This window comes from Amphiura filiformis, chromosome 2 (assembly GCF_039555335.1).
Source record: "Amphiura filiformis chromosome 2, Afil_fr2py, whole genome shotgun sequence".
NCBI lineage: Eukaryota > Metazoa > Echinodermata > Ophiuroidea > Amphilepidida > Amphiuridae > Amphiura > Amphiura filiformis.
The window spans coordinates 78,101,591-78,155,068 of record NC_092629.1 but is presented as its reverse complement, the minus strand read 5'-3'; the positions used below and the strand labels follow the sequence as shown (position 1 = coordinate 78,155,068).

Below are 53,478 nucleotides of genomic sequence, written 5' to 3'. Positions count from 1 at the left end.
AGGATCACGAAATACTCCTTTAAATAAGAATCATCAATGCTACTTGATCTCTTGATTTTGTTGGAACTTGCCGTAACATTTTGGAGATATTATCCTTTGGCAGGAAGGTGATACCCCGAATTGAGACAACATAAAGGATTTAATTCTTGTGTAAAATTAACGAGTTAAGTTTATAGAGTCCAGAGCATGTGTGGAAGCTGTGTTCCAAAATACTGCCAGCTTAGGTTGGGTTCCATAACCTATCCCCTGAAACAAGAGTACAGGATACCTTGAAACAACTTTAAGTGATAAGTGCAAATGTAAACAAAAAATAAACAAACACGATACATATGGATGAAAAGGCTGGAAGACAGGCCTGAAATCAAATGAAATTAGCAAAACAAAACATAACCAAAAGACCAGACAAGGGAAGGGGACCTGATCACGGAAAAGATGAACTATATTCATGATATTTAGAGAGAAGTGTTTTTTAATTGATTGCGGAAATGTTTGACAGATTTTGAAGCTTTCAGATTTGTATCTAAAGAATTCCACAGAATGGGACCTCTTGTACGTATGACATGATCAGAAAAGTCTTTCTTTATTTTTGGTCTTGTAGTCATGTACAGAACATTTAGTAAAATAATTATCAAATGAAGAGGGCAGCCGGGCAGGGCAGCTCATTTATGGAGTACCTTACCTAATGGTAACTGTATGGTCTCTATAGTGACTGCTTGCCACCGTTCTTATACATGTAGCCTATTTTTGAATTTTTACAATTTTATTTAAGTAAGCTTTACATGTATCCCCCCATAAAAGTATTCCATATTCAGGTAAGGAAATATTAACGTACAATAAAGTGTATATAAAATACGATTTGGAACAAAATTTTCAGCTTATTCATGATACCGACATTTCTTGATATAGTATTATCAAGAATTTCACTCCATTTAACGTCGGATAGTTTTGTTTTAAATTGAGCAATATTCTTACTATTATGATTTCTTTTATATTAGAATGAAAGTTCATCTGTGTTGGTAGTAAACATTTTAGTGGTTTAAGCCTTTGATCACAGCACAGTCGACACTCCGACTTTCATCAGCAGACTGGCAAGTGGTTTTGCCGTACATACTGCAGTTACCTTCCGTTTTCCTATACACAATACACAGTGCTCTCACCATTGACGCGTGACCTCTACACATGATGTATGTTGGAAGAATGGACACTTGCCTAGTTAACATCACTGTGTGAAAAATAACCAGCCAATATTTAATTTATTCTCCAAACTTCTAGCAAATATATTTCTCTAACATGACCTAAAATTACAGCTAGGTTAGATGTTCAAAAATGGTCGCACTTTTGTAAAATATGAGTGAGGGCAAGGCATAGCTAGCCAACTCTCCGTGTTAATTGAATGGAGATTTGACCGAAAATATTGGTATCGGACCGCTCACTTCTGAAGGATGCCAAAAAAAAACGGTACAAGCTACATTTAAATTATTCTATGAAATTCTAGAAAATATAGTTTTGTAACATGTCCTAAATTTTTAGCTAATTTAGGTGTTTGGAGAGGGTTGCACTTTTGTGTTTTAGGAAGGATATGTAAACGACAAATAACACCAAAAATATGAAGAAATTATTTCCAAACTGTGTTAAGTCAACAATCATTATGTTGCTCATTTTCAAGAATGCTGGTTAACAAAAAGCAGACCATTGTCTCATTTCGTGAACAAAGGTCCACATACCATTGTGTCCTTCCGTTTCCTTTATAATCGGTTACCCAACTGAAGCTATAATACCAGCTTTATTGCGATATCGCACATGCAAAAACAGACACATGTGCACAACCAGAGAAGATCCGATTTAATCAGTTGAGCTGTTTCAATGAGTGTTATCTTGGTTTAATAGCTTTTAATGGGGTTTAAGTCCTGCAAAGGTCAGGATGAATTCTACTGTAGACATGACTGCATCATGAAATAAAGGGTACTTCGAAGGCGCTTAGAAGAACTGTTGTCACCTACGGGATAAGAGCGAGCTTCAAGCCTAACCAAACGCTAAGACAACTGCTTGTTTCCGCAAAAAGACAAAACCAAGAAGAATGGCATAGCAGGGCCGGTTTATTTCATCCCATGCAAAGTACAAACCCGTAAGGGTCAGTGTTCCGAATCTTATATCGGCGAGACTGAAAGATCCCTTCGCACTAGATTTTTGGAACACCGTCGTGCCAGCTCTACCACCACTGGGGTTTCCCCAACACCTCCACATCGAGTCTCCCGGCCATACCATAGACTTGGATAAAGTTCAAATTCTGGACAAAGAACCCAGATATTTTGACCGATTCAAGCTACCTAGAGTCTACGACCCGATTTGGGGGTCAAGTGTCCGAAAGGTCGCTGACCTCTAAGTTGGGTTGCCAGTCTGCTGATGAAAGTCGAAGTGTCGAATGAACCTGCCAGGTACGCCATTACGTTTTGTTACCTGGAGAGGTTTGATTATTTCTCACCTCCTTGTTCAACCAAATCGACGGTAATAACTCTTGTAGTGAGGGATCAACATTTAACCACAAATTGCCTCAGGCAAAACTCACTTCCTGGGAACTAAATACCACACAAGGTCATTTTTATGTAACTCATTGACCATTTGTGTTATATATACTGCCAATAGCTATATGATATCCTTGTGATCTGGTCAACTCATTGACATGTACCAACATCAGGAGGGAATTCAATTTTTGATCAATTCTCTCCAGGTAGTGAAACGTAATGCAAATTTTTGTCTTGTGATCAAAGGTTTAAACCACTAAATTATTTGTTTTATATATTTATTGCGGCCAATCTTCTTCCAGCTCATTCAAAATATCATTATACTCATCGACACTTCCCTGAACAATAAGAACACCGAGGTAGAATGTGCAAACAATAGTAAAAACACTAAACAGGTACAATAGTATACGGTCTATTATCATAGATAAACGCAGCCACTGAAGATGCTCTGATGTTTCAATATCCTTTATCATAGTATTGTCCTTCATGTATTTCAATAACTCTACAGTTTCACATGATGCTTGTCGTTCCTGACCAATAGAATATCCATTGTCTGTACTAGTAGCAACTTTTCCGTTCTCAAGAATAACATGCCCCTCAGCGTCATGAATTTCAGAGATAGGCTTACTTGTGAATGTTGCTAGGTTGATGTGGCTTTGATACGTAGAAAGACACAGAACTCGAGGAATTATTTCCAGAAAGAGTCGTTTCATCCATTTTGGCATCGGTTGAGATATAGCACTCACGTGCATGACGACACCAGTTGCAAGAACGGAAATACATACCATGGCAATCATGCATATGAAATAGGCACCTATTAAATAAAAAATATCATAAGAAATAATAACGCCGGTAATAAAAAAAAAACCAATGGGCTATATTTTAATATAGCACTATGTATCAAAAATCGGCATATTTTGATTATGAGTTGGCACATTTTTGCAATAATTTTTATATTTGTTTAAATTATCATACCGATTACGGGTGAGTCGTCAGAGCTCGGTGGCATATTCTCGGCGATCAACTGTTGAAACACGACCAAAGCCAACAAATTAGTGATGGATAGCGTCAACTTCTCTCCACAATTGGGTGGCAGGTAGAACACCAGTAGCGACAAAACAGAAAGGAATACACACGGTAACACCATATAGAAAAGGTAGAAAGTGGGGTATCGTTTGAATACAAGTCGATATTGTATTTCTGGGTAGGGCTCTGGACAGCAAAGGTATGTCGTTACTATACGTCTAGAACGGACAGCCACCATGTCCCATACACCGTTATGTGCATACCTATTGAAGAAGAAAGAGACAAAGCATGTTAAGTGAGAGCAGACTAACAACACTGCGGGACTCGAACTCGTACCATCATACAGTCTGATCAAGTGTCAATATACCGGGGCTAGAACCCGTACCATCACACAGTCGGATAAGGATCACCACGCTTTTCATAAGTTGTTTTTCACACCGCGTGATACATCCCATTCTCATTCTGAATCAAAATTGTATTCAGTGCTTTCTCGATCAGCAACATGATGATAAACGGTCCCTTTTATAGACCTTCTTCCCTACTTCCCATCTTCCTATTCCAGGGGGTATGAGTGTCGCAAAACACAGAGTTAAGTTTATTACATTTTGGAATACGGACATTTCGACTGGTGCCTTCATCAGAAAAAAAAATCACTGACAATGGCGCACGATACCTTTCGGGGGCAAAAAGCAACATTTCTATGTGTTATTGACATGATGTCGTCGAGGAAAAAAGTTTCCTGTTATTGAAACCTAACTTTGTACACATTTTATAGACCTAGAGGTGAAAAACTAATGACGGGATAGACCCGCAGTGAAACGTAAACAATAATCTCTTACACAGATGTTCTGCATCGCTCCGTAACTGCATCACTTGTGTATTCAATAATTACATAATTAGTAACATCGATGGCCTTTACAATAATCCGCATATGGAATCAGTATGCCCATTATTAAGACTAAATAATTGCAAAGACCCTCAGATGTATACGATCTATGAAGTTAATCGACTACGTCATACCTCCCTCGAATAGTGCATGATGGGAAGAAGCGAAAAAGGTCTATAGCAATTCGCCTTGACAAGTTTTACAATGACCAGTATATCATGGACAAAGACAATATGACCCAGATAGTGAATCCGTGATACCAGAGGCTTAATAATCAGTCAAGTGTTCCAGAAAGTGATTTTATAGCCCAGGTTGTTGACAACATGTGACATTTATGGGCCCTATAGTAAAAACGTTGCTGAAATGGGACGGATGTGTTTAAGGAATATGTTCAGTTCTATATTGACATGCACCACACATATAGGTATAGTCAAAACACATATACATCAATACAAGGATATAATAATGGTAGTATAAAACATTACAACATTCAATTTACATACTGCATGACAATGAGAAACATACATCAGATATCTACTGTAACTCGGGATTCAAATGCACTTTTAACAAACTTTATAACTAAAGAAATAGCATCATAATCCTGAAATCCCATTAGCAGCAAAAATATATCTTTATCAGACATGTTATTAATATCATTAATATGAAGCTTAAAGACAAATGATGTACCAATTCTGTGAGGCATCGGCGCTCCTTTCTGGTTCCAAGTTGATCCCGAATCCATCGTATGACCAGGAGAGGAACAACATTTCACACACTTGGGTATCAAATGGGAACCAACGGACCCTAACGTTGCACGAATTCATGTATATGACTGGAGCATACCAGATTATCGTACCATCTGAGGAAATTAGAGCTCTCGTATCGGGCTTCGTTCTCTCAAAGCCAATATCGGCACTGTAAAATACAAAAAATGTACCAAATCTTAACATACTATAGGGTGTATAACATATTGACGGATCGTGATGGATAACTTTGGCAATCTATTATGTAAAATGTACGAGTTTACAGTATTTTAACGTTTTGTAAATACCTTTGAAATGTCTACTTTTATTAGACACGCGAACTATTGAACATTAATGGCAAGTTTATAATCTATGCCCAATACAATTCACATACTCAACGTTTTCCCGATGTCCGTTTCTTGATACATTTTGCGATCGACACTATGTAAATCACCCTGGTTTGGACATCCGTCACTACGTAATACACCCGATTATTATCGTAATATCAAAACGAAGGTGCACTCTATTTAGATTATTATTGTTAGTATATGATTTATAATTATAATAATATAATCATAATTCTGGGACAACCGGATATACATAATTATTAAAAAATTAAAGGCACTCACTTATCACTGAGCGTTATATCTGGTGTCCATATCGATGTAATTGGTACATTGAAGGTGTCAATTCCATTGTAATCATTGGGATTCCATCTAAGAAATTCGTCTTCCCAAGTCTAAACGGTATAAATAAGATAAGTTATAATATTCCAATAAGCAAAATACAATAAGCACCTATGTTTAAGCATGTGGCACATTTATAGAGCATTTATTTTGGTAGAACAAGGTCTTATTAGTGAGCACGTGAATGATATACCCCATATGTTTGAAGCGCACAATGTGCGAATTTTAAGAAAAACTAAACGTTCGATATTTGGATACAAGCCTAAAACTACAAGCCTAATGCAAACTAAGATACTAGCGCCATCAGTGGCTATTCTCTTCATGAGATGTAAATCCTAACGTTAAAAAGCACCCTCTATATAAAATCACCACGAATATTAAACACCAGCATTTGCACATTACAGGGTGTCCCTTAAAGAACTGCATCATCGGGAACTGATTTTTTGGGTACTTTAGCGCATAAACCAAACGTAACTAAATAACTGATGATGTTGAGGAACATATCAGCTATCACATACGTCGAATTTTAAGCCTTTCCACGGAGACAATATCTATCAATAACAGCAGACGCATCATGATCATGCGCTGATGTTGCGCAGTGATCAGGCCATCTTAATGTTTAATCCTAATAGTTCGTCTCAAATGCCTTCCCAAGTTAAAACCCTAATAGGAATGCGGTTTTAATTAATTATTTTGTATTTTTTTACTTTTTACTTTACTTATTTTGGCAAGAATAACCCCCTTTTAAATCTCTCAGGGGGGTGTTGAACAGACGTGAGATTTTGTGTAGTGGATCGAAAAAAATCCAGCGGGAATAACGCGAAAAAACGGGCGATTTTACTGATGCACGCGGGGGGTTTGAGACGAATTATTAAATCAAAATGGCCTTAACACTCTAACTATACTATATAGGTCATCGATTGATATTTGAATCCTGGAAAGGCTTGAAAATGAGGGATCGAGTTTCGTAAAATTTCAAGAAAGGTATGGTCAATTGTCAAAATTCAAAAAGTATGTGATAGCTGATTTACTCTTAATTCAACCACACTAAATATTTAGTTATGTTTAGTTAAAATGCCCAAACAATTACGTTTCTGACGATACAGTTCTTTCAAGGACACCCTGTATGTTTTTCAAATGTATTTGTTACTTGGCACTCCGGGATTCGAACCTGGGACCCCTCGAGTGCCCGCACAAGATCACGGACTTGTCGTTACAATAGACGAGTGACAACTCTAATGAGCTCTCCATACCTCAGTAAACATCAAAAGAAAAGTATATTTTTAACCTGGATAAATGAGGTGTGTTGACGATGGTCTGGGGAATTAACTCAGGTAGAGACTTGATGAATGTATACCGTAAAATTCCGTCTACAAGCATATATGTGCCTCTAAACGAGGTTTTTTTGCCATAAGAGATAAGAAGCAGACACTCTCAACAAAAACGTTATTTGGAGTTTGAACAACTATATTACTGATAAAGGCGGCTGTACAAACATGTATATTTGTAAGACCAATCTATTGCAATGTTTTTGAGAAGGGTATTGGCCTTTCATATCTTTCGTTAAAAAAACCCTCGTTTAGAGGCATATATGCTTCTAGAACGGAATTCTACGGTATACGATGAAAATACAAAGTTGATGTTCCTTTTATATTTATTTAGTGATCCTCCTTCTTAAACTTCCAAAACTTAACTAACTCAAAAAACACATTGCTTAACCCACACCACTTACATCCAACTTAACCATCCAATCATCATGCAGGAACAGTCACCTTCCTAGAACTCATCTCTATTGTTTTACCATGATACATTCACCTTGCTTGTACTATTAATCTTAAGAAGATGATGGGCGGTAGCTTCCTTTAAGAACTCGTGCAAAACAACATTATGAATGCTATACAATTTTGTACTCGGAGAAGGATGAACATGATGAAAGTAACATTGTTCTCTGGACGTCATAATCACTTAAAGAATTCCTAATTACTAAAAGAATGTCGTAGGTTATGCCAGGTAAGTCATGAGAACCAACGTTTGCTGACCATCATGATTATTGCTCATCCATCATCAATGTTGCAAATATAGGAAAACATATACATCAGGCACAAAAAGAGACTCGTCAGTTAACAACCTGATAATTTTGGATTATTCTGAAATATCCATTTTGTAAGTTGGACTTTGCTTTCTCATTTGACACCCTGTTCGTGAAAAATGAACAAGAATTTACCAAGATATGCGCCTCCAAAGATTCAAACCCCCAAATCAGAAGTTGCAATTTCAACGATTTTCAATGGGAACGCATCATTTGATTAAGGGCGCCAGCTTGGCTTGCCACAGGAGAAAAGTGCTCTCCCAAAAACTTGCAAAATCACCCTATTATCGTACGCGGATTGGGCTAATTTTCGTTAAGGACATTTGTAAGTAGTTCAACATTGCCGATGTTTTGTCAATCTGAACTGGAACGAAGTAAATGTTCGTAATTTTCGGTAAATATTACTTCAATCGTCGTTTACCATAGTTGTTATTTGACTCGTATGTACTGTGTATATTCGCCTACCAAATTACATCGATTTGTGTATCAATTGGTTCATCAATTCGTTTCCATCATGATCGGAATTGGAAAACAATTTCTCACTTACAGCCGAAACATTCTGCTTAGAATCAATAAGGGTGTAATAAACAACCCATACACTTTCACGTCTAGACAGTAGCACTTGGAATAAACTGAAAGGTCTTGATATAAATAAGAAATTTCGTGGTTGTCGAGCTGGAAAAATCATTTTCGCCCTATCGACAAAATTGCAACAAGAATTGGTCCTACTTCAAGTGTCGGAACACAGCGTTTTCGAGGTATAAACAGAGACAATCTTATTCCTGTGAAGTTTATCTCATCTTACAATCAACGTGTGACCCGTGCCCGCTTTTCCGTCTGGAATACACGTTCTATGGTAAAGAAAACGGTCTCCATATGCGATTTTGTGATTTCTGAAAAACTTGATGTTTTAGCGATTACGGAAAGCTGGACGAAGGGCGACGCACGAGACGATCACGCGTTCGCCGATCTTATCAACACTCTGCCAGACTTTTCGTACTACAGTATACCACGGGTCGGTCGCACTGGTGGAGGAGTTTTCCTCCTTCTTCGCAAGGGGTTTAAAGTCACTCGAAACCCTTCCCCTGATTTCAAATCTTTTGAAGTTGGAGATTTCACAGTTTCATCCAGTTCTGTGGCACTTAGACTCATTGTTATGTACAGAATCCGCCCGACCAAGAGAAATGGTCTTTCTGTTCCAATGTTCTTCAATGAATTCTCAACATTTCTTGAATCAGTCTCCATCATTCAAGGCAATTTTCTCCTTGCCGGTGATCTCAATTTTCGTGTTGATGTCCCGCCAGACCGTGAAGCAACTAGGTTCATGGACCTATTGAACTCCGCAAATCTCCAGCAGCACGTTACGGAACCAACTCACATTTCGGGTCATACTTTGGACTTAATCATTACACACAATGATTCGGCTCTTGTCGGTGATATATCCATCAATCATGACCTTCCTTCAGATCACTTTGCCACTACTTGCTTGATCGATATTGCTCGCCCGGTAGCTACAAAGGAGAAAGTCAAAGTCCGTCGTTTTCGCGATGTCAATATTTCCCAGCTGAAGCGAGATATTGCAGCGTCACCTTTGCTCACTAATCTTGAAGATGATGTTGCTTCGCTGGTTACTCAATATGACGACGTGTTACGCGGTCTTATGGACAAGCATGCTCCCGAAAAATCTCGTACACGTGTTCTGCGTCCTCACTGCCCGTGGTATACCGATGAACTTCGTGCTGAAAAGCAGGAATTACGGCGTTGGGAGAGGAGGTGGAAAACCTCTAAGCTGAAGGTTCACAAGCAGATATTTAACGACAAGGCTAAAGACTACAGAGTGATGCTTGATCGTTCCAAGACTACCTTTCACAAGACTCAGATCTCAGAATCTGATCAAAGAGATCTCTTTAAGGTGGTTAACACTATGTGCGTCGCTAAGACATCTAGAGTACTACCTACGCACACTTCTCCACAGGTTTTAGCGAATGAGTTTGCAGAGTTTTTCAGTCCAGAAGCTTCGCCAGAATCTCGATGATTGTACACCCTGTGATCCAGAATGCTTTGACAAATCGGAGTCATCTGCTTGTACTTTCAACACTTTTCGTCCTCTTACCGACGAAGCACTTCGCAAAGTGATCATGAGCATGTCTACAAAGTCATGCCCCCTTGACCCTCTACCCACGTGGATGCTAAAACTCTGTCTTGATGAACTGCTGCCTGTTATCAAGCGGATCGTCAATTCTTCGTTGTGCTTGGGTATTTTTCCTAACATGTTCAAGATTGCTCAGGTTATACCGCTCATCAAAAAGCAAAATCTTGATGCGGACAGTCTTCAGAGCTATCGTAGTGTCTCCAATCTCAGTTTTATTAAAAAATTTTTTGAGAAATCGGCTTCTGAGCAAATTCAGCACCATCTGCAGGACAACGGTTTGTTTTCAAATCTTCAAAGTGCCTACAGGAAGCACCATAGCACAGAGTCCGCCCTCGTCAAGGTTGTGAATGATCTTCTGCTTGCTACGGACAGGAAGGAGGACGTGGTACTGGTTTTACTAGACCTCAGTGCCGCGTTCGATACTATCGACCACAAGATTCTCGTCGATCGTCTTCAGACCTTGTATGGTATCACCGGTACGGCACTCAAGTAGTTTGACTCATACATCAGTGGACGCTATCAATCTGTGAAAATCGGTGATTCTGAGTCTGCGTTGAAAGAGCTTATGTGTGGAGTACCACACAGGGCTCGGTTTTCGGCCCCCAGATCTTTACCATGTACACAGCTCCAGTCGAGGGAATTCTGCGTGCGCATGAAACTGACGGCATGTTTTTCGCTGACGATAGTCAAGTTTATGTGACTTTCAAGGCTGACAGTAAACGCGACATTATTAGGAGACTTGAGGAATGTGTTCGCGATATAAAGAACTAGACACTCGCAAATAAGCTGTCCTTGAATGACTCTAAAACCGAAGTCATCCAGATTTCCTCTCGGTACTCTACTTTTGACCAGATAGAATCTATCACAATTGGTGATACCTGTGTGCAAGTGGTTCCGGAAGCCAAGAACATTGGTGTCATTGTCGATACAACGCTCTCAATGACTTCGCAAGTGAATAAGGTTTGCAAACAAGCGTGTCTTGCCATCAAAAACATTGGCCGTATCAGAAAGTATTTGGACAGAGAAAGTGCTGAAAAGTTGGTACACGCCTTTGTGTCATCGCAACTGGATTCCGCGAACTGTCTGTTGTTTGGACTCCCAGATTATCAATCGGCTAAGATACAACGTATCCAAAACACCGCTGCCCGCTTGGTGACGCTGACAAAAAGGCACGAACATATCTCTCCTGTCTTAAACGACCTCCATTGGTTGCCAGTTAAACAAAGGATAGTGTACAAATTGTTGCTGATCACCTACAAAGCCGTTATTGGACTCGCACCAACTTACATCCAAGATCTTATCACTATCAAGAACCCTGCACGCACTCTGAGATCTAGCTCTGCCACTCAACTTTGCCACTACTCCGTGAATACTGTCACATACGGTCAACGTTCTTTTACTTACGCTGCGCCTATGCTGTGGAACGATCTCCCACCTCACATTAGGACTTCTTCATCACTGGACCAATTTAAGAAACATCTCAAGACTCATTTATTTCTCAAGTCGTTTGTTTAATTATTATGCATATTTTGTAGGGCGCCTGTGATAAGGAACCGGTGATTAGTCTGTGCTTCTCTGCATTTTGGCTTTTTTCATTACGCCATGCCGGTTCTGATTATCACGGGCGTCCTGAACCATTGTCTTTTGCCATGTGTAATTTAAGTATGTTGTAGTGTAAGACCTTTTATATCTTTTTAAACATGAATTAATTTTGTATATATTTGTTGTAGTGTACTCGCTTTATAAAAGTGTTTTATTATTATTCTTATTCTTATTCTTATTCTTATTCTTATTCTTATTCTTATTCTTATTCTTATTATTATTATTATTATTATTATTATTATTATTAATATTATTATTATTATTATTATTATTATTATTATCATTGTATTGCACACAAGCACACCACGGGCCAATCAATAAAGCACACAATGCAATAGGCACAATATTGAATCGTTGTTGTCATATTGGTGCCATGCGTGACTATGCTCAATATAAACCGCTGCACGCGCAGTGATTTTCTTTGTAAGATTTGATAGAGTTAGGGTCAATAGACATATGTGGCATTCTTTAATCAACTTACCGCTTTTAAATATGTTCCTACTGTGAAGGTCTGTTCTCTGGTATTCTATTTGGAGAAGTCGGAAACAACAGTAATGGTCAATATGGCTAAATATAATTTATTTATACGCTATTCTTCTAATTGGGAGGCTTCAGTCGTAGATGGGTAAATAGCCTTGATATCGATAATCAATGTAAAATACAACTAAACCGAGGTCATATTCCGCTACGTGTCTCTTTGTAATCATGTGATATCTTTTATTAAAAAACACGTGATAACAAACTCAATCACGTTTTCAAAAACAAGAAAGTCTCTGCCACCAAGAAAACAAGAGCTAGTTTTCAACGTACGCTTATTAATACATGACCAGCATTTTTCTATAATTTATAACATTAAAAACGCTTTTCAGATATCTCCTACGGCTACTAAACATCAGATGGCCTAACGGAATAGCCAATGCAAATATATGTGAAACCACCAGAGAAAAACATTGGAGCAAGAAAATACAGAAACAACTGCTATCATGGCTAGGACACCTACTGCCAGAAGGCACGCAAGCCAGGAAAGCCATAGTAGAGTTTCTGTGCAAAGTAAAAAAAACCTACAGGAAAATCCAAAAGGTATTGGATGTCTTAGATACCAAATGAACTGAAAGAACTCTATGATACGCTAATGTCAGCTGAAGAAATGGCTTAAAATCGCACCTGTTAGAACGAATTTGATGATGATGGTGGGCTTTGTTTTTTATCCGTGTGGTTGCTTATGCTATTTACCACATCTAAGGCTGGGTGCCAATTAAAAAGAATAATCTATACTTTTGGAATGTATCATTGTCATCGTTTATGAAATGGAGAGAGAAGTAGCAAAAAGTTAAGAAAGATGGAGAATGGAGAAGAGGGAATTGCAATGTGGAATATGACCAGGTGTGCATAAATTTGTAAATTTAAATGCTATTCTGTAGGTACCATTTTTAGTTGTTGTAGCATTTATCACAGGTCAAACTCTTTCACATAGTTTTGAAAAAGATGGTGGTGTAGGTGCATCAAAGATGGAGAATGGAGAAGAGACAATTGCAATGTAGAATATCAGATATGACTAGGCATGTATATATTTGTAATGATTGCTCTGATAAGTAAATTTACCAATTCGAGAAGGCTTCTAAATGCTATTCTGTAGGTTACATTTGTAGTTGTTGTAGCCTTTATCACAGGTCGAACATCTTTGACGTAGTTTTGGAAAAGATGGCGGTGTAGGTGCATCATTGTCTTATTTTGATCACAGTATACTAATACGAGAGAGAGAAAAACAAAAATTAGCAGTAGCATGTCCCATCCCAAATAACGCGACGGAGCAAGTTGAACATAATTGAATAGCTATAATAGCAATCACTCAAACAACTGACTTGTAATTGCAATTATATTAGCGGGGAAAAAGTGACATTGGGGTCAGAATAGTAAAACGGGACAGTACCTGTACTATTAAAAGTTTTTCCTCTTACATACACATTTCCAGCAACAGGAATTTTCCATAATATAATGTAATACAATGATAACAGTGAGTCATGTGAGATATATAAATCAGTCTGATTACATTTTGTTAATGAATCAAGTTGATAACATGAGAACGGACTCCCATCTTTCAAGATGTCGTGTTAAAATGTGAACAAACATAAAATTGATAATTTAATGATCAAATTAAATTACTCAGGGAAAATCATATTAGTAACACACAACGTCATAACAATGGCGTTGTCAAAATGTGATTTTAAGATGTAGCAACGTTATAAGAACGTTGTAAAACATTGAAGTGTTACCAGGATCAGCTATCTTTTTTTACTAAATATAGCATATGGGTAAATGGAACGTTCACGTATACTGCGCCAAAAAGTGTCCTTACACTTGAAAAAATAAAACAATTTCAAAACTAAATCCGGCACATTACGATACCCCATTGAATCCAATGTGACTTCAAGAAGCAAAGTTACAAGCATTTGATTAGACGAAGGTCCCGTTTTAAAAGTGACAAACTGGCCTATTCAAACCTCCACGGACTAGACATCTGGTTTGAGAGTGATGATTGGCTAATGTATGTGTGCTTCAATTTAAAACAAAAGGAACAAAAGTAAATTGAAACAAAAGAACTGACAAATGTGGTGTCATAATGTGCAGAATTAGATAGTGCATCTATTTGAAAAACAACTGTATTCCAATATGGTTCAGTTTTTAAATTGTGATTATTTTTCCAAGTGTAAGGATACCTTTTTTTTTTTTTTGGCGCAGTATATATTGTTTGACATTGGATGTCATGCAAATTCTTATGCCACACAAAGTACCCACTAGGTCCCACTTGCACAAGAAAAAAGTGCAATGATTTAAAGTTCACTACGCACACACACACAACGCCTAGACGTTGATACTCAAGCCTCAACACACTTTACAAGTTTTGGCTGACCACTACGGCCTCACATCATTTCATAAACCATTTAACAACGATTCAGAAGCACACACGCACGATATTCCACACTTGGCACATTCTCCGATAAAGTGTTCAAAATGCCAAATATGTGTCGCCCATAGTTTCAAGTCGTATTCAGACTTGTTTCGTCAGAAAGAAATAACTTTTATTAATATAACTTATACTTAGGAGTTGCTTTTTAAAATGTGTGAGGCTAGAGGTTGTAACATGCCTAGAAAGTATAAAACAATAAAGCTGATTATGCATTTCCATTGTTTTCCTCCATGTCGCCAGCCAGTGTTCCGTATAATGTGTCCCTGCTCTGTAAACATGCGCGCATATAATGGATTATATATAGGTACTTTTCATTAGCTGGTATCATGCCCTAATTATAAAGTATAAATCATCACAACACAGATTATTAATTTTTTCAAACAGGTCTTTCAGACTATGTCGCCAATATTGTTCACAGATAACTTACCATATTTCTAATGGATAAATAGCTGTGAAAATAATTGGCTAGATGAATGTTCTCATATCTGATGGATCAAGCAGACTCCATAGTTCTAATATATAAATGGAACATAACACAATGGTTTCAAAGTTTCAAAAAGTCCTGACGTTACGTTCATGCCGTCACAGATACGTTACCTAAATTCTACTCCCCTCGAAAAAAACGATGTGATAAATGAAGCCAAATACCATACCAGACTTTAGTACATTGGGTGATGACTGATCAAGTATGGGTATTAAGTTGGTCAGTTTTACACTTGCAGGATTAAGACAAATATGGGAAAGGGTTTCACAGATACGTTACCACTGATACGTTACCCCCAATACGGTACAAGTAATATTGCTCAAAAATGAGGTATTGTTGAAAAATCACCCATGCATTGTTTTGTGTTCTTAAACTATTAAAGTTTACGATTCTGAATGAATTTTATGAATTCTTTGTGGTTGGCATTTTGTCATTCCGGAGACCAACTTGAACGCTTTATCGGAGAATGGGCCACTTGACCATCGCAGCCAGGATCAGCTCCCCAGGTTTCGTACGGGTTAAACGAGACAACAGTAGTAAATTTCTTGTTCAGTGGAATTTCAAGCTAACTCAATTGTTCCACGAAAGCGTACTAAACCACCACCAGGGTTCGAACCCGCACCTTCTCGCACATGGTCGAACGCATTATTGATAGAGCCACGGTCACACGGTGACAGTTTGCTTTAAGTGTAAAAATATTGACAAATTTCCATCCACACAATACACAACCTTGGTTGTCAAAAAAAACCCTTAAAACTATAATAGAGTGCTACCCAGATTCTCCCCTGAAACCTGAAAACCCCGTTCTTACCAAATCAGACAGAACTGGGCGCCGACATGCTGATTATTTGAATTCAAAATGTATTTTTTTAGGCTCTGAGTCACGGACGGAATTGCACATGTTTATTTGTCCATGATGCACTCTTTTTAATTAGAGAAGAGTAGAATATTATTTTGCACCATCGACTGTGGTTTGGACAGTACGCAATAGACACACGTTCGGTGCTTTTATTTGAACCAGACCGAAACTCTGTAACCAGAACAGGCCACATTTTATTCAGCAATAGACTATTACGGATCTTACCATTTGAGGAAAGCTGCAATAGTATGAGTAGAACAAAAGTGATGTCCATTAACGTTTTCTCCATTCTTCTTCTCATCTTCTCATTTACTTTTCTGTATGTCTTTAAATACACTTAAGAAGTGTCCTGAAACTAGACAAATCAAACAAGTTTAACAATTCGAGCTAAAAAGCAGTCGCTCTAAAATATTTGAAACATATAATAATAAAATCAGACGCTATGCATCGTGATATATTTAAGTGGATAATAATTTTGATATCTTCCATCTCACTCACCTTTCTCAATATGTCAAACGCATGATTTTGTTTAGGCTTACTAACATCTACCACCAACTAAAAAGGAATATGGCAGCAAGAATTATGCATGTTAAACCCAAATCCGGAATAATTCTGGTATACGATGCGCACAAGTACAACCCTAACCCTAATCTTAATCCACCATAATTATTCCCCAAGCCTTAATCATAATCCACCCTAATTGTAACCCTAACCCTAACGCTAATTATAACCATAACCTTACCCTAACCCTAACCCTAAAACACAGGGTGGGTAGGGTAAACCAAAATTGTACTTCCTATTTATATTACGTGATATCCGTTGCGTTCACACGTTCGGAAGTAAGGCAGGCTTTAAAGTGTGGCGCTGGTTTGAGTAGCCACCCGCAGAGAGCGATGGTTGGAGTAAATATATTGAAGCTGCGTCACAGTTACCTCCGACAATATACTATCTAGGTAGGAGTATTATTATCAAGAGTAGCTAACTTGGCAATGTGAATGATAATACGGCGGGTATCGAAAGTAAGTTGATGATGCACAGTATCATCGCCCCGATATCCTCATGGCAGAAATCGCCATGATGGTAGGTCGAATCTTCTAGTTCTTCAACGGCCACGCATGGCCATTTTGTTCCAACCAATGTAATAGCAGGGCTACGACACTCACGAATTTGCATAACAAAATGACCCGTCTCCTCCGCAGCCAATTTGGTTTCGCTCCATCCAAATCAAGCTGGTCACGGAGGAGACTACCCTCCTTTGTGTTTGTTCATTTGTGTATGGCGAGCCATTCTAGGAGTCTATAATGACTTAGGCTACGCTCTCAGCTAGAGTCCGACGCTGCATTGTACTAGAAATACATTTTCTGTGAAATCGCTATAGGGCCAATCGGGAACACGTATTCATTTTGAAAATATAGCATTAAAATTAGTATCACCCTTGTGGCCCTCGTGTAGTGGAAAACCTTAATTCTTACATAAAAAAGAAATGAAAATTAAAAAAAAAACACGGATCCACCTGTGCACCTATATTAGGGCACAGCAATTTGTCTCAAATATGAATGAATTTTAAGAAACATACGGGATATGATGAGTCATTGACCTGACGCCATGATAGTAGGATCTATTAGTCGTTTTATATAGTAATGTATAATACCGTATTGTCATATTACCAATATTTTGTCATATATAATGAGTAATATATAGCAACGTAATTGTGCAGTTCATATGCACAAACGAATACTGATCTTTATGATATTCATGTTTTTGTACATCACGTATAACATGTCACATAGGAGGTCAAACGTGTTGACCTTCATCTATTGTATTTATTCTTCTGTGTATGGAGAGGAGAAATGTCATTAAACGCCATTAAAACTCCATCAGTATTAGGGCGTAGTTCAGTGAACTCACCGGATTGCTATTCCAAGTACTTTGATAATACAGATAATATGTATTAATGGGTCGAGGCGATTACATTGAAAAACCTAATAAATTATTCATAGCAGTTACGTAATCAATCGATAATGCGGACACTTTTCATTTGCAAACCACCAAAGTTCGCGATCTTTTAGCGTTGGAAAAGAAACCACGTGAATAGAGTGCCCTCTCAAGAATATCTACTCTCTGGTAATAGTTTTGAGACGCATAATGGACCGAGGGACATCCGACTAAGGGTATGGACAATGGCCTGGTCACTGAACTCAGTAGATGTCAGTGAGACTGGTACGTCATCTGCTTTCGACTGCCCCACCATGTCCACCAGTGGTCTACACTGCGCTATAGTACCGTGAATAAGTTCCCTGACCTGAGTGTTTACGAATGAGGGCAACTGTCATTTTTTTGTTCTGCACATTTTAGTCAATGATTCAATACTACATTATAATGACTATCAAATTTGCTAGACTACGGTCGTCATAATATACCTTTAATCCCGAAAATGACTTATGTTGTACATAAAAACAAAGTAAGAAACAGCAACGTAAGAAAGTAAGAAACACAATAAAACAAAAAGGCATGAATAACCAAGAAAAAGTAAGTAATTGCAAGTACAGCAAAAGAATTCACATCCTAAGTCTATTTTACCCACATATATGACACGATCTGCTCCATGGGAGCCAAATGAGGAATTAATAATTAGTACCTTATACAGCAATTAAGCTACCATATACTGAAAACACCTAAGGTCTAGCATACTTCGCTCTAAAGTTCTGAAGTTCTGTGATGTCTATTTTCTTATGTATTTTAGTGTTTTTACTTCATATCTTTGCCTATATTTCAATTTCAAATTTGCCGCCTTTGGTCCCCATGGACCAGATCGTGTAACGTATTAATGACACTTATCAAAATCCATAGCCCTTGATAGTAAAGCCCATCAAAATAGCCCTTTAAGGTAAAGCCCATCAAGTATAGCCCTTGATGGTAAAGCCCATCAAGTTAATTTATAAATGTTATCATTGAGGAATGTTTGATATTCATACATGGTACGTGTACTCCTTTTCAATCTTTGAAGTAGCCAAACCTCCTCCGTAACAAAAGCTGTGAGGCAATTGAAATTTTTTTCGGTTTATCGGTTTATTAAAGCTAACGATGAAAGATTTCAAAATGTACTTGATCAACTTTTCTAAAATAGGAGAAAAAGAGGGCGCAATGAGGGTTCTGGTTTTTTTTTCAAGACACCCTGTATTAATTACATTTTCAATATAATTTACTTTATCATGGCTTATAGATATGAACTTGCTTTCTGATGTTTCTATCAGTGTTTGTATTTGACATAATATTTAGCCTTTTATCTTGTTTAATTATACTCATTGCACAAGACACGTGTTTTGCTTGATCAATTCCCTCCACTTACTTGACGTCAGTGCTATTGTTTTAAATAGTTACTCTACTTGGTCTTATATTGATTGCATGTGGAATTTCACTTAAATATTAATTGCATGTTCAATGTCACTTTAATATTTTATTATGGCCTTATGTGTCTTATAAACATGGCCTTGCTTTACGATGCTTCCATTCATTGCTTTATAATTATTTTTCTTCTAAGTTTAACTTACTTTAAATTATCCTGTTTAATTATACTCATTGCACGAGGCACGGGAACTGCTTGATTAATTCCCTCCACTGGTTTCATGATCTTCCTTTGCATCCTCCATCCCCTTTAAGCACACACTTGATTTCTCAATTAATTTACTTCGGTGCTATTATTTTAAATAGTTACTGTTCTTAGTCTTATTGCATGAACAGATTGCATGTTGAATTTCAATTGCTATGCCATTGTCTTCCATAGGGAATTTAACTTGCTATAATATGATGCATTTAGGGACTGTCATTTTCTTCGGAATGGGGGGGGGGGGGTGTCGTGAATATATTGGGGATTTAAACTTGCAATAAAAATGTCCGCACAGTCTTTAGTTATAAAATGCAAAGCGCGCATTCTGTACACTTACGATCAAATTTTAATGCGTTTCGGCAATGAATAATTTCTCCTGAGTCTGTGTAGGGGGGTCTTAAAAGTTGTCGACTCAAGATAGTGGTGTGGTCATAAAATAATCAGCGGCGATAGGGGTGGAGTCATAAAAAGTTGACTCTGGTCACCGAGATATTCATCACCCGCCCACTCTTGCGAAAAATATGACACCCCTTTACTCATAGTATTATGTTTGACTTCAAAAATGTATTTTATTTTTATATTACATGCCCATTGCCTTTCATCGTGAAGAAAAAATAGTCAGTTATAATGGTAATACACGCCATTCATAAATGTCAATATTTGTTTCTAAATAATGTTGATATGGAACTTACCTATTACACCATTCAAGTATTCTTACTGTCTTATTCCTTTCACTTATATCCAGCTCTGTATTGAGTAATGAGTATCAACTTTATTATTACTACACTTCTTCTATTAAGATTGGTCTATGTTGATTAGCATTTCATGATTGTAGTACCGTCCGTAATCTATCACGGTTTTAACAGGTTTACTGATGAATGCTCTGCTACACTGGCTATTATAAAACGTTGATACTAATGTGACTAATGTGTCGTGTTTTCACCACTGATCATGCTGATCCATGCATGAATAACCTGGCATTATATTTAAATTCCAAACAGATCTATTAAATCATCCATAGTCGTTTGTCTTGGTTTGCTATTCTCAATTAGCGTGTTTATAATGGCTGTATACGAAGAGATTATACTGCAATAACCTTCTAGTGCCCATTTCTATTCACGGTTATGTATTATTCTCCCGTGCGTTATTTTTTACAAACTATCCTTAATAGCCCAATAAACGTGCACGCTAAACAAAGCATTGTCTGAAACCTGCACGCTAAACAATAGAATTTAGATAAGGCCAATAAAAAATGTTTTTTCTCAAAGCTCACGAGTGGTTTGAAAACAAATGCGAAATGCGATTTTTTTTTACTTGGTATTTCCGTACTGACGCGAGTATAGTGCCACCCTTTTTTGGGTGAAAATGACCGAAAATGGGGGGGGGCTTTACACGAGGATTTGCTAGTTAACAAGGTGCGATTTTAATCTTTCATAACAGTCAAGGTCTCCGATATTCAACACCAGAAAGTTAAAAAGTAGTCTCACTTGAGTTGTAAAAAACTCATATTTTCTCATATTATTGGGTGGAATTTTAGCCTTATCTTCACTAAATAGAATGTTGGGAATATTGTTGATAAAATATGTCCATTTCTTTGAAAGAAATGACATTCAAACTATCAATATTTTTAATTTAATTTATTTTAAGCCTACTCTGACACAAGATCTCGCCGTGTGTCGCCTGTGTTACTACTGTAGGCGGCCATCTTGGATCGATTTATACCTGTTTTGTTCACTGCGAGTTTATTTTCACTGAATTGGACTTTATTTTCTCACATCATAGTCCTTCCAAAATAATGTTTTCACGTATACATGATTTATGTAGAGTCATTTTAAATATTTAGGGTTGCTTTTGACAACAACTATGAGACAGAAAGTAAATAAAATCAGAGGAAGTGCTACTTTTTTGTTTACACAAAATAATGACAACAACTGATTAATTTTCCATTTTCCAGCGAGAGTATTGTGAAAGCTTGATATTTTGTTGAATTTATATTATCTTTACAACGATGTTTCAAGGTAAATAAATAATCTAGCAATGAAAATTAAACTACATAGTCACAAAAATATTTTTTTGAGAAAAAAAAATCTGATTTTCGCCGACATTTTTCGGAAAAAAAGAAGAAAAAAATTGAAATAAAAAAAAATCCGCTTTTCTTAATTTTTTTTCAAATCGCGCGATCTTACAAATGCGCTCGAAAGCTTTTTGCCTAATACCGGCACGGAGCCTCGTGGGGGTGGGGGTAGAAAGTATATGCTCAAATACTAGAAAATACTACTTTCACATAACTAATAACTTGTCTGTTCGATATATATACCATCAAAAAAGTATGAATATACATTCTGTGGTGTTAAAATTCTGGTATTTTTTCTAGTGTTTTTTTCAGGCGATATGCATCTATTATTAGATCTACTGGTTCTTTTCTTTTTGGAGCTATTATAAAAAATTATATTAAATTATTGAATGAACCAAATCATCTAACGAAAATAATTACGCTTCTACTGATGAAAAAGTTCAAAAATATTGCTATATAAACGGGGTGACCATATAGCTCACTATTAATTAACACGCTCAATGAGCATGTTTATAGTCTAGTGGTTGTGAAATTATACTGCAACAGTAACCCTATTATCAGGGGGATGAGCCTGCATAGGGTTAAATGTCGGGACCTAGGTCACAATTTGATGAGAGATGAGGTCCGACCAACGGCCATTTGCGGAAGTAAAAAGTCACGTATATATATGACATGTACCATAGTCTGCCTATTAGGAAGATGATTAATATCCTGCATAATTAATGCCTCATCAGTTACTTGGTATAACTGATTTACTATAGAATAATTCTTATACGCTGTTTTAATATTTTATCATACATGTATAGATAAATTGTGGAGCAAATATTTATTAAATATCTTCCAGGGTCTATGGTAAGACCGATGTGCCTACTAAGCATGCCGGGAAATAAACTGACCTATGTCAATTCAGATCGTAGAGATGAGGTCCGACTTGTGTGAATCGTGACCTTTTTCAGTCGCAATTCCCGGAGATCTAAGTTACCTGCTATTACACGCTAAATAACGGATATACTGGCTCACTATACGCTGGCGAAGTTACGTAATTAATCGGATTAACTACCATAGCAATAGGTACAAACAATTTTGAATATACCGCGCTGCACTACAAGCAGGTTGCACTCATCACCTGTCTTCAATCATATAATAGATTGAAAACCATACCGCTCTTTTCAAAGAGACTAATCTTACAGGTGCAAGTGATTAGCATTTCTTTGACATGTATGGTTCAATGCAGAGGTACCGCATGAACGTAGTAGTGCAGCGCGATATAATCAAAAATTGTTTGTACCTATTGCCATGGTAGTTAATCCGATTATTACGTAACTTCGCCAGCGTATACGCCGTAGAAGTGACGTAGTTAATCGGATTAACTACCATAGCAACAGATGAATACAATTCTGACTATACCGCCCTGCACTAGTGCAATCTGCGTGTAGTGCAGGGTGGTATATTCAAAAATTGTATTGATCTATTGCTATGGTGAAATTTTGGTGAAAATTACATTTTTGTAGAATTTTTAGCCGAATAAAACCCATGTTGTAAAATCTCAATATGTGGGGTGTATTCACTGATGCCTAAATAACCACACACAAGCAACTGGACATCCATCATCCGAGTAAAGCTCATTTTAGCTAAAAAATATCATGTCATTAAGCACATAGAATGCCGAGTCATACTAAATGGCAAGCCATGATTAGGAGGTGAAAAAACGTTTTATGATAAAAAAAAAATGCAAATTTGGGCAATTTTAAGGTAACATACTTTTGGTCATAGCTTTGTAATTGTTTAACCTGTAGACATGGTTGAACCATCATTTTTATGGAAAATTGTCACCTTTCATTTTATTGCATTTTAAAGGAGATATTTTAAACATCAAAATTGTATGATTCTACCTACTTTTGTACATAGCTAGAATTTCCCAAATTTGCACGGGCGCCCTCACACTATGACGTCATGGCGACATTATGTGGGGAATGTTTATACTTATTTTGGTATCACTGGATAGAGGAGACCCATAGCTATACACTAGTATCAAAAATAACGGTATATAATGTTAATAATGAAAAAAAAAAATAGGAGGGTTGCAATCCCCACCACATTCGTATGGCTCAGTAGTTCTAGAGTTAAAGCCTCATCAGTTACTCATCAGTAACTGATTTACCAATGTAGGATTAGTAATGATTATGTAACAATAATATTGCTCAGTATTGTATTGAAGACGAGGGCTGTAGGGTGCATTGATACATGTGACGGTCACGCAGAAGGAAGGGGGCCCTGAGTGATCCATGTACACGAACAATAAATGTGAAAGACCAAACTGTAAAATGAACTAAACTGTTGATTTCAAGCAATGTCGGATTTAGCTGCTACATACTCGGAAGTGTGCTTATGATTTGATGAAAATCATCAATGAATTATAAATCTTTAGTGTAAAATTTCAAACGTATAATTATGATGTGCAGTATTTCGTTGACATGATTTTAATTTTACAACAGAGTGTGCAATATTTGTCTGTCGTTTAACATGTCTTGAGTGAAAAAGAGAACAGTATTTACCATGTTAAAGTCATTGACGTGTTTTTAATTTTACAGCAGAATGTGAAAAATGTATTTATCTTTTAATCTATTTTAAGTGAAAAAAGAGCATCATTAAATCTGTATCATGATAAAACAGTAAACACAGTAAAAACAATTTTGTATTGTTGTGTAATCGATGCCTTCTTTTGATTTCACGAAGGAACTCTTGATAAACTTGATGCTACAGGGTGTCCCAAAAAAAAGAGGCCCCACATTGCGCCCTCTTTTTCTCCTATTTCTGAAAAGTTGATTAAATATATTTTGGTATGTAAAGAAACCTTTGATCGTTAGCTTTAATAAACCAAAACAATTATTTCAATCGACTCACAACTTTTGAAGATATACCCTTTTGAATAAAAGTACCCGTTTTTCACTCTGTCCACGGATAGCAAACAGAGTGGTTGGGATGGCTCATGCTGTGGAGTGGCCTGCACGATCACCAGACCTCACACCACCTTTGTGGCAAAATCCAAGATCTTCGCAAACGTATTACTGAATGTATTTGCAAGTATCCGGCGAACAAGGATGGTATGCAACGCAATTGATGCAATGAGGACCAGGGCTTAAACCTGTATTCGCCAAGGAGGCAACCAGGTAGAGGGCAGAGCAGCACAGTAAACTCACCTCAGAAGAACCAAAGACAAACCAAACAGCCTTGTAGGGCTACCTTTTATCCTAAAAAGAGAAACGACTTATGTTGTAAATAAAAAAAGAAAGCAAGAAACAACAAAGTAAGAAAAAAAGAAACACAATAAAACAAAAAGGCATAAATAACCAAGAAAAAATAGTAATTGCAAGTAAAGCCCACCGGTAAAGCCCATTCCATAAATAAAGTTATTTTATAAAGTTATCATTGAGAAATGTTTGATATTCATGCATGGTATGTGTACTCCTTTTCAATCTTTGAAGTAGCCAAACCTCCTCCGTGGACAGAGTGAAAAACGGGTACATTTCTTTAAAAGAGCATATCTTCAAAAGTTGTGAGCCGATTGATATAATTGTTTTGGTTTATTACAGCTAACGACTTGAGGTTTTTTTACATACCAAAATGAATTTGATCAACTTGTTAGAAATAGGAGAAAAAGAGGGCGCAATGAGGGGCCTCTTTTTTTGGGACACCCTGTATCATTGATTTACATGTACAGCACTCTTCCCTAGTAAAAGTGGCACAATTGTGATTTTTACCCTTTCGTTGTTAACTAAACATATCTCGAGATTAAAACAAGCAAATTGAACAGAACAAACGGCATTCACGAGTTAAGACTGCACCCATGGCGAAGTTTGCGTTGATGTAAGCATCATGTCACAACATTGTTTTCTATTAGAAACGTCTTAATTCTAAAACCTAAATATACGTAGATCTTAGAATTTAAAATAATATCGCCAATAGTAATGCTCTTCATACATAAAAAAAAACAGTTCAACTTTCCCGGTTATAGATCATTCTGGGACACCCTGCATACTGACCTATTTCAGCTCAGGTCATAGAGATCCCACCCCTGACCTGATGACCTTTTCAATCACGATTCCTTTTAGCTAGAGTATCTCGGGCTAGATTTCTCTGAACTGATCTGACCATCACTGCAGATGATTGTTACTCTCTCTTTATTGAAATAACCCATAAGTTCCAAAAGGTCATCATTACTATTGTTTACAAGCCATAGTCAATACGACGCCAACTTAGCACACGGCCGGTAATTTTTACCGGCGTGACCTCTGCTGTTACGTAACAAAATGGTGAAAATAACCCGGCAAATACGGCTTTTTGGAAACCACTCACAAAATGAAATATGCGAGTCATTTCTCGCTCAATTCCCGTATTGAGCCCATAGATGGCATGTCTACAACTGTCAGCAAACGCGGACTAAACACTATTTAATGATATACATTAACTAACTTCTGATTGTATTAAAATGAATCGTGTAATAATAGAGTCGTAGGATGAAAAGTTGCTTTCAAAGATGCCTCGTGTTGTAATCATGCGTGACCATTGGTGACCAGTATCACCAGGACAATGATAAAGAAAAAGTAATAATATACTTCTTTCAATCCATCGTTATGTATACTTCTCTCGTGCATAATATTTGCAAACTGCCCTTCATACCCCAAATTATATAACTGACATACGCTAAACAATGCATTATCTGAAACCTTCACGCTAAACAATAGATTTTAGAAAATACTTGAACAGGAGACTAGTTGTGTGTGGGGGGGGGGGGGGCAGGGGGTAATAAGTATACGCTTAAATAATAGAAATACTACTTTCACATTGCTAAAAACTTATCTGGTGTTTTTTTTGGGTTTTTTTTTGTAGATTTGTATGGCGCTTTCAACTGATATGGTTATTTGTGCCAGTACTCACTTCTTTGTCAAATTGCACCTGTATAATTATCTTCATTCAGTTACAAAACGTTCAATGGTTCACTGCATCTTATTATTTCCTATCTTCTTTATCCCACGTTGCATATGTTTCTTCGTATAAACTCGTACGGTGATTTCAATATAATTTCTCGGTCTTGCAGTCTTCTTAAAAACAAACGGTATTCTTCAGAGCCACACAGGCTGAGTCAGCCGAAGAAGGGCTAGAACGTGGTCAATTTTTTACATGATCCTCCGCACATCGTCATCATCCCTATATCTTCGTGTCAAAAATTGCCGTGATAGTACAGCGAATCCTCTCGTTTTTTAACAGCTACGCATCGCGATTTTGTTCGAGATAGGCCGAAGGACTCAGGCTAAGCATACCATGACTATCATCATATGAGATACAACAGAGTTTCTATAGTCTACACATTATTACGATTTGTGCATGCTCTAGTACCCCATATGATGTTTCTATTACAAGAACATTTGTTTTCAGGTAAAACCAGGGTTTTGTTTCCAGTACACTCACTCAAAAAGCAATACACTAATTAACGGGGCCTTGCAGCTTGCTGTGGATATCTTTTACTGCATTTTAAAAGTAAAGATTAATACTTTATAGGTATAAAGGAACACGTTTAGCCCATTCAGTTAAGTTTCAGGTGCAAGCCCTATAACACAATGCATATGTAAACTTTCTTTATCTGTGTCAATAATAGAATATTGATTTCAACGGAGTATTGAGCTGCATGGAAAAAAATACAGGGTGTTGACACTGTGCTCCGCTAGCTTGACGTCTTCGCATCCAAGCCTGTTCCCCATTGCCCAAGTTTGCGTTACCCATCCGACACCACGTGGAGGTTTGGGTTGAGTTGCCCGCGAACAAATACTATGCCAGCTCTGCGGGCCTTGCCGGACCAATTTATCTGTTCAATATATATACCATCAAAAAAGTTCGAATACACATTCCGTGGTGTTAAAATGTAAGTTATATGTTATGATATTTTTATGCGCATAATGTACATTACAAGGTCACGAAGTTGCCGACCTACTGGAGTACGTCATATTTGCAGATTTTATATCCTCTCCATAAACAAACACACTTGATATAAATAAATTTTAGTTTAGTTCAGCACGTACATTTCAGCCATGAATAGGCAAACATTTGAAGATTTTAAGGCAATAAATATCTTCTAAAAACTTCTAAATATTTAATATGAGCTTGGAAACCAAAGGAATATAAGGCAATTATGAGGAAACCAAATGTAACGATTAAAATAAATAATATACTGCTTTGACATACCTGCATGCATAGGAGAGATCATGTGCTGGTTAGTTGTGTCCTTGGTGTTAATACACACTAAATTATTGTATGCAAATAATTATTATGATATAAATTATACCATTTGAACGCATTTATAGTGTCTGTATACGGAAAGATTATATACTGCAATAACAACGGATTTAGTAGTACTTATACACTAAACGCTAAATAACGGAATAGCTGGCTGACTATAAACACTCGCATAGTGATTTTGTTGATTTTTTGTCCATGAGGGGATACCAACGGAGTGACACTCGCTTTAATATTTGCATAGCAGAATGGCCTCTCCATTGTGTTTGTTCATTATAGCAAAACGCCTATTGTTAATTTCAATGGATTCAACGTATTCAATGGATGTTAGCATTAAATTAGTATCAACATACCAGTGGTACCCGGCCTGCACAGGAAAAACTGAATTTACTTATGAACCTAAAAATAAATAAAAATACAAAACAAGAAATGTCTTTAAAAAAGACAATGCCTCCAAGATACCAGTGGGCAGCTTTTGTTATTAGTTAAGGAGACACTTATAATGCTAGCTTTAAGGTAACGCTATTGGATATAGATTTTTGTCTGATTGAAATATGTGAGCCCATTCTCTCCTGATTACAAAACTGAAATTTTTTATTTTAATCGGATATTCGGTTACCAAAATATGGCCTGTCAAAATGGCACGTAACCAAGAAGTTGGCAACAACTTTCTTTTATTTTTGTTATGCAATGTTGTCAGGTAGGCCTTATTTTCTATTTATATATGCAAGAATTATACAAAGTAAAATGTTCAGATCGGCTACAAAATAAAATGGATGCCTTTGGCAAATTTCCATTTGCATAATTAATTAGGGCCCTAATCAACTTTTCTAATAAGTGGCCCTAATTATTCGTTGAATATCAATTATCGACAGTTCAACGCATATAGCTCGGCAATTGCCGACCATGTTACCAATGGTTAGAGAACAGAATCAAAAACATTGCTAGGCATGATTCTGTCATCAATACGTTTTCCCCCAAACAAGAATCATTTTGCTTGGCAATTATCATCTATCAAAAACAATCAGGAATATTGCCAAGGTTCGGCAATTGCTCACCTGATGTAACATTAGTCACTTCACTGTGTTCACCAAATGCAAAGCTCGGCAATTGCCGAACACTATTTATCATCATGATTACATTATTGATACAAAAACAAGAACAAAGTCAAGGTTCGGCAATTGCTCACCTGATGTAACATTAGTCACTTCACTGCGTTCACCAAATGCAAAGCTCGGCAATTGCCGAACACTATTTATCATGTTTACATATTCATACAAAAACAAGAACAAGATCATGGTTCGGCAATTGCTCACCTGATTCAACATATTGAACAAACTTCAACGGCTACAACTTTCAAATCATACACCAGCAGCTTGAGAACATATTCAATCAGATCGGCAATTGCCGACCAAGAAATTGTTGACAAAGTGAACAATCGATTGCGTATTTCATGTTAAAGCTGAATTTATACTCAATCGCCGAGCGATTGCGATTAAACGCTTTTGAAAAGCGATGGGCAATCGCCGAATTCTGCGTTGCATCGCTCGTCGCTTTTGCATTTAAAAACACAGTTGCTGTCAATAATTATTGCTTTGAATTAATTCATCACCAAAAGTTAATAATCGAGAAAGATAAATTAATTAGCAAAATGATAGATCCAGTTGGTTGCATATGATTGGTTGATGTATTCATGTGTGAAGCGATATCGCTGGGAAGTTGAGATTTCTTCAACTTGCAAAAGCGACGTCGTTTTTGCCTCCGCGATTTGAATCGATTGATCGGCTTGACGCTCTGGAAATGTAAGTAAATACTGAGCATGCGTGAGAATCGCTTTTCTGCAAAAGCGATCGAGTATAAATTCAGCTTAAGTCCGATCCTGACTTCACTTCGCAGCGAGATGCGATGTTGCGATGCTTTTCAAACATCGAAGTTAAAATGTACATTTTAATTATTTCATCGCGTAATGTTGCGATGTTTGAAAAGCATGTGGGTATGCATCTCCTTTTAAGGTCATTCTACCGACCTTGATTTTCCAGCAGCCAATCACCAGCGTGCACTGCTGCGATATCGCAGCGTGATGCAAATAATTTAGATTGTTTTCGTTGTTGAAAGAGATTCAATCATGTTTCACCGTTGTTCAAGCTGCCCTCGCGAAGTAAACCACGCAGACGACGCGGAAGCATCGTTGTTAATCGGTGATGAACAACGCACACAGACATCGCCCGGTTAATAATTGCATTATACTACCAGAGACACTGAAATGAATACACGGGATCGATACACGTAAATGTGCTATGCACGATTGATATTCAGACGATAAATCTTTGATACCGGTGTAGAAAATGATGAATATCTCCCGTAAATGATTTCGTATAAAGAAACCAGATGTGGTTCCTTGCACTTGAACATATATGTCCAACAGATATTATCGTCGTTAGCTAGCGCTTTGAGAAACTAGCGTGCGTCTTGAGCTGAAAAGGTGACCAAAATTCAGATTTTAAATAGCGCAACGTAGACCCTCTTGGAGGTAGTCTCGGGCCAGACGGTATGTGGCTATCACGAACATACAGGATCGACGAGTGTCAGACCGACTGACACAAATTGGCTGTGTAGGAGACTATCGTAGAGGCAGTCTAAAGCAGATAACAATGGCATAATATTATGTATGCTCGCTGGCCGTACAGAGGTCAGTCACAGGCTAATGTCATTAGCCTTAGTCGAATGGCCTTCAGCCTATTATGCATTTAAAAACTATTAAACAGGTGGGAATACAATGGCCATGCGTGGCTGTGGATTCAACCTACTATGGCCTTTTTCTGCCATGAAGATATCGGGGCGATGACACTGTGCAACGGCGAAACATGATTGAATTCCGCAACGAAAACAATCTAAATATCGTTTAATTCTCATGATTCTTCCATTCGGAAAAGTCAAGACCTATAAGTGTATTACTTCACTCGTAATGCTTGTGCCTCATCATTAATTATGCGCAACATTGTATCCTTCGTTTTTATAATTTTGAGCTCTGATTATAGCACATTCTCGGTTTAATTAAGAGTTATAATAACCTACGTAAGAATGTAAATGACTCTTGAAAGAGGATTCAACGAGAATGGGGATTTGTTTTGTTTAAATCAAGCGGCACATTCAAACATCTGCACTAGACTATCAATACATTAGCATGACTATCATAATTATATTTACTTAATCTACAATATAGGTCTTCACAAATGCATTGTACATAATATTTCTTTATATTTTACAAGAAAATTAATATAATAGCAAAAAGGTGTATCTCTGAATTGTGCTGATTCGATCTACATTTAGCGCGACTATGCATAACAATAGAAGCTGGTGACTAAAGTTCTGAGTGGTTACAATGTATTAAAGACAACACCATATTGTGTGCTTTATTTATATGGTAACTTTTACACATAAGACTTTCCATGGTGTTACAATGATTTCACGATCATCAAACACAATCTGTCTAAATGTGCAATTATAACAATCTTCCATATGGGTTGACCTTAATGTTGGTAAACAAAAGGCAAGGAATTACCCTATCGTTATCCTTGAAAGAAACAATGACCTGTTCAGTGGCGTTCTTGTACTATGTGGTGGGAGTTTTAAAGCACGGACCACTAACAAAACATGCTTGGAAAACAACGTAAGAATATTAAATACATAATAACAAAGAATAACTTGCTATGTTAACGATTTTCAAACGTTTTACTGTTTTGCAAATAACTTTATAGGAAATTAAACCAACCGCTAAGGAAAGATCATTAGTTTCACTCTGTGTTTCAACAAATGCTAAAATCAACATTGTATTAACGTTTTGTTACCGATACGCAAAGTAGACGTGTCAATAAACCTCGAATTGTCGGCTCTTCTTGCGACACTGGACGCCAACTGTCGTGTACAACCTTTGATTTGTCATGCTGGTGGGTGATTGGTGTTCGAGGTCTACAAAACCGTTTTCCACAAATAGGCGGATCTTCTTCTTTAACATTTGAGCCGGTTGCCTCAGACAATACGAATTTCACCTAATGAATTCGAACCTGCATTAAAAGAGATAAAACAACATTAAAGGAATGTTCTTTCCCATATACGTATTAGAAACGAGGGTGCCAACATTACAGTATTTTAATAAAAGTCTACTTCGAACACTGCAAAACCGTGTTTAGCATTTGAACACGCACTCGTTCATTTTTTGAACACCAAATGAATGCTTTGAACACCAATCGAATGCCTCATATTCAAATATTAATCGTGATGTTCATAAATCGAAAACTAACTTTTGATGTTCAAAAAGAAGTGTTCAAAAACTGGCATACCTTGGTCGCGCTCCCTTTAAAGTCATAATGTACGATCTTTTTTTCAGAATTTACCTTCATTTTTTTCAAAACCGATTTTTTGGCATATTTGTAATACTTACACATGTTCTAACTTAAATCTATGAGCAAACTGTCAAATTCGTCCTATTTGTAGTAAAACGGGACGATTTTCCTACAAAACTAGCTTGGTTACGCTCCCTCCACATGTGGGGCGCGTAACCAAACTGGCCGCGTAGGAGACTAACTCTGAGGCCGCACTCGCTGTCCTAATCCAAATAGTGCGAGATGTTTCGAGTGATAGAGGTAAAGTTTATGATGTTGTTTCTTTGCAAATTCCCAATGTTTTTCGCGTCTATCATATTGCATATTATCATTTTAGAAGAAAAAAAGAAAAATCTAAAAATTTAAAAAGATCGTACATTAAGGCTTTAAACAAGTCTCAAAATATCTTCCAAAAAACACAAATGGTCTTCCTGCCCAGAATCAGGTCACTTCCCCATGTTATAGTATTTTGGACAAAATGACACCCTGGCTCTTGACGTAATGTTTCACAATGTGAAGAAATTGCAAGCCGACGCCTTTTCTATCATAACCTATAATTTCTCGGGCTTGCATCGTTTATTTCCGATCCTCGCATATATTAATTTGTGTTTCGCATTGTCTTACGCCCTGCCAGGGTGAAGCATATAGGCCGCCTACTTTTTCATTATTTAATAACCTAAGAACGACAGCCTTGTAAATTGCAAAAACACGTCCCTAATCCACCCACATCTAACAGAATCAAACAGACAATCTCATAACATAATCTCTTCTTTTTCGTTCCCTCCCTTCGGATAGAGCCCAAACCATGTAGCTGGAGTTAGGGTTATGGCGAATGTATTTTGTTTGTTAATGATATATAGCTATCGAATACAGCGCACCCTCAATTTTCATCCTCAAACGTGTATAAAAACAATTGGAATGTTTTTAAGGGCGTACAACACCCCTATTTAGTGTGATACCTTCATGAGAATAAACTCCCGTTTTTTAGTATTAATGGACATTACACGCGTGAATACATGCCGTGCTTTCATGACAAAGTAATATTTTGCGGAAAAAACGTGTATCTACACCTTCTTTCCACTCGTAACTAAGGTAAACAAAACGGTGACTTTGTTTACATCATCGGCTATCACGAGCCAAAATCGTTGATGTACGGTGACGTCATTTTGATTGACAGCATATATTAGCATAGATGAATGATAAATTTTGACCCTGCTGACCTAGGTCACCAAAACCCATTGCGTCAATATTATTCGTGCATAGACCCTGGAAGATACCCCGGAAGATACGTGCCAGCAAAGCTTCGTTTTCTCAACAAACAAACTATACTCGGACTCAAAGATGAGTGCTGATTTGGATAGGCTTATCACCACTATGGTGGATATTGGGTAAGTATCAGCCACCAAGGTAAAAAGTACATTTCTTTTAATGTAAGAAATTCGCGACGGTGCTATGGTCAAGCCTTAAGGTTTCCGAATTCAACAACCTAGTACGGCATTTTCCCATTCCTTATTATCCCATTCCTTCCTTCCTTCCTTCCATATACGTGCTTACCTCAACTGACTAAGTATTAACGCACGGGCTTTACGTACACAGTTGCCTATACCCGATCCTGGAACCATTGATTTTGCATGAGAAAAAAAAAGGGGGTGGGGGGAATTTGTATAGGGAATTTGATCACTCTGATGAAAAATCATTGCACATTCCAATGACATATGATTCAACATTGCATTGGTCATGTTGGTTGTAAAAGGGGGCCTTGAAAGATTAGGTAACTCTTACTTTAGGGTTTTTGATTTTTACATGTAATAGCTGCCTTCTGGGCGGGTTAGGGTTGGTTATAACCATGGCTCGAAAAAGTGGGGAATTTGGGAAGCTCATTCCCAGGAAATGTTGGTGTTTGGAGGAAATTCTGGTATTTGGAGGAAATTGTGTCTTTATTGTATATAAAAACATGCTATAAATTGTGGGAAAATTAGCTTGCTTCCCGGGAAATTAACATTTTTCGAGCCCTGGCTATAACCAGGGTTGTCACCAGAGCCAAAAAAGTATTGGTCGAAATATTTCACTTTTTAGTAAACGCTAGGGATTGGGGAATAGGCTTTGAGGGTACCACCCCCCTAAAAACAATTTTTTTTTCTTGCTCTTTTTATGATGAATTATCATCATCCACTTCCGGAAATGTAAATAAAAATGTATTTTTTATTTTTTGTGAGTGCCGTCCGGCATACAAATGTAGTGACAACCCTGTTTTTAACACTACTTCCACAAGGCAGCTATAACATGTAAGATTAAAAAACCCTAAAGTAAAGAAACGCCAAGAACTCTAGCTTCGAAGTTGCACACGATACTCGATAGTTACGCATTCGATGCTAGAGTGTGTTGCTTTCGGACAGCGGTGCATACGCAGTTGTTTGCAAGGAAAGGAAAGGTATTTTGATGAGTGACCTGTATCTTTTGAGCTAGATTTACCTCTTTTGGACAGTCTTAAAATTTTGTGTAGGGCCTACCGGTAATTTTATTTTTAGCAACATTTTTGATGCAATCGCCTGTCGTGATCGGCTGTGTTTAATTCTGAACTTCCAATACACAGTGTCATGCTTCAGTGAATCCGACTAGATCATGTGTAGATGTTGAATGAATGCTGGTCTCTAGCCTAGACAGGGTTCGAATTCGTTTACAAATTTTGTGTAGCAGTTTTTGACTAATTCATCATAATCAGGTTACTTCCATATACTAAAGCACTATAAAAAGTGCTATACAAATGCAAAATTGGGTAGCAGTTACTTCAAAATGTGGAGCAAACTGCTACATGTATGCAATACAGCCGAATTCGAACCCTGAGCCTAGATCGGTGAGCAAATTCTTGGCTAGACTTCTCGAGCAATCTCATGGTTGGCAACTTTTGTGTTGAGTTGGGGGACTGGGAACGGGGATGGTCCTTTCTCTTTTCGAATATTATGAACGTGCACATACACCATTGGCACTGAGTATGGAAGAATAGACTTTTTGCAGAACATCCTCCTATTACACTCGTAATTGGAAGACATCTTTCATTATGTGACTTTTATGGTAAAATGTGTCCTGCAATGCGAGGGGAGCGTGGCCGAGCGGTTAATGGACTGTGAATCCAAGGGTCCCGGGTTCGAATCTGAGTGGGTCCACTTCAGCTCGACTGTCTCTTTGTGTCCTTGAGCAAGGCACTTTACTCTACTTGCTTAGTGCTTGGGAGGGCACTTTAAGCCGTCGGTCCCGTGTACATGTATTTTCTCACAGTAATGTAGTGTGCACGTTAAAGAACGTCACAGGCAATTCGAAAAGAGCAGGGGATCATCCCGGTACTGTTGACTGTACTTCAAAAATACACTCATCTACTCCAGAGTAAAAAATAAGTACAACTTGTCTGTACGCAGTGCGATAATACTCATGAGGGAGGCACTAATATGGAAGAAGATGTAAAAACCCTGTTTGATGCAATGATGCTATTAATAAATGCAACTGGCCATTTGGCCAGGCCAGTTATTATGTGGCCTCTTGCTGGCCAGTTTTAGCCCTAACGCCGAAGTATACGTTCCTATAATTGCATGAACTTTGATTTACACAAAAATCCACTTGTACAATTGGCAGACCTTTTCTGCAGCAGATCTGATGTTTTGATTTTCACTTTAATTTTTTCATCAAAAAAATTGTTTACATGCAAAATGGTAAACAAACCAAACTGGTTTTAATTTTGGAATGGCAACAAAATGTAGCAGTAGCCCTACTAGTATAGCGCATTTTCACTGTGGTGATCCAAAACCATGCTATCATAAAACCTGGCTTTATCCAGAGAAATGCTAAATAACTCATTGACTGCTATTCCCCAGAAAAAAAGGCCCTACAAATCTTGCCAAATCAATACAGACTTTCCAGTATTTGTAATCTAACACCAGCAATGCAGATCAGCCAATGGTAGCAATGCATCAAATTTGTTTGACAGGTAAGCTGCCCCAGCTACATGTAGCAACATGCCGTGATCATTATGTAATACAATTAGAAAACCCAAACTTCAGATACCCCTAGTGGGTTTTAAATTTGTCATTGGTAAAATTTTAACTTGACACACTGGTGGTACATGTATGTTATCAATATACCGTACACAAAAGTTGATGTCAAATTTAGAAGTTGTACTTCATGTTTAGGAAAGCTTGAAAACCAACTCCAAGGTGATATCTATTTTATATGTTTTAAATGAGGGCTAAATATTTTAGATATAATTAAATGCAGCAAATAAATAGTAAGCCTATTTTCAGAGTTCTAAGTATTTTTTGACGCAGAGCCACGTAATGATATTGCGGGTGAATGACCGTAGACATGCTATGAGAGGAGGACGTAATAAATACGGGAAAAAGATACAAGTCAATGAAGGCCAAAAAATGTACTGGTATGTGGGTTATAAAAAGAAAATGAAAACAGGAATAAAATAGGCTAAATAAGGAAAGAAAGAAACTAATCAGGAAATGTAAGAAGAAAAAAAAATAACTAAAATAAGAAACTAATCATGAAATAAATTAAAAAGGCTAACTGAGAACAGAAAATAAATGAATAATCCAACCTACAAGCGGGAAATCACAAGCTAAGCAGCAAAAATTAAAAACAAAAAAGAAAAATTGGCCCATGAAAAAAGGAAATGTAGGCCTATAAGGAGGATCATATTTAGATTTAGGAAATTAACCTTTTCAATGATTCTACCTGTGCAGTAATTCCTCCTGTTGTAGTGAACGCTCCCATTTACTCATCTATGATCTAGCGCACAGTGTCATCGCCCCGATATCTTCATGGCAGAAATCGCCATGATGGTAGATCAAATCCACTTTTTCTTCAATAGCCACACATTTTGTTCAAAGACACCAAGTAGATTTTGGACTTGTTGAGGGTTAGAATGGATGAGGTCTGTACTCTAGCACTGATAAGGATGATTCGTGGAGTGAATTGAGGTGTAAGCCAACTAGGCACTCACAGTCATTCTAAATATGCAAATATCCTATTCCCTGAATGCTTGTGTGCATTTGTGCTATGCATGATATGTAACCATAATGTTTGTCATCTCATTGTATGTAGGTTGCAGTTACAATATCACCCAAAGCTATAGACACTTTCATGCATGCTGCACCAGACCACAGAACCGCATGATGTATGCATCAGGAACAGGGGATGGTGATTTGCAGGACAGGAGTGCAACCAGTCTGCAGGCTGATACTTTTTAACTTAAAGCACTCAAACAGGAATGCTGATAGAACTCATCACCCGATGTGGAATCACATCCGAAAGACTGGCAATTCAGAAAGCAACTTATCAGATCTGAGGAACAAAGTCTTAGGCTTGTCTGATTTCAAGTAAGCAACCAATTCTCATGTATACTGCGTCCAAAAAGTATCCTTACACATGGAAATAAATCACAATTTTAAAACTAAACCATATTTGCTTAATTAAAATTTTTTAAATAGATGCACTATCTAATCCTGCACATTATAACACCCTGGCATTGTATGCAATGTGACCTCAGTAAGTCAAGTTACAAGCATTTGATTACACAAGGGTCCAGTTTTCAAACTGACAAACGGGCTTATTCAAAAATCCATGGACTACATGTACACTTCTGGTTTGAGTGTGGTGGGTGGCTCGTTTATACACGCCTTTTTTAAATTTAAAACAAAAGGAACAAAAGAAAAAAAAAAAAAAAAACTGAAAAATGAAATAAAAGATGTGAAAAGTACAGAGCAGAAAAAACTGAAACAAAAACTGCTTTTTTTTAAAAATGAAGCTTGACTAAGGAAACTGAAAAAACAAATGTATCCAAATATGGTTTAGTTTTAAATTTTTTTTGACAAGTGTAAGGATTCTTTTTTGGCGCAGTATATTTGCTAATTGTAGCATGGGTCAGGATGTCCTGTATACAGTGGCCAAAAATGTTAAACACACTTTTTAGACCGTGCCCACAAAATTTGGTTGCTTGAATTATGAGAAGGAAGTGGCTTCTGCTGGAGCATTGTCTCAAACTTGGGTTAGCAGTTTGAGTCTGGGTCTGAGTGTATGCTACAATAAAGAGTACATGTAGGTAGCACTTAACGTTGGCATACAATGTCTACAGGTCCCCAAGCTAAGGGTTGTGTGAGCAATCTAACAAAATAGAACAAAGAAGAAAAGTGGGGTGGGGGTGAATCGTCTCTCCAAATGTCATCAGCATCGGCATCTTAACTCTGCAAAGGATTTGGATATAAGTAACTTGTCAGTAGGACTAAAGGAACCTTTCAAAATTGTATGCCATATATGCTGGACTGGGACCTAAATTCAGATCTTAAATTATATGAACTCACACTCTTGACTCATTTCTTTGATCCTGCTGGAAGACTGTTATACCTGACCTTGCATCTTGAATAACTACTCCAAACACTTTTACTGCATGTACATTGTTAGACATGCAAGTCTGATACTAATGACCAGCAATATTTTTTTCCCTTTGCAGGAAGTCAAGAGACCTCAACTGGGAATAGGTGGTGAAGCGGGTAGATATACAAGTGGATTTACACAAACAGTAGGACTTCAAGCAACCAAACATGTGGATTCCAAATTTGAAGCCATTTGACAAATATATGTCATGTTGAAGACAGAACCCTGAGTGCTTAAAAAAACAATAAACCAAATCATATGCATGACACAATTGTCATTGGATATCACTTACACACATAGATTTGTAATGTATTCTAAATCGATGACCTCTCCAGTATCAGGCGATATCGCTGTCGTGATACAGTGGCTTGAAGTGAGCCCTCTGTTTTTTTTTTTACCATCAAAACTTGCCTGTATGCTAACTGGAGTGTTTGATGGCTCACTGGCAGGGGAAACCTGAGAAGATAAGGGAGCTTGATTTTTCTCTTCTTTGCCTTGACTCTGTCGGCTAAGGAAGAAGGTTTACCACCTTTAGGGGAACGCTCAGCAGTGACTGGGGGCTGCTCACGACCTGGTGTTGTCACCATGGTCACCACTGTGTCGACATCTGAAGTATGATGTTGAGCGGCAACAGAGGGCTCCTGAGAAGACACATCAATTGCTGATGGGGAACCTTGAGAAGATGGTTTATCCTTTGGAATTGCTTTCACCTTCATAGCGGCCCGCTTCTTGTCATCCTGTGACAAAACTTCCAGCTGTCAACAAGTAGATAATAGTACAAAAAATAACAGAATAACATGTTAAATTTCAGCCATGTGCCAATTTGGCAGACATTTGAAAATGTGACCACAAGGCTGTTGCATATTGTTGTGGAGTTGGATGAACTTAAGCCTTTGTTAACAAATATAAGCATCATGTCCATTAAAACACACAGTGAACCTGTTACTGCTCATTATTGTTCAATGTGTGGAGAGTAAAAATTTGGCAAATTCATAGTAAAATGTACAGACTGTGAATGAACAAATGGGTTAGGAGATTGTACCAAATTGTTGACATGTTTATGGAAGAAAGTACCAACTCCAGCAAACAAAATGACCTGTAGTGTTACCATGGAACAGGATTGCTAATTTTATAAAGTGGTATTAAATGTGTGTTCAGGTACCAAATCTTCCTTCAGGATTTCCAATGCAACTTGGTCATAAATGTAATGTTGGTTCTCGAAACCCTGAAAAGTGAGTCAATGGATTTGGGTCTTTCTTCCACCAATATATTCATTTGCTGAAGGCAACCTAAGAACCACTTGACACATTTTAATATTATTCATTTTCCAAGAAACCTAAAGAAGGGTCTATTTTTGGCTAAAATTCTCTAATTATCGGTCAGTTTGTCAAAACTGACTACAAACTTCCAGGTACGTAATGTTAAACCAAAATATGTTTATATTGTGGCAAAATATGGGTGTGCCATTTACTAAAACGTTAAACTTATTGGCCTAGGGGTCAGGGCCTTTTTGTCATAAAGATTCTGTGTGAATATTGTGTGCATCCCTAATCCCTATTGAAAACCATCAGTAGTAATGCATATTGTTAATAGATCGTTGTAACTGTGCCCAAGTCATGCCTTTCTCCATTTTAGTGACTGTGTAATGATGTTCCAGGTTATCACATCCTGCTGCGTAGCTGTCACTATGGTATTATTATGCTGTGCACTAATCAATACTTAATGAAAAACCCAGCAGTTTACTCAATGCAAGGTATGCGCATCAACCAAAGATTACCAGTATCTCAGTATGACTCAGCCCTTTTCCATGGAAACATTGAGCAAATGTATATATGTAAGTGAAGAAACCAAAAGTTTTATGAAGTCATTTAAACACAATTATAGTGCATTTATAGTTTCAGACCAAGACATCCATATTTACAAAATCCAAGTGGACTTTTTAACCCCTCTATCCCTAAAGCAAGTACAGCTGTAGTTGCGTTTAAAGCACAGCACTGATCTTGTTGGCGTCAATAAACCATTGGAAACCAATGACTCTTGGACCTCTACTTCTGAGGAAGAGTACTTACTTGTTTGCAAATAATGTCATTATGCTTTTTTCCATCTGCTGGCTCGGACAGGTGGTGGTAGATTGAGGTAGCCACTTAAGGTTGCAGCCTCTTCCCTGCCCTTACCTATTGCACGCATGCCCAGGACAAGTGCACTTTGAAATTTAGGGGAAGGTGACATAAACAATTGAAGGAAAAAAAGTCTGCAAATTAGGTCATTATATAATCAAACACAACATAGTTGAGAAAAACGCAATTTTATGGATATTGGAATTTTTGTATATTTGCCTGTAACTACCGAACTGTTCAGCTATAGAACATATGTATAACTATAAGACTGCATGCTGTTTCTCATATCCGTATCATTTTTGACCCGAGTTACGTGGATGTTTTTGCAAAAACACATGAGCATTTCAATTCTTTATCGGGATGGAGAAAAAAATTCTGCTTTCAGGTTTGGCAGTGTCATTTTAACAATGCAACAAAACCTGTGATGCTCACCAAGGCCCTATTTCATAGATCACATTGAGAGTTGAGAACGGTCTTAAGTATTGTGTGACTACAGCAGCACTGATCAGTAAGGTATGGAGTGGCAAGAGGTATGGCAAAACACCATGGTTTTGTTACAGACGTTCATGAAGATCTTAATATCTTTTCAGGGAATGTGACCGAGTTATGATCATCTTAAATAGGGGAACGTAAGATGGCAAAATGTTTGTTTTAGATTGGAGTGTATCTTAACTTTAATTTTAACATAACTAGTACCAATACTTTGTTCATAAATTTATTCTCAGCATTTCCTTTGTGTGGAAGTATTGGTTTCAATTGTTTTTAAGTTTCTCAACAATAGGTTGGGCCTTCCTCTTCCATGACATTCATAATAACATGTGTGTTCTATCTACCTGCTATAAAGTTTTAAAGGAGTATTTTGTGATCCTAGCATCCTCTATTTATGTCATTTTTCATTAGATATCCACGTAAAAACCTATTCCCAAAATTTCAGTTGATTCCGATTTTGCGTTCGCGAGTTATGCATGATTATGTGTATATTACATTGCTCCATAAACAATGCGTTGTCGTTCTGGTGCACCAGAACGAAATTCAAATTTCACGATATCTTTGCTGAACGAATTAATCTGCAAGAAATATTTTGTACATAAACATTATGTAGCCAGAGGTTTCCAGTGATATAAAAATCTCAACTTTTTTTGAGAAAAGTGGGGGATGAGGCTGTGGATCACGAAATGCCCTTTTAATGTGAAATGTGTTCTTGTTTTCTGTCTTTTTTTTCTTTTTATGAAATAGGGCCTAAGTCTATTATTAACTTTTATGAAATAGGGCCTAAGTCTATTATATTGCATAAATCGTCATGTGAATGCAAGAAAGTCATAACTGTCATATTTAGCACAAGTGAGTTTTTATATTGCAATAGAAAGTGCTATAAAAACACATTTGAAACTTTACCCCATGTCTGAAATCAAATTATTAAAAATTTTATGACCAAAAAAACACACCTAAAAACTAAGAAATACAACAGAATATTTAGCATAAAAGGGCTTCTCCTCAACAATTACAAAAATGCAGACCATTTTTTGGTATTCACATGACAACATGCATCTTCCGGTGTATTTCTGTGGCTAATGATCTGAATACCCCAAATTTTGTCCTATGAGAGGCATCTATGGATTATGTATGTTGCTAATACTAAATTTGTGACATGAGATAATTCATGCCCTAAAACCACTTACCCAGACATTATTTTCAGTCTAGGGTGGAAATTAAAGGTGAAGCATTTTTAAGCTTTAAAGGCCCCCTGCCGCAAAAGTCATGCTAAATATTTAATATCTGAATGGTTTGTTAATATCTTATCAGTTCTTTCATAAATTACCGATTGATTTCTTTTAAAGCTGCAGATTATGTGGACTGACTGGACTCTGCACCATTAACATCATGTGAAGTGGGGAAGGTGGTGTAGGCCCCACAGCCCTTGCACTCAATACCGAAGTGGCTGGCCCAGCCTTCAATTGGTGCGTCTTCCCATAGCTGGAATCCCTGCAGTATTTACACTGCAGGGCATCATTCAGAGCAAACTCCATATTCTCTACATTGAATATGCTGTAGCCTATTGTCTCCTCCTCTTCTTGATCTATAATCAGATTTGTAAGCTACAAGTTCAAAAAAAAATGTATAAATAAAAACATTTATAGTGGTTTTGTTCCTGTTCTTTAGTTGCTCTTGTAGACCATGTACCAGTATATAATGCATTGTAATGAAGGTAAATGCATCATTTGTCAGCAGTATGAAATTTCTGTTGCACAATTGTGACAAGAATCTATACAAATATTTTTGAAACATTGAAGGTTGGAAAAGTAGTTTTGTATTCTGTTTGTATTGGATGTACAGATTTTGATCATTAAACCTGCTATGAAAATGACAATTATTGCACCGTGAGGTTATTTTCATGTACAAGGGCTGGTCAATCAGTTCCCCCAACTATGGTATATCTCCGCTCATGCATGACTTGGATGACTGTTACTTACGCTAAATACAAACTGTACTTTCGTCTGTCAAAACAAATATGTATTAATTAGGGATGTTGAATATTTGATTACGTAATGACATTAGCATAAACACAATAGCGTGTGGACACTGCCGGATTTATGGTGAAAAATAGTCAAGAAAATCTCGCGCCAAATTGAAGTATTTATACATAATTCCAAATATCTTGAAAAAAAAAACCTGGGGTGGGGGTCATTCCCATTGTGGCCTGTACACCATCCGCGATAATAAAATAAACTGAGCTCAAAAAGAAACTTATAATTTTTCACAAGGTCATATCTTGAAATCCTGTCCATCAAATTGAACCAAAATTACACACAGATTTACTTCAATACTCTACTCTTAACACATGCCAGTAACCAAGCAGTTATCCAACTGACACAACAGCAAAATGCACTGACATGGGACAGCTTCCTGGACCACATTCACAGCCCAGCCCTGTTTCATGAAAAAAGTGTATGAAAAGCAGCACCGTTTTATCATCTGTGCAAGGATCTTGTGTACATTCTCACAGATTTTTTGTCCTGGGTGCCAAATGTTGGGTTGTGAAAGTGAAGGAAGTCCAGAAAGCTGTCCCATGACAGTGCATTTTGCTGTTGTGTCAGTTGGACAACTGCTTTGTTACTGACATGTGTTTTGAGTAGAGTATTAAGGTTATCCTGTGTGTAATTTTGGTTCATTTTGATTGACAGTATTTTAAGATATGACCTTGTGATTCACAAGTTGTAAAAAATTATAAGTTTCTTTTTGAGCTCAGTTTATTTGTTTTGGGTTCGTTTTGGAGATAATTGGGATTCTCGCTTCTACCTTGTGGGCTCTTTTCTCACGATTTTCACACCATTTTTGTTTGTTGTTAATGACTATTTTTTGGTGAAGTTCAAAGACGGTCCCTTTCTTCATCTGTTGACAGATACATTTGTTCTTTCACAATTATGAATTGAATATACTTGGATTACCTCATACCAAAAATAAGGCTTGTAAACTGCTTTGGTCCTTACTGCTGTTTTTTTTTATTACACATTCCTCAACTACTACAGGGTGATTTAAAATGAACTGTACCCAAGTTTACTCATTTTATATATATATTCGCGGAGATTGTACATATCAAAAAAAGAAATTTTTAATTTTGATAATAAGTGGTTTTAGTCAAAAGATATCGCATTTTAATTTATCATCCCATTTTTAGACCAACACATGGAACTAAGTTTATCCGTGTTCTCTACCAACAAAATTGGTGTGATACAAATGTAGTATGTACTTTTCTGCAAATAAGATTACGTAATCAAAGGTACTCTAATACTAATTGTGATGTGTTTTGAAAGACAAAGGTATAAACTTTTATTGATATTAATTAGTAACAGCCATCTAAGTCATGCATGAACGGAGATAAATAATAGTTGCGGGTTATTATTGACCAACCCTTGTATGTTTTATACAAAATGCAACACATGATTAATTTGCAGCTGTTCTTGATGACACCTATATACATGTACATGTACAAAGGGGTTGGCCTGTAACTTTTTGGCCTGGCCGGTAACTTTTCTGGCTGGCATCTAGTTGCCAGCCCGGCTGGCCGGTAACTTTCAAGCCTGGCTGGCCTGGAACTTTTTGAGGCATATTTCGAACACTGGTCCACAACTCCCTCCCCCCAAATACTTTTTTAATAAATCGAAAAATGACGAAATGCAAATGTGTAAAAAGATATAAGTAGCCGTATTCGTTTTATGGACCAAATTATGTCGTCACACGTCACTGCGTTCAGTGTTAAAAGTGGCATCTGAGTCCATAGGAGTCAGATATCAAACAATAGAGTAGGCCAGGCCTATTCATGTCTTTGTTAAAGAAAACCTGACTGCTATGGACTCAGGTGCAACTTTGAAAATGACCTCTTTTATTACACAATTAACCATTGTGACTGAACGCAATGATGTGTGGCGCTACAAATTGGCCCACAGGGGTAAAACAAATAGGGCTATATGTATCTGTTTACATTTTTTTATTTCGTAAAATATTTTTCGACTTATTTAAAAAAGTATTAGGGGGGAACTTAAAGTTGTGGACTGTATACAATGCATGTTATGCACATGATAAACCTTTGTGTGTCGCACCTTTTGTTGTGTGGTTAAAAACATGGTCATATCGCGACATCATGATGGCTGCAGCCATTGCTTCCAACTTCCTTCCACACAAGTGATGAAAGTGTGATACTAGTAATACTTTGCGACTGTGCACAAAATCAATTCCATTGCCAGCACACCTTCCCAGAGGTGATATTTGTAACCCTTTCCATGTTACGTAATGTCCCCAACCCTATTTCATTTCTTTTGCGTGAATGATCTTGGTTAATGAGAGTCACCCACAGATCAGTGTACAGTGGGGGAGCATGAGGGGGAAAATGCCCCCAGTCAGAACTCTTCCCAACCCCTGTTTCTCCCCTAGTAAAAACCCAAAATTACGAACATTTCAGCTTTTTCCGCCAATTTTGCACCCTCCCCTGAAATTCACTTTGCCCCCCCCTGGAAAAAAATTCCTGGCGCCGCCACTGTCAGTGCACCGTGTATGTGGAAGGACCTGGCCGGGAAGGACAGCGCTTGTAATGACACTGAATATACATGTATGTGTTACGACGACGTTTGACTGATAGTCCTCAAATGCAACTGCATGATAGAGCATATTTCCTAATTGGTATACGTGACCCAAATGACCTGTCAAATATGCAGTATGATACAAGTACCGGTACCAAATTGTGTTACAAATGGTTTTGGCATTTTCACAAAGTACAGATTCAGCTGCAGTACTTTCAATACGATTTGTTACATGGCAATAAAAATACATTCCTCATGATACATGTATATGGTCTTTTGTTTTGGGTGGTCACTTATATCATACTGTCCATTTGACGTAGAATGTTCACACAATAACGAACCACTATGATAACATCGGTTTAGTACTACTTGTTTGTGTTAGTTTTATTTTTATTTTGTTATGATACATATACGTATGGCAATTCTATGATAATGAAAAGTTGAACATTGTTAGGGCAAGAAATAAATTACATTGTACCCAACAGATAATACAGGGTTATTTTTCACTTCCTAATTACATGTATAAGCCTGAAAATATGGTTATGAATACAAGATAAGAACAAGACAAAATTAATATTATACAAAAAACACCTTTCATATTGCATATTAGGCACAACTACATCTCTGATGGACAGTGTTGGTGGAATTAAACTTAAAAATACATCATGAAATTCCACATAAAAATGGTGCAGCTTTCATTAAAGGGGTACAACACCCTGACAAATTTAGTGACTATTTATGCATTTTTCCTCTAAAAATAATAACACACAGGTAATAAAAGTTATGTATATTATAGGAGCAAGGAATCCAGTTACTACAGTGGAATTTCAGTGACCCAAGACAAGCAGTTTGTTATTTAGAAATAAGGTACCGCTAAGATGTATCTCATTTCCTATCATACTGAACCGCTTGTCTTGAGTCACTGAAATATCAGTGTAGTAATTGGATTCCTTCCCTAAAATAATATACATAACTTTTGTTACCAATGTGTTATTGGTTTTTGAGAAAAATGCAAAAATAGTCAAACTTACCATAAGGGTTATAAATCAAATATTTACTTTTACACATTTTTGACTGCACTTGAACAAGTTACTGCTAATGTGGGATGTAGCCTTTGGAAGCATAATAAAATCTGCAGTGTGCATTTACTTCAGGCAGATACATCCCACTATTTAACAAATAAAAAACGGTCAATATGTTGACTAATTAAAAATATTAGATCATAAATAATTCGCAAATATATTACGTTTGCCAACTACTACAAACTTGAAGCCTTTTTATGTTTACTGTGCAGATGAAACATGCGTAGAGACAGCCAGTCCAAAGTTGTCATCAAATTCAACATCACACTATTGACCAAGATTATGTGCTTGCAAAAGTTAGAAAATGGTGATAAAATTTTGTCAAGTGATTACTTTCTGCCAATAAATGTCATTTATACTAGCATTGGCGTGTGTTGCATCTCTTTGTTGCTCCCTCTCAACTTTCCTGCTCACAGCAATCTCCTGCAGTGCTGTGCCACAATTAAGTGAAATACATATGTTAAAACTTGAACTTGATGCACAAATTGCGGCAGGAAATGATCAACTGGTATAGACGAATCCAATGGGCCAAGTCATGGTCAGGATTTGGTCTGCCATTTTTGGGTAGCCGCTCGCACCAACCTGGTGTTTTGAGCGCCCCATTGTGCAAATAAAAGCCGCCTAACACCTAGAGAAGATGCAAGGACGAGGAGGGTTAATAGAATAATATATACAATAGAGATAATTCCGCATCTATTCATACATAGTCCTTTTGTTCGCAAGTACAACCATTTGTAGCGTTTGATATGGTGTATGAGACTGCCATGGTTGGTCAATTCCAATGTTTCTATAGATAATTGGTTGGAAAGTATTAAAGACCCCCCCCCCCAAAAAAAAATTGTAAATAGGCCTATAACTTAAGTTTATGATTGTTAACATTTTTTCAGAGAAGTGATGATTATTGATCATTTTTATTTAGATTTTTTCTGTATTTTTGGTGGTTTCCTGAAGCCTGATAACCAAGATATTCTGGTACAAGCACTACAAGCAGGTTGCACTCATCACCTGTGTATGTCTGCAATCATGTCTGAATACAATACCGCTTTTTTCAAAGACACTTTTCGTACAGGTGCAAGCGATCAGAATGATATGGTTCAATGCATAGATACCGTGTGTAGTTAATCCGATTATTATGTCACTTCAACAGCGAATAGACCATGTAGAAGCTGTGTGTTTTGCCGAAGGGAGGGCCTATTGTGTTGTAAACTTTCATCATTCTTTGGTCTACCTGTGTTTTCGCGGAAGGTGTAAAACGGGTGATGGAAAGCAGTTTAAAATTTCCGCCAAGGCCGAATCATTTCACATTTTGGGTGCACTGTAGCCGACGGCTACCCAACTAAAGGCTGCTAGTCAGGTGTAGGCATGCGTGGATTTGGATTCGTCTATATGAGAAATTTGCCACACCTCGCCGCAATGCTAGTATGAATGGACATGTAGATGAAAAGTCAGTGACATTGGCCTATTCCACCTATATCCCCCTCCTAATGGAAGGCACTTCTGGAATTTAGGGTGAAAACAACAGCTGGAATTCATGTCACAGCAAAACTCCATGGAAGGCACTTCTGGAATTGGGGATGAAAATAGAAAATGGATCGCTAGAATTCTGATGTGTCCAGCAAAATTGCATGTTGGCGCAAACTGGTGGAAGGCACTCGGGGGGGGGGGGGAAATAACACCTGGAATTTGCTTGTCTTCCAACTGGAAGTATTCCATTTGGGTCAGTCCATCTCAAATCACCTAATGGGTTGGCTGGTCACCCTCTCAGATTTTGTTTAAAATCACTTATATCATAGCCCTATGTGCCAAATGAACACATTTCAAATGGTAGGTCTCTACTCCTTGTCGTTTCCGAGAACCGGCCTATTGAAAATTGGGTCAGACCCCCCCCCCTTTTTGGGCATGCGTGTCGCGACATTAATTTTCTTCCTAGTTTAGACATCCATATCTTCCCCTAGGTGTAAGGTACAGCGCTACAAATTGGAATCCAGGGTGTCTTTGACCCAAATAACCAGATTCTGGACTCATAAACAATGTATCTCACCCCCATTTGCTGATATAGACATATAAAAATGTATGTTCGTGTTGATGCACATGACAAATTCCTGTTTTGACCCCCCTCCTCTTCATCCTAGATGTCAGACATCATCTATTTTGCCTTTAGTAGGCAATATAGGTTCAGGTGTGACCCCCTATAGCAGAGTAGACCACTCATTGGCTTAAATTAGTGTTTGAATCTCTCATTGAAATACAAAGTAAATTGATGAACTTTGCATTCTGGGAATTAGAACATTAATGGCAATTACTGTGTATTTCAATGCGATCTCCAAACAGTCATTTAACCATGAAGATGGCTTGACACCACTTTGATTTCTGGTACAGAGGAACATCATAGAAGTATTTTGAATATGTGTGAGTTTGATTATGGTGTCTCATTTCCCACATAATAAAATTTGGGTTGGTATTTAGGACAATTTTGTGTGTATTTCAATGGGAAGTGGACAAATTGCGTCAAAAACATCAAATATTCAACGAGCCATAACTCAGAAACGATAAGGAGTTGAGACCTACCATTTGAAATGTGTTCATTTGACCCATAGGTCTATGATAAGTGATTTTACAGAAAATCTGAGAGGGTGACCAGCCAACCTTCCCTGAAAATTAGGTGATTTAATATGGAATGACTCATTTGGACATGCCTTTCATGGGGTGGGGGTGCAGAATTCATCTGGAATAGCCCATTTAAACAAGCCTGGGGAGTTTGGGACCCTGAACAGGTAAGGGTGGTGCAATAATTTAATTATGTGTATTATACATGTAGGGGAGGGAGATTTTTTGGCAGGCCAAAAGGGGAGGGAGCATTTTGTGGCAGGTCGAAAGGGGAGTCAAGCAATTTTGGCAGGTCAAGGGGGGGCAAGCGATTTTTGGCACTGATATTTTGGGCACCGTTTCTATATTACACCCTAAAAAAGCAAACTTGTCTTTGAATTTGGGTTCCCAAAAATCTTAGTGTGTAAAGGAGGGGGAGGGTAGGCAAAGATTTTTTGGCACGTCAAAAGGATGGAGGCAAAGGGGGGGGGGGCAAGCAATTTTTGGCAGATCAGTTTGAGAATTCACCACCCCGGGGTACACATAATTATTGCACAGCCCCTAAACCTGAACTATCAACTGAATACCCCTAGCTTCTATCATTTACTGTTCGACTGAGGTTTGCAGATAAACATATCCACCTTATTTGCAAAAGCTATGAGATACAGTTTCATACTGAAATATATTTCCACAAAGTTAGGCCGTGTAGTTTGCTGTGTCACTAGTGCAAGTGGATCTCCAGGTGGATTTGTTAAATACTGGATCTCAGTTTTCGTGACATATGTGAATGTGATTGACATCAAGTGTTAGATCTTGCGTAATCCTGCTGACAGTGGACACTGAAGTCCTACCATTCTCCCAGATGTAGTTAAAGCTTCAGGTGTTTTCGGCCTTTCCGCCCCTTTCTCCGAGTCATCTGCATTTAAAACAAAGATACATTGAAATGTGAGTTGTAATCATGCATGATCTCATGCCATCCTCTGTTCTTGAAGGCATTTTAACTCAAGATTGGAATTTTCCTAGGTTTATTCTGTCTAACTGTCTCCAATCAGCTTAAAGGGATACTCACAGATCCTGCATGGAGGGTCATGTGAAGATGTTAGATTCTCCTTTTGATCTAATTTGGTTGCAAACTGAGACAAAAATACTGATAGAATGTACAGTTTTTCTTATCATAACTAACGTAGGTTTAACCGCTTGTCTTGAGTCTCTAAAATTCCAGTGTAGTAACTGGATTCCTTGCCCCTATAATATACATAACTTTTAAAACCAGTGTGATATTATTTTGTGAGAAAACTGCTAAATTAGTCACAAATTTATCAAGGGGTGTATTACTCCCTTAATTAACCACAGCCTGGTCAAAGTACTAAACTCAAACATTGCCATCATTGTTTATATTTATAGCAGCATGGTTGTAACTGTACAAGAAAGCATGACACACGTCAAGTTCATCGCACACATAATATTAATATTGCGTATTCCCTCGTTTTGTCGTCAAGGACCCAAAAACACCTAAATTTTCTGCATGGTAAAATTATACATGGGTGTTATTGAAGCTTTGGTATCTCCACATCTGTGATCCCAACAGTCACTACTTCGTGGCTCTTTAAGGTGGTACTACTTGTACACCCCTTGATAAATTTATGAATATTTTTGCATTTTTCTCAAAAAATAATAACACACTGGTAACAAATGTTATGTACCGTATACTGTATTATAGGGGCACAGAATCCAGTTACAACACTTGAATTTCACTTGACTCTAGACTAGCAGTACATTATTTATGATAAGAAAAGAGGTACTGCTGTACCTTAATAATGAACCACTTGTCTTGAATCACTGAAATTTAAGTGAAGTAATTGGATTCCTTGCCCCTATAATATACATAACTTTTTTACCAGTGTGTAGGTGTGTAATAATGTACCACATTAACCTAAAAAGGCTGATCAAGCATTGACATTGGCAAGCAGTATATAAACTAGATGACCGGGGCCGGGGGGAACTCAACTCTGGTTTGGGTACGAATGTGCCACACAGATTTCAAACACTGGGGCCGCAGAGTGGCCAAGAGGCCAAAAAAGGCGTCTTTGGAACTGGAATTTAATTTTAAAAACAGGGTCACTGGAACTAAAAAATTGCAAAAATATAGTATGTTTTTGTTCAATTTGTAGGCGAAATTGTGGCAAATTTGAGTTAATTTAACACACATTTTTAGCTTATTTTAAACCCATTTTAAAGGCAAACTCACTTAAAATTGTTATAAACTGAGCATGGGGTCTTTGGAGTGGAAAATAAACATGCATGCAACAGTTGCACATTATATTGCACAGGTGTAAAGTATACAAAACTTGTGCACTTAGGCGATATTTCAAAAATGAACAGAAATACATGTATGGGCCAAAGTTTACAACATGTTCATTTTTTTTTTTTTGGTTATATGTAAAGCTTATTTTTTATTACATGTATATGTATGTACAGCACCCTTGACACACCACCATTTGTGTTACATTTGTGTACATTTTCACAAACAGTAAAGGGTAAGTGTAATGAAAGCTGATCCAGTTTCCTGATATTCATTTTTACATTTCATATAGGCCTATACATACCTTGCCTATGTAACTCTACTTTATCTTTGGTAGAATTCACTCAAACTGGAAAAAAAAGAGAGCAATATAATGGTCAGCAAGAGACGTCTCATAATGACCATTGTACATCTTGATCTGTGAATACTGTAAGTGTAAAGCATGAAGATTTCGCATCATGAAATTGTGGCAAAAAGCGTCAATTAAACATTTACATGGCATTAAAATTTCAAGTGTTTTGAAGTCATCAATATGTTTGCCAATGTATGAAAACATTCAAGTGTGCATTTGAATTTTGCAAACTGCAAGCCTAGTATGAAATGGTTTTCTACAGGATCTTGTGACATTTATTGTCCTAAATACCCGGGGGGGCACTCAACTTTAGAAGTGACGGGTATGTGCCTACCGGTGTCGCGAAGTAGGGGCCTATCAGTAACAAAGCGTTATTTTAAAAAGGGGGTCATTGGGTAAAAAAAAAATAAAAAAGGGGGTCATTGGGTGTAATATTTTGAAAAAAGGGGGTCATTGAGTATATTAAAGATTTCAAAAAAAGGGTCATTGGGTAGAAAATTTTGAAAAAATGGAGCAAAATTTTGAAAGTTTCGGCATAATTTTGTTGCATTTTGATTATGCTCTTCTAGAAAATCTAGAAAAAAGGGGGTCATTGGGTAGCCGCAACCAAAAAAAGGGGGTCATTGGGTAGCCGCAACTAAAAAAAGGGGGTCATCGAGTATGATTTTAAAAAAGGGGGTCATCGGGGATAGTTGACTTCAAAAGAGGGGGCCTATTGACAGGCACATACCGTCACATCAAAAGTTGAGTGCCCCCCCGGGCCTAAATACCAATTAAGACAAGGTAAAAATGGAAACCTAGCCAGGGTCGGTACGGTAGTATGTCAGTAAAAGGTATTTGACTTAAAGTCAAAGTGAAAAATATGGACTGGGTCCTGGGTGTTCATTCAAGATATCTGCATTTAGGGTAGGATTTGCAAAGGCCTGAACAATGATATCTCCCTTTTTTTGGAGGGTAGGATTGACAAAGACAAGAACGATGAACACATGACTGTTTGTAAGTGGCCCCCTGGGGTAGTGGTACCATCAAGTTCTGGGCCCAGGTCCAGCCTGCCCTCTCATTTTTTCATTGTACTTATTGCAATTTGCCTCCACACATTACGTGAGGACTAGTGAGTGGATAAGAAATTGACAGCGGAGGATACGAACGACACACTGATTTTTA

At 37.4% G+C, this 53,478-nt stretch overlaps 1 protein-coding gene and 3 long non-coding RNA genes across 4 annotated transcripts in view; 1 reads left to right on the top strand and 3 right to left on the bottom strand.

Moving 5' to 3' along the window:
- Positions 1 to 2,800: 2,800 nt before the first annotated feature.
- LOC140143529 (neuronal acetylcholine receptor subunit alpha-2-like) lies at positions 2,801 to 9,104 on the bottom strand. The gene is made up of 5 exons (XM_072165363.1): positions 8,979 to 9,104; positions 5,807 to 5,916; positions 5,122 to 5,349; positions 3,498 to 3,811; positions 2,801 to 3,336 (listed from the first exon to the last, which is right to left on the bottom strand). Exons 1-5 carry the CDS (start codon positions 9,102 to 9,104, stop codon positions 2,801 to 2,803), a joined length of 1,314 nt encoding a protein of 437 aa, XP_072021464.1.
- A 3,083-nt stretch (positions 9,105 to 12,187) lies between these two features.
- On the bottom strand, positions 12,188 to 20,723 carry LOC140137138 (uncharacterized). Its single transcript, XR_011856805.1, has 4 exons — positions 20,317 to 20,723; positions 16,243 to 16,372; positions 13,309 to 13,451; positions 12,188 to 12,232 (listed from the first exon to the last, which is right to left on the bottom strand). It is a non-coding gene; the product is annotated as an uncharacterized lncRNA (long non-coding RNA).
- Positions 20,724 to 33,641: 12,918 nt separating this feature from the next.
- Positions 33,642 to 40,590, top strand: LOC140146649 (uncharacterized). The gene is made up of 3 exons (XR_011858280.1): positions 33,642 to 33,759; positions 37,472 to 37,746; positions 38,877 to 40,590. It is a non-coding gene; the product is annotated as an uncharacterized lncRNA (long non-coding RNA).
- A 9,394-nt stretch (positions 40,591 to 49,984) lies between these two features.
- Positions 49,985 to 53,478, bottom strand: part of LOC140137133 (uncharacterized) — a 4,647-nt gene continuing 1,153 nt past the window's right edge. Inside the window, exons 2-3 of the long non-coding RNA XR_011856804.1 lie at positions 52,267 to 52,311; positions 49,985 to 50,576 (exon numbers count right to left, since the gene is read on the bottom strand). This is a non-coding gene — a long non-coding RNA (uncharacterized lncRNA). The remainder of the gene's footprint in view (positions 50,577 to 52,266; positions 52,312 to 53,478) is intronic.

What these genes read in the sequence shown, in the direction of transcription:
- LOC140143529 (XM_072165363.1), bottom strand. Translation starts at nt 9,104, where the DNA reads ATGAGTCTAAGTGCCACAGAACTGGATGAAACTGTGAAATCTCCAACT. An exon ending in GATATAACGCTCAGTGATAA is followed by an intron (nt 5,350 to 5,806) that starts GTGAGTGCCTTT and finishes TGTATTTTACAG; the next exon opens with TGCCGATATTGGCTTTGAGA. An exon ending in TGACGACTCACCCGTAATCG is followed by an intron (nt 3,337 to 3,497) that starts GTATGATAATTT and finishes TTTATTTAATAG; the next exon opens with GTGCCTATTTCATATGCATG.